General features: G+C 40.1%; 1 non-coding gene and 1 pseudogene across 1 annotated transcript; one reads left to right on the top strand and one right to left on the bottom strand.

The window, feature by feature from the left end:
- The first annotated feature begins 58,432 nt into the window (after positions 1–58,432).
- Positions 58,433–58,532, top strand: LOC113362430 (annotated as a pseudogene).
- A 13,273-nt stretch (positions 58,533–71,805) lies between these two features.
- Positions 71,806–71,877, bottom strand: TRNAD-GUC. The gene has a single exon. It is a non-coding gene; the product is annotated as a tRNA-Asp (tRNA).
- Between the last annotated feature and the right edge of the window lie 212 nt (positions 71,878–72,089).

Raw genomic sequence — 72,089 nt, 5'->3', positions numbered from 1 at the left:
CCAGAGAAAGGTTGAAAACCGGTTTTAACTAATGCATAACGAAATTTGAAAACCCCGAAACACATAAGCTTTTATGCTAAACCAAACGATTCAACATATTGTGACTTTTTCACTCATGAGTTTCAATCGGAACCCCTTATGATCCTTTGATAAAGCCTACCAACATGGGCTAGAACTTAATCCTGCTAAACCAAAAAGTCACCCAAACCATAAGGGTTCACACAGTATGAGATCAAATATTAAGGTCATGAAACCGAAATCAAACATCCCATACATAACAATAAAATAAAGCATTCAAGCACATGCTATGTAATCCAAAACTATCACATGAAAAATTATAAACTAATAATTTTATTCATAAATAGGATAGTTTTATTCATAATAGACATTATACAATTTATTGAAAGAAATCAAAAACTGAGGTCTATTTTTCTACAAAATTTTCAAAGATCATCTTCAATTTCCTCAAATTTTTCAGAATTTTCATCAACAACATCACGACTGATATCTCGGATTCTGCACACAGTACCTTGATTATGTTCACAGGCTAAAGCATTAGCCTTTCGATTAATATTCCGAGCATACTCCCTATTACCGATTCCAAGTTTAATCAACTTTCTTTGGTTACGGATAACAGTTCTTAGTAGTGCTGCCTGTCTATGATGAGTTTCAATAGTACTGAGGAGGACTTGTCGAAGATTGGTAATATCAATCTTAGTATCCAAACTGTTTCGGACAAGGAGATGAGTCACATATTCCTTTTCATTTTCTATATATTCACAACCAGATTTCTTGAGGGTATCATCAAGATGAACAATTTCCTTAGAAGTCATTCCACTCAAGGCTTTCAGAAGTTTTGCTTGAGATTTGGTTTGAGAATACATCCTTTAGCATAAGTTCTCAGACACGTTGAGTACATATACTTGAAACATCTTTAACACATACCAAACATAGATGTCAGCCTTAAATAAATAATTCTGACAAGATTTGAAAGGATTTTTGCATCTTATGTATTACTGATTCACACTTTCTTCGAAAAGAAATTATCTTCTAGATTAGTATCAAGAGATACTTTTTAGAAAGGAAACTTATCCTGTTTACGCAAGTTGTTTGCAAGACAACTTTTTTACACAAAGAGACAAATTATGCATCTTCATGTAGATTGTGTAAACTCTCTATATTGAATAAGAGAATATTGACAAGATACAGATTGCCCAGATATGTATGCTTCCTTACATCAATATATTGGGCATTGTAAGGATGCACATTCCTACGCAATTAAGCATTGAGGTGAGGATCTTCCTCACTAAATTCCTTTTGAGGAATTTCTTCCTCCTTATTTTCAGGGACATTATCATGATCCCTTGTGTGGGTTTTGAATCCATCCTCTTCATTAGGAATATTGCGAGATGCTATATCCTTGATTACATCTTGTGCCCATAATGGTATATTCCTTGAACTTGAACCCGTGTGGTCTAGATTTGCCATCTGACAGATTGCTGATGCCTTTTGTTCAAAATATTCTATATATCCTCTTAAGGTATCCATTCCTTTTTGGAATTTTTTTTCTAAACACTTGTCTAGATATCCCTTTCGACATGTCTTTGTAAAAAGATCTTCAATAAGAATCTTATTCATTACTTGTTAATGCTCCAACGATTGTGTAAGAATTTCACACTATGTAGTCTGTTGATGAACTTTATTGCATAGAGCCAATTTTTGTTCCACATAATATACCAGATTATTTTGAAGACTGAGTATTTCTCTCTTCCCTTCACAAATTCTTACATTCAATTGAACAATAAGTTCTAGGACATCATCTAGACTGTCAATGGTTTTTCCCTTTTCTGAAAAGTTTTCAATATGTTTGAAAAATCTTTCTAACAACTTACGAAATTCATAACTTGGGAAGTCTAGTAAATCTAATCCCTTTTCAAAATTGGAAACAGATGATTCTTCACTAGAGATTGGAGTCCGATCCAAAACATGTTTCTTGAGTTTCGGATTCATTCTTTTCTGATCAGAAACCTGATTCGCAATCAAGTCATTAGTTATAGACTTTTTCTTTGATTTTCGAAAATACTTACCAGACGAATTTCCATTGACCTTCTCTGAGATTTTATTCTCATTATCTTGACATACGTTAACTGAGTTCTTCATAAGTTTAGCTTTGCTTTTCTTATTTTGACTCATATCTTATAGGTTGGATCGCACCAAATATAGATTATTAGATCTTTTCGTGTTTGCCTGCTCTGATACCAATTGAAAAGATGAGGATACCCAAATATACCTCAATCTAAAACTTTTCCACCTATAAGTCTTTTCTCCGAAAGTGATTGTCTATGGACTGAGTCGAGACAATACAACTAATCGGTTTACACTTTGTGTGATCGTCTATGGATATGAGATCGAGACAATACGACAATAAGATAACTTGTGTGATTGACTATGGATACAAGATCGAGACAATACAACAACGAAGTATGTTTACTTGATAATAGGTTCGGACTTAACCAAACACAATAGGATTTCTATCAAGTAAATATGAATTAACGTTTGTGTATTTTACTTGTATTTATAATAAAAACAATTATAATTGCGGAATTAGAAAAGTAAAAGACACAACAAGATTTTGTTAACGAGGAAACCGCAAATGCAGAAAAATCCCGGGACCTTGTACATAATTGAATACTCTCAGAATTAAGCCACTATACAAAATCTAAACCAACTTCGCATAGTTGAGACCAAGCAGCTAAACCTATAGTTCACCTAGTTCCGCCTGTATCCCTGCGCCTCCAACTTGCAATAACTCACGCACTTGGAATAATTCCTTTGGTTGGTATTCCGAACAGTAAAGGAACAACAAATCTGTTCGGTAACAACTCTTTTCAAACAAGTGATATGAGTTTGACAAAAGGTTCTTCCTTTTATCCAAATAAAATCCTTTATCAGGTTCTTAGATCTATCCAATAACAATTACCAAAGTAATTTTCAAGACTTTGCAATGAATACTTCGAATCACAAAGAAACGTATTGATGCCGATCTACTCAACTAATCAATCAAGGTTATCACAAAGATAAACCGATTATAGTTGGATGCCCAGCCGATCAAGTTTTGTGCACACCAAAGATTATGAACCCAAATCAGAAATCTTCTTAGATCTTCAATAAACACCTGCACACAATCAACTTGAATCTCTTGTGATCAATCATACAAAGAACGGAGTCTGTTAAAAAGGGATTATCACAAGACGTCTTTAGATCTACAAACAGTCTAAAGATCCCCATGGAAACTTCGATATAGTTTGAGTGAATCTTATATCAGAAGAGAAGATTCTCAAGCATAAACAAACTAGGTGCAATCGAAGTTCAACCACCGTTAGTGAATCAAATCAATCGAAAACTAATAATAAACTGCAATTATCTAGTTTCCCACCAACGGTACTCGTAGAGCTTCCCAATCCCAAAGAAGTCTTTAAAACGAGCGGTCGTAAGAGATTTCACCTAATTAGGGTACTTTCCTCTCCGAATAGATGGATCCACCAGTAACAACACAACTAGGTAGGTTTTGCTGGCTCTGAGGATTAGTTTGCTTGAAATACAAACTTTAATATTTATAGACCAAGGAAGTTTGGACACCAAGGAATTTCCAAAAACAAATATTCTCAAAGATATGCAATAAAACCAAAATCGGTTTTCATAGTTCCTGGAAATGCACTGTCCAAATATTGATCGAAATCTCAGTAGAAAATCTCCAACTAGTAAATGCACATTACTAATTTTTATTTTCTAAAGATATGAATTTTAATTGCTGGAAATTAAAAGCATATAAAACTAAAAACCTTAATTAAAAGATTCTCAATTTATTTCGATCCGGGATTCTTTCCTTTAGCTATTAAGGAATATCTTTGAACAATAAAAGATAAGAGTTACTGCACATGTTCAAAGTATGTCGACATCTTTAATTTGTAAATCCTTTTTCATATTTACAATCTTGGAACCGATTTTCCACACTTCCAAACGAGTTTAGAATTGGTTCTGAAAAAGCCGGGGTCTAACAACCTCACCCAATATTTCGATTAGCAATCTGTATAGACAAACTCCAATATACTTTTATGAGAATCAACTAGACAGTTAGACTCAATCAATAAAAAAGTATATCAAAGAGTTTTATATCTCTATCTCTTGATTTAATTCTTAATCAAGCAAATCTGCGAGTCTTGATTAAATACAAGAGATATAAACTTGGATGGTACCAAAGACCAATATCCAAGGATCAATCAATTTCTAATCAACAACCAAAGGTTGGATTTCACAATTGATCGGTACAACGCGCAACCTGTGATATTTCAATATATAACAAAATATAATGCGGAATAGAAATAACAAGACACCAGAAATTTTGTTATCGAGGAAACCGAAAATGCAGAAAAACCCCGGGACCTAGTCCAGATTGAACAACACGTTGTATTAAGCCGCTACAGACACTAGCCTACTACAAACTAACTTCGGTCTGGACTGTAGTTGAACCCTAATCAATCTCACACTGATTCAAGGTACAGTTGCGCTCCTTACGTCTCTGATCCCAGCAGGATACTACGCACTTGATTCCCTTAGATGATCTCACCCACAACTAAGAGTTGCTACGACCCAAAGTCGAATACTTGATAGACAAATCTGTCTCACACAGAAAAGTATATAGAATTGAATAACTCCGTCTCCACAGAAATACCCAAGAGTTTTTGTTCCTTCTTTTGATAAATCAAGGTGAACATGAACTAATTGATAAACCAGACTTATATTCCCGAAGAACAACCTAGTATTATCAATCACCTCACAATAATCTAAATCATATGGTAGCGAAACTAAATATTGTGGAATCACAAACGATGAGAGGAATATGTTTGTGATTTCTTTTTATCTTGCCCTATCGGAGATATAGTCTCAAGCCAATTATTCAATTGAACTTGTACGATAGAAAATGGCAAGATCAGATCGCTCAACTACAAGAAAAGTAGTTTCGTCTGGCTTCACAATCCCAATGAAATCTTTCAGTCGTTAACATACAGGGTCTCAAGAAGAAACCTAAGGTTAAAGGAGAATCGACTCTAGTAAACCAACTAGTATCACACAGGAGGTGTGGGGATTAGTTTTTCCAGATGCTAGATGTCTCCTTTATATAGTTTTAAAATCAGGGTTGCAATCTAAGTTACCTTGGTAACAAAGCATTCAATATTCACCGCTAGATGAAAAACCTGATTCAACCAAGCTAATATCTTTCAACCGTTAGATCGAAACTTAGCTTGTCACACACACAAATGAAATGCATTCATTTAGGTTTGAGTAACCGTAACTAAACGTGTACACTTAGTTGGTTCACGAATAGTTAACCAATGGTTAGACATATGAGCACTTTCATATTAACCGTACTCATCTTTCTCATAACTAGTTCAAATGACTCATAAGAACTAGTTGAAGAGTTCTTCAATTGCTTAGGTCTTTATTCATAGACACAATTGAAACAAAATCGGTTTGATCCACTTGAATCAATTCATGAACAACATAGCCACGGTTTGCAAAGATTGCATTCCTTATAATTTATTTTTTTAAGTTCTTGAACTACATGTTGATGGTGGTTTTTAGCTCAGGGTTAAAATTGTAAAACATTGCATCTGATGTGACGCCACTCTGTAAGGAAACGGAGCCATGAGTGTCAACCTATCCACTGGCATATGTATTGAGCCGTTTAATATATTTACATGAAATTTATCCAGACTGGCGCATGTAGCAACAATCCCAGACGCTCTGTAAATTTCGGCGCCTTGCCTATATTACTTATTAATATCAGACTCACTGAGTACTTATATTGATCTATATGAACGAAAGGTTCAAGATCGCCTCTTATATTGAGCAGATTGATGAAGCCTGAGAAAGAAAACCCTTTTACCAGCCGTGTATTAAGGCTCCGAACGCGAGATACCAGCTGGATTAGATACTTGTCTATACAGGATATCTAGGGTTTGGCATCCCGGTCAGCAGCCATCCCTGCCATTCGGTAACCTATCCAGCGCCATCTTTCCGCTCCACATCCAGCCAAAGTACAACGCCATCTTTCCTCTCCACATCCAGCCAAATTCCAGCGCAATCTTTCTGCTCCACAGCCAGCCAAAGTCCAGCGCCATCTTCTCTGATCCACAGCCAGCCAAAGCAGCGCCATCCTCGCTATTCGAAACAGCGCCACGGCTCTAGCACTCCGTAGCCAAAGCAACACCATCCACTTTTTCGTAGCCAGTCAACGCCCGTTCCACGGACCAAGTTACAGTGCCACCTCTGCCTATCAGTATCCAAAGTTGCAGCGCCTGACGCCAGCACCCTATGGCAAGCCAAATTTATGCAAATCCTCCAATGCAAGGGTCACAGATTCTTCATGCTTCTTGACAAAGGTTAGCCAAATTTTCCTGACAATCTCTTCATGACTTGCCATTTCGATTTTATCCCCGTCCGTCACCATCTCATGCTTACCCCGCAACAAGGCCACTGTTACGAGCTAAGCAGGGGACTTAATGTTGATCATGCTTTTTAGCTTAGGGTTAAAATTGTAAAACCTTGCATCTGATATGACGTCACTCTGTAAGGAAAAGGAGCCATGAGTGTCAACCTCTCCAATGGCATATTTATTGAGCCGTTCAATATATTTACATGAAATTTATCCAGACTGGCGCATGTAACAACAATTCCAGACGCTCTGTAAATTTCGGCGCCTTGCCTATAATTACTTATTAATATAAGACTCACTGAGTACTTTTCATGTGCTATGTTTCCCGGCAGAACCCTTAATATCGGTATGGCATGACGGATTTGTGTTCACTCGCAGCAGAGTAGCACGGATTTCCAAGTACCAAAGTTAAGGCCCTTGCACAAAACGTTCAGATAGAAAGAACACTGCACTCTATAAATAAGGAATTTTGTGGTAGCACATAAAATCCAATTAATTTTGTGATAACTCACAAAACTCATCAACCTGACTAATTTGCAAAATTAGGGTTTTGTGCCCTACGCAGTATACTAGACCTCTTTGGTTGAAATTACGCTTAAGCAACTAATAAATTGATCCACCGTGGATTAATGGGGCAAAATCATAAAGCAAAAAGTAACGGAGCCGCGAAGAAGGAGCAACAATGAAGTGTGGCCATGCCACAGGCCAGCCGGCGCCACTTGGCCACGCCCTATGTTACCTAACCGTCCCTTACTCCTTTGTCGACCAATCAGGTCGCTATAAACCTGCCACACTCCCATAAGTTGTGGTCGGACCCGTACTTGCCGGCCCTATTCCCCATCGACCAATCAGGTTGCACTAAATTTTCCATGCGCACCAAAAGGTTAGCCACGCCCATGCTTGGATGGCTCCCTACTTTCATTGACCAATCAGGTTCTCTAAACCTGCCACAGTCTTAAAAGAGGTGGGAATTGTTTCAAGAGGTTGCCATACTAAGTTGGCTTCCCAAAACAAGCATGCCAGGCGCACATGCCAAACGGCATGCCAAACATGCCAAAGCAAGCATGTCAGACGCACATGCCAAACGACATGCCAAATGCACATGCCAAACGCGCCACTTACTGCGGCAGCATGCCAAAACTTGCCAACCCACTATCCGTGCGTGACCATCTTCACCACAGACTTCAGTTTGGATAGCATAAACCTTAGGCGCAGCCATTCTCTAGTGGCGGTGGATGAAAACCTAATTTCTAATCGTGGCACAAAACTATGCCACCTCCGGCCCGCAACATGCCACAAGCCGTACGGACTTAGGAAACCCTAAAAAAGGTGTCACACCATGGCCACTCGTGGAAGTATTTTTTCTTGTGGCCGTTTCTACATGGTGGCCTGCCTATGGCTCCTCCGACATGACTCTGGCATCGTTTTTATAAAATGCCATGCCACGACCACCTACCGCATGCTACATGCCATATCTGCTAATTAGGGTTTCGACATTCCAAACTCTAATTTAGGCAAATTTTCCGCGCCAACCGAGCCAAACAATGTTCCACAGAACATGGGGATCAATGTGGCCATTGAAACTGATGTTGCCACACCACGTTTGAATCTAACACCAACGTGCCGCTAGCATGCACAAGCTATGCCAGCCATTCCACCGTTCCACTGACATGCACGAAATATGCCAGCCATGCCGCAATGCCGCTGGCATGCACTAAAAGCGCCATTGTGCTACTATCATGCGCCAACAGAAGGTAGCCATGATCAACGGCTACCCTTTCTCATGAGATGCAACCTCAGCCATCCAAGTTTTCCACATAACTGACAGACTTGTTGCAACTTTTAGGCGACCATCCACCTAAGTCTAGTGACCACGGCTACGCCAGGCGCCACTTGCACCATCGTGTCGCCGGCATTCACAAACTATGCCAGTCATTCCACCACACCACTGGCATGCACGAACTATGCCAACCATGCTGCAATTCCACTGGCGTGCGCTAAAGGCGCCACCGTACCATTATCAGGCGCCAACTTAAGGTAGCCATAATCAATGGCTACCCCTACTCATGAGATGCGATCTCATCCATCCAAGTGCGCCACCGAGCTGGCAGGCTTGTGGCAAGTTTTAGGCGACCAGCCGCCTAAATCTAGTGGACATGGCTACACCAGGCGGCACTTGCACCACCGTGCCAGTGGCATGCACGTGCCATGCCATCCATGCCGCATCGCCACTGGCGTACACCAAAACGCCGCTGCGCCATTATCAGGCGCTAACACAAGGTATCCATAATCAAAGGCTAGCCTTCCTCATGAGATGCGATCTCAGCCATTGAAGTTCCCCTACGAACTGACAAACTTGTGGAAAGTTTTAGGAGACCAGCCAAGACGAGCCTAATAGCATCATATGTTATTTTCCTGCGGCAAAACTCTTGATTTTAACTTGCCACACGTAGCAGAGTGCTACACGTTGTCAATGAAAACACTCGAGACATCAAACATGTCACAAACTGGGGGATACTCATCAGGGTATTGGTCTGGTGGTTTACAGCGTGCGGCGTGCAATACGCCCATAACAAGAAAGTGTCATAAAGCGGGGCGGTTAGTCATGGTGTAAACATATCCTTCACTATGGAAGCATAATTCCTGACGTTACACGCTACTCCAGTCTTCCACTACTCAATCGTTTCCACTTCCTATGAGACCAGGGTACGTTTTATTACGACTTGTATAAATAGGTTTCGCCTATTTCCACCAGATAACAAGTTTTGGTCGGAGAACAACACAGTATCCAGAAATCACCTGATAGCTTTCCATTCTGCTAGCCAGTTCTACTTTCTGATACAAGTCATAAACAACCACACTTTCAGAATCAACGATTCTGGTCTCAACACTTTCTTCGCTTCCCTCCCTAAGACCAACCCTTCTCCTTCACTTTGTGACCGAAGCAAGCCTGGAACGACCATTTATTGGTTTAGGCCAGGATTGTACAGATTGATCTCTCGAATCAAAAGTACTCTCGTGCAGTAAATTTTTCAGGGTCTAGACTCGTTTCTCATCCACACACACAAAATTACCAAAACCGACAAAAGCAATTTTCACCCACAAACAATTGGTGATCACAGTGAGAGATTAATCTCTCGGTTGCAATATCAATTTCAATTTCGAATTTCACTTTTCAACCCAGATCTCAAGATGGTAGAACTCAGGCCCGGATCAGCAACAAACCCTGAGAACATTAGTGCTGAAATAATCCTCGGTATTAACGTTCCTTCCAGTGGCATTAATACGCCACCTGCCAACACCAGCGACACGGAAAATGTTCCTTCAGGCGTTACACCGCCGATCACCAGAGCCAGGGACGTTGCCTCCACTCCCAACGTTTCTTCAAGTATGACATCTCCAACCGTCACCAAAGTCTCTGCTACTCCACCATCAAGAAGAGAGACTGTAGGAGCCAGAGGAAGCCGATCCGATATTACCATTGCTGATTTGATGGAAAGACAAGAAGTTCTTGCTAGAGCTAAGATGGACAGGGATTCGACTCAGAAGGAGGTACTTATTTTTCTCAAGACACTAACGGAGTGGCTACCACAGGAATCACGCCAACCAGATCCAATGAGGAACACCTCTGATACCCCTGGCGCCAATACCTCAGCAGGGCGTACTTTTGTAGACAAAGAGACTCGTTCAGGAGCTCCAGCGGAGAGGAATCAACCGTCCAATTTTGTCACACGAGAATATTTGGAACGACTTCTTCGAAACCGAGACAAAAGAAACAATGTGGACATGCATCATCATCAACCCTCGTATCCTCCTGAAGTATAAAGGATTCCCCTTCCGAGAGGGTACTCTTCCCCTCAATTATCCCTGTATGACGGCACTGGTAATGCACGAGAGCATGTCTCTCGATTTTTGGAATCCTTGGGCGAGCACGAATACAATCATGTTCTTCGTTTGAAGGAATTTTCAAAGTCACTTACCGGAAGAGCATACACATGGTACAATAACATTGCACCAAAAAACATCCCCAACTGGTGTGACATGGTTACAGATTTCTACAAGAAGTACTTCTTTGTGTCTAAGAAAATTACCTTCTCAGATATAGGAAGGATATTCCAACGAAACTATGAATATCCAAATGATTTTGTCAAAAGATTCAGAATTCAAGCATTGGATTGTCACGACCCAAACGTGACTGAACAAAAATTGGTGGATTCTTGCATCAATGGCATGGTTCCCATCTACCGCGCCTTACTGGAGAATCTGCGATTCCAGACATTCTCTGAACTTCATGAGGTTGCTAAACGCTTGTCCACGACAGTACCAGCATTGTTGGAAAGAACCAGGCCAGCCAAAGGTGAAGACGCACGCGAAACTCGAGGAAATAAACGCCTCATCAACAAGCAATATAACACTGGCCCCTCTGTGATCATGGAAGACGAAGGAGGAAAAAGGAAGGCTCCAGCGGAAGAACATCAATCCAAGCGATCAGCGCCATCACGTCAGGCGGCTCCACCATGGAAGACTGCAGCTAAAGCTCCTGCGCGACACCAAGAAGCCGGAGAAAATGTCTTAGATTTCCCGTTCCCAATCGAGAAAGTAATTGAACTCTTGAAGGCATGGATCCAAGATGACGCCATCAAGCTGCCTCCTATCAGGCACCCACCAACCGAAGAGGAAATGGTAAATCCCAAGTATTGCCGCTACCACAGGTTTGTCCATCACCCACCAGTGACTGCAATAGGTTAAAACGTATCTTCAAAAAAAAAGGTGGAGGAAGGAGAACTTCAACTGGGAAATGATGGAGTTCACAGAGATCCACTTCCATTCAGGAGTTGCATGCTGTCTAGGGACTCTGTTCACGAAACCGTGCAATCCATGATGTAGCATGTGTGCGAAACCCTCTATTTCTACAAGGTGCAGCGTCAAGATATATTCGCAGCCCTTAATCGTGTTGTATCGGGCAAGCGACTTTTTCCTATTACAGAAGCCACGCCAGAATCCCAAGCTCTCTCAGGAAACGGTGTTGGAAAATGCAACTGGGGACTGCTCGCCACAGTTTGTTTAAGGAATACCAAGTTCGATAGCACGTTGATCGACGCAGCCTCTGACTTCAGCATTGTTACCATCAAGACTCTGAGAGCCGCATGAATTTCGAAGCAGGAGGCTACCCACTCCCCAATCGTGGTCAAGAATTCGGAAGGGGAATCAATGAATGCGTACAGATACATTAACCTCGAAATCAAGGTGGGAGATGCTCTAACACACGGAAAATTCCACATTGTCAAAGAGCGCCGAAAATATGACATGATTCTGGGGCGCTCGTGGGTACATGGAAATAAAGCAAAGTTGGGAGTGTCCCCTTTGCCGGTGTCCATACCTGAAAGAATCTCCAACAAACCATCCGGTCCTGGAGATTATCTGTTGTCGTATCAACGACTTGCCAATGTAACCCAACTACCCGGAGAGAACCCGCCGACGTTCGTCTGCATATTCTGAGCACAAGTAAGTCTTATTGAACAACCCTTTCTGCAATCAGCCACTTCTCCCCTCATCCAGGCTTGGGGAATCGATCCGATCCTTAACCCAGGCGCCACTAAGAGATGTAAATGGGATTCCGGGCCTTTGAAGTATTTTGTCAAAAATATGGAGGATGTCCTAGGAGAGAAAAATGGATCCGGAGATCAAGCAACTACGCCTCAAAATCCCTTCCATGTCGGAGATATGGTGGTGAAAATTTCCGCTCAGCCTCCTTCGTCCAAGCCCGCACGCGAACCATACCTAGTAACAGAAGTCATTTCTGGAGGCTATTGCAAGCTCATCAATGCCGACAAGTTGGAAGGTGTAATAATACATGCCCGCTGGCTCAAACCCTTTAAAACTTGAAAGTGTTACACAACCTCTTGCCTCACAAATTCTCCTTAGTATTTCTTTCAGCAATTTCCCTTTCATTCAATATTTGTAATTCCTTCCAAAATGATTGCACTGCTTGCATTCATGGCTAGGGTTTCAATTTTATTTAAAAGCATCTTCCCTTCAAAAATAAGCCTTCCTGGATTACTTTAAGGGAAAAACACCGAGTAAATCCAAACCCTCACAAAAACCATTGTCTATCAAATCGAAACCATAAAAGCCAAACCCTACCAGAAATACCTTATTCGAAAACACCGAAGACGAGAATATGCAAGAAAGATAATCATCAAGTAACGGAACAGATATCTTCTTCAAGAATATATGGCTTCAAGTCTCATCTGCACTCTTCTGTCTCTCATGGCGTATGACAACGGTGCTACTACAAGGGGGATCCAAGAAATAGGTCGGTAAAACCTTTAACCATTATTATTATTTCTCCTATTTTGAGTCGCTATGGATGGTGTCGTCACTCGGAGGCGTTAGCTGCGAAAACAACACGCTGGCCAGCACGTGTGGCAATTCCATCCACACCATTTGTGTACGGTGTCTTTCCATTTGCTGGATGGTCTCGGAGAATCGAGGAATTTATTTTCGCGAGAGGGGTTTCAGATTCTTTTCATTTCGAAGATTTTGTTCGTTCATTCAATTAAAGACGTTAAACTACAAAAGCTGAATAAAAGAATATTACTTGACGAAGCCCGATCCTTCATATAAACGAGAAAATGAAAATAAATCCCAGAAGTATCAAAAACGGCCATACGCCAAGAAGAAATAACAAAAGTGAAGAAACTAGTCTTCAATGACAAGCGCCTTGGTCAATGACTCCTCCATCAGAGCATTTTCAAGCACTTTCCCCAGCACCCTCTCCGACAGAAAACATTCCATCCAGAAGCCGTTTCAGCAGCAGCTTCAGCATCCCATCCAGAAGCCGTTTCAGCAGCAGCTTCAGCATCCCATCCAGAAGCCGTTTCAGCAGTAGTCCCGGCATATGTTTCCACAGCTTCTCCAACGGCTTCAACATATATTTCCGCTGCCTCCCCATCTGCCTTGACGACATCCTCAATGGACGCTCCGACTTCTCCAACAGCAGTTTCAGCATCCACTCCAGAAGCTGTTTCAGTCTCGCAAACCGCGTCGACATCTTCCTTAGGAACTTTTCCAACAACCTCTTGAGGATGCTCCGGCTCGTCCACATCAGGATCAAGGATTATGATACCATTATGGATGGGGCAATTGATCTGGATCTCACCTGGAAGTTTCTCGGATTCAGTCTTTCGCCGTTTCACTCGAGAGGCGAATCGCTCAGCCCTACCGCTGGTTTGCGGAGAAACTTCATCATATTGAGCCTTCCCGACGCGCTGAGATGCTTCATCATGTATCCACTTTTACTCCATGTCTATCAAAGCCATGTAATCCTGAACACGCACCTGCTGAGGGACATGCCTTGTATAATCTCACCGGCCTCACAGAACAAAGAATCTATTTTGTCTAATACCTCTTCATGTGAAGAAAACTTGGGTTTGTCGACTTCAAAAAATTTCTCCGAAGAGTCAAGGGTATGGTCATAACCAGAAGATTCCATAAATGTTATAAATTTTTTTTACACTATATCTACATCGGAAATCTACATGATGAAGAAGACAAAATGGATAACTAGGAGAAGAGACATGAGACGGTATCTGTGAAGAGGATGGACGCAATTCTATGATGATCTATATGAACGAAAGGTTCAAGATCGCCTCTTATATTGAGCATATTGATGAAGCCTGAGAAAGAAAACCCTTTTACCAGCCGTATATTAAGGCTCCGAACACGGGATACCAGCTGGATTAGATACTTGTCTATACGGGATAATTAGGGTTTGGCATCCAGGTCAGCAACCATACCTGACATTCTGTAACCTATACATCGCCATCTTTCCGCTCCATAACCAGCCAAAGTCCAGCGCCATATTTCCGCTCCACAACCAGCCAAAATCCAGCGCCATATTTCTGCTCCACATCCAACCAAAGTCCAGCGCCATCTTCTCCGCTGCACATCCAACCAAAGCTGTGCCATCCTCGCCATTCGAAACAACGCCATGGCTCCAGCACTCCGTAGCCAAAGCAGCACCATCCACCTTTTCGTAGCCAGCCAACGCCTGTTCCACGAACCAAGTTGCAGTGCCACCTCTGCCGATCAGTAGCCAAAGTTGCAGCGCTGACGCCAACACCCTATTGCCAAGCCGAATTTATGCAAAGCCGCCAATGCAAGGGTCACATATTCTTCATGCTTCCTGATAAAGTTTAGCCAAATTTTCCTGACAATCTCTTCATGACTTGCCGTTTCGATTTTGTCCTTGTCCGTCACCATATCATGCTTACCCCGCAACAAGGCCACTATTACGAGCTAAGCAGGGGACTTAATGTTGTGGTGGTTTTTAGCTTAGGGTTAAAATTGTAAAACCTTGCATCTGATGTGACGTCACTATGTAAGGAAACGGATCCATGAGTGTCAACCTCTCCACTGACATATTTATTGAGCCGTTCAATATATTTACATGAAATTTATCCAGACTGGCGCATGTAGCAACAATCCCAGACGATCTGTAAATTTTGGTGCCTTGCCTATATTACTTATTAATATAAGACTCACCGAGTACTTTTCCTGTGCTATGTTCCCCGGAAGAACTCTTAATATCGGTATGGCATGACGGATTTGTGTTCACTCACAGTAGAGTAGCACGGATTTCCAAGTACCAAAGTTAAGGCCCTTGCACAAAACGTTCAGACAGAAAGCACACTGCACTCTGTAAATAAGGAGCACACAAAATACAATTAATTTTTATGATAACTCACAGAACTCTTGAACCTGACTAATTTGCAAAATTAGGGTTTTGCGCCCTGCGGAATATACTAGACGTCGTTGGTTGAAATTACGCTTAAGAAACTAAGAAATTGATCCACCGCGGATTAATGGGTGCAGAGTCCCGCCAAAAATCAAAAAGCAAGTAGTAACGGAGCCGCGGAGAAGGAGCAACAATGGAGCGGGGCCATGCCACAGGCCAGCCGGCGCCACTTGTCCACGCCACATGTTATCTAACCGTCCCTTACTCCTTTGTCGACCAATCAGGTCGCTTTAAACCTTCCACACTCCTATAAGTTGTGGCTGGGCCCGTACTTGCCAGCCCTATTCCCCATCGACCAATCAGGTCGCATTAAACTTGCCACGCGCACCAAAAGGGTAGCCACGCCCATGCTTGGCCGGATCCCTACTTTCATTGACCAATCAGGTTGCTCTAAACTTGCCACATCCTTAAAAGAGGTGGAAATTGTGTCAAGAGTTTGTCATACTAAGTTGGCTTCCCAAAACAAGCATGCCAGGCGCACATGCCAAAGCAAGCATGCCGGGAACACATGCCAAACGACATACCAAATGCACATGCCAAACGCGCCGCTTACCGCGGCAGCATGCCAAAACTTTCCAACCCACTCTCCATGCGTGACCAGCTTCACAACGGACTTCAGTTTGGCTAGCCTAAACCTTAGGCGCGGCAATTCTCTAGTGGCGGTGGATGAAACCCTAATTTCTAATTGTGGCACCAAACTATGCCACCTCGGGCCCGCAACATGCCTCAAGCCGTACGGATTTAGAAAACCCAAAAAAAAGGCGCTACACCATGGCCACTCTTGGAAATATTTGTTACTGTGGACGTTTCAACATGGTGTCCTGCCTATGGCTCCTCTGGCATGACTCTGGAATTGTTTGTATAAAAATGTCATGCCACGACCACCTACCGCGTGCTACATGCCATATATGCTAATTAGGGTTTCGACATGCCAAACCCTAATTTAGGCAAAGTTGCTGCGCCAACCGAGCCAAATAATGTTCCACAGAACATGGGGATCAATGTGGCCATTGAAACTGATGTTTCCACACCACATTTGAGTCTAACACCAACGTGCCAAAATTTCAGTGGCCATGGCTACGCCAGGCGCCACTTACACCATTGTGCCGCTGGCATGCACAAATTATTCCAGCCATTCCACCGTGCCACTGGCATGTACAAAGTATGCCAGCTATGCCGCAATGCCGCTGGCATGCACTAAAAGCGCCATTGTGCCACTATCAGGCGCCAACAGAAGGTAGCCATTATCAACGGCTACCCTTTCTCATGAGATGCAACCTCAGCCATCCAAGTTTTCCACCGAACTGACAGACTTGTGGATACTTTTAGGCGACCACCCACCTAAGTCTAGTGGCCACGGCTATGCCAGGCGCCACTTGCACCATCGTGCCGCTGGCATGCACAAACTATGCCAGTCATTCCACCACGCCACTGGCATGCACGGACTATGCCAGCCATGCCGCAATGCCACTGGTGTGCGCTAAAGGCGCCAACGTACCATTATCAGGCACCAAAAGAAGGTATCCATAATCAACTGCTACCCTTCCTCATGAGATGCGATCTCAGCCATCCAAGTTCGCCACCAAGCTGGCAGGCTTGTGGCAATTTTTAGGCGACCAGCTTCCTAAACCTAGTGGCCATGTCTACGCTAGGCGGCACTTGCACCACCGTGCCACTGGAATGCACGTGACATGCCATCCATGCCGCATCGCCACTGGCGTACACCAAAACGCCACTGCGCCATTATCAGGAGCCAACACAAGGTATCCATAATCAACGACTAGCCTTCCTCATAAGATGCGATCTCAGCCATTGAAGTTCGCCACCGAACTCACAAACTTGTGGAAAGTTTTAGGCGATCAGCCAAGACGAGCCTAATAGCATCACATGCTATTTTCCAGTGGAAAGACTCTTATTTTTAACTTGCCACACGTAGAAAAGTGCTACACGTTTTCAACGAAAACACTTGAGACATCAAACATGTCACAAACTGGGGGATACTCATCAGGGTATTGGTCTGACATTTTACAGCGTGCGGCGTGCAATACGCCGTTACAAGAAAGTGTCATAAAGCGGGGCGGTTAGTAATGGCAAGAATTAATGGTGTAAACGGATCCTTCATTATGGAAGCATAATTCTTTTCGTTACACGTTACTCCACTCTTCCACCACTCAATCGTTTCCACTTCCTACGAGACCAGGGTACGTTTTATTATGACTTGTATAAATAGGTTTCACCTATTTCCACCAGATAAAAAGTTTTGGTCGGAGAACAACACAGTATCCAGAAATCACCTGATAGCTTTCCATTCTGCTAGCCAGTTCTACTTTCTGATACAAGTCATAAACACCACACCTTCAGAATCAACGATTCTGGTCTCAACACTTTCTTCGCTTCCCTCCCTAAGACCAACCCTTCTCCTTCACTTTGTGACCGAAGCAAGCCCGGAACAACCATTTCTTCGTTTAGGCCAGGATTGTACAGATTGATCTCTCGAATCAAAATTACTCTCGTGCAGTAAAAATTTTAGGGTTTAGACTCGTTTCTCATCCACACACACAAAATTGCCAAAACCGGCAGAAGCAGTTTTCACCCACAAACAATTGGCGACCATAGTGGGAGATTAATCTCTCGGTTGCAATATCAATTTCCAATTTCCAATTTCACTTTTCAACCCAGATCTCAAGATGGTAGAACTCAGTTCCGGATCAGCAACAAACACTGAGAACACTAGCGCTGAAATCATCCTCGGTATTAACGTTCCTTCCAGTGGCATTAATACGCCACTTGCCAACACCAGCGGCGCGAAAAATGTTCCTTCAGGCGTTACACCTCCGATTACCAGAGCCAGGGCCGTTGCCTCCACTCCCAACGTTTCTTCAAGTATGACATATCCAACTGTCACCAGGGTCGCTGCTACTCTACAATCAGGACGAGAGACTGGAGGAGCCAGAGGAAGCCGATCCTATATTACCATTGCTGATTTGATGGAAAGACAAGAAGTTCTTGCTAGAGCTCAGATGGACATGGCTTCGACACAAAAGGAGGTAATTATTTATCTCAAGACACTAACGGAGAGGATACCACAGGAATCACGCCAACCAGAGCCAATGAGGAACACCTTCTATACCCATGGCGCCAATACCTCAGCATGGCATACTTTTGTAGACAAAGAGACTCGTTCAGGAGCTCCAGCGGAGAGGAATCAACCGTCCAATTTTATAACACGAGAATATTTGGAACGACTTCTTCGAAACCGATACAAAAGAGATTATGTGGACATGCATCAGCATCAACCCTCGTATCCTCCTGAAGTACAAAGATTCTCCTTCCGAGAGGGTACTCCCCCTCAATTATCCCTGTATGACGGCATTGGTAATGCAAGAGAGCATGTCTCTCGATATTTTGAATCCTTGGGCGATCACCAATACAATCATGTTCTTCGTTTGAAGGAATTTTCGAAGTCACTTACCGGAAGAACATACACATGGGACAACAACATTGCACCAAACAACATCCTCAACTGGTGTGACATGGTTACAACTTTCTACAAGAAGTTCTTCTTTGCCGAGTAATTGACATGATTCTGGGGCGCTCGTGGGTACGTGGGAATAAAGCAAAGTTGGGAGTGTCCCCTTTTCCAATGTCCATACCTGAAAGAATCTCCAACAAACCATCAGGTCATGTAGATTATATGTTTCTGTATCAACGACTTGCCAATGTAACCCAACTACCCGGAGAGAGCCCACCGACGTTCGTCCGCATATTGTGAGCACAAGTAAGTCTTATTGAACAACCCTTTCTGCAATCAACCACTTATCCTCTCGTCCATGCTTGGGGACTCGATCCGATCCTTAAGCACGGGCGCCACTAAGAGATGTGAATGGGATTCCGGGATTTTCAAGTGTTTTGTCAAAAATATGGAGGATTTCCTAGCCGAGAGTAATGGATCCGGAGATCAAGCAGACACGCCTGAAAAGCCCTTCCATGTCGGAGATATGGTGGTGAAAATTTCCGCTCAGCCTCCTTCGTCCAAGCCCACAGGCGAACCGTACCTAATAACAGAAGTCATTTCAGGAGGCTACTGCAAGCTCATCAATGCCGACAAGTTGGAAGGTGTAATAATACATGCCCGCTGGCTCAAACCCTTTAAAACTTGAAAGTATTACACAACCTCTTCCCTCACAAATTCTCCTTAGTATTTCTTTTAGCAATTTCCCTTTTATTCAATATTTGTAATTCCTCCCAAAATGATTGCACTGCATGCATTCATGTCTAGGGTTTCAATTTTAATTAAAAGCATCTTCCCTTCAAAAATAAGCCTTCCTGGATTACTTCAAGGGAAAAACACCGAGTAAATCCAAACCCTCACAAAAACCATTGTCCATCAAATCGAAACCAGAAAAGCCAAACCCTACCAGAAATACCTTATTCGAAAACGCTGAAGACGAAAATATGCAAGAAAGATAATCATCAAGTAATGGAACAGATATCTTCTTCAAGAATATCTGGCTTCAAGTCTCATCTGACACTCCTCTGTCTCTCATGGCGTATGACAACGGTGCTACTACAAGGGGGATCCAAGAAACAGGTCGGTCAAACCTTTAACCATTATTATTATTTCCCTTATTTTGAGTCGCTGTGGATGGTGTCGGCACTCGGAGGTGTTAGCTGCGAAAACAACAAGCTGGCCAACACGTGTGGCAATTACATCCACACCATTTGTGTACGGTGTTGTATATGGGGAAAAACGAGCCGCCGATTTTTTGAGAAAGTGGAGAGTCGAGAGTGCCGTCGAGACTCCTCAGCCGGGCAAAATGTTAATCCTCACATAGATGCACTGCTGAAAAGGGGGTGCTTAGATTCGGGAAATCAATCTGCATGACTCCGGCCTAAACCAAGACAATGGCCGTTCCAGAGTTAATTCGGTCGCAAAGAGGGAGATGGGTTGATCTGTAGGAGGGAAGCTGAGAGTTGCCTGAGATCAGTGATGATCAAGGATTGTGGGTGTGTTGAAGGTTTCTGCCATATTGTTGAACTAATGAAGTTGAGTTCTGCGATTAAGTTTATATCGAGTTATTGACGGATAATGATGATAATCGATGATTGATGATATTCGATTGATCTTCCCTAATGTCCTCGATTTAGACTTATTTATATTGCAAGAATGATGTACCACTGATCCTTGTTAGTGTGACGGTTTCTTGAGTGAAAGAATGGGAAAGTGGGAGATCGTGGTAAAGTCAGTTCCATGTCGTGCGGAGACTTGACTGATCGTGCACCCACTACTTTGCTAACTCCTTCCACTGTTTACGCGACTTACGCACATTTCTCATTGTGGATGAATCCACGTGCCGTAGACCGCCAGACCAAAACCCTGAGTGATATCCCCCATTTGTGACGTGATTGAGATTTCACGAATCGTGGAGTCTGCAAGGCAGACGTGTATTAGTTGGTCAGTTGTTGACTGATTTAGACTGTGAGTCTAATTTTGTTGAATCAAGCATAAGTGATGAATGCTCCGCGATTCATGGCTTGAACATGTAGTTATCTGAGATGTCAATGAATTACTGACTAGAGACTGAGCAAGTATTTCTCAACTCGACGAATTGCCGAATATTGAGATTTTGTCGAGCAACTGAGCAAGTATTGCTCAATTCGACGAATTTGATAATTTTGGTGTGCAACTGAGCAAGTGTTTCTCAATTCACCAAAACACTGAATATTGATAATTTGACGTGCAATTGAGCAAGTGTTGCTCAATTCGACAAACTACTGATGAATTACCGAATATTGATGGTTGGATCAATATTCGAGGAACTGAGCAAGTATTGCTCAATTCATAGAATTATTTACTGGTGCCGTGACCCAATAAAATATTAATCAAAAATATTAGTGAATTACCGAATATTATTAATTTGGATGTTGATTGCTGAATCAACATAATTTTGTGTTTGAATTTGCTCAGAATGGTGATTCGTGGAGCGTTTGTTCGAAACACTAATTTTTTGATCAATCCTTCAACAATTGGTGAATTGCTGAAAATTGGTCATGAGTGAAGAGGGACCGACCACATGGGATGATGAGCGTCCATGTGATGCCTAGTGCTCGAGTGAGCATGCACCAGGGTTCTCAGTTTGAGAGTTGGTGAAAGAACGATGATTAAATGCAGGTTTCATCATTTATTGAAATATTGCTGGATTCAGCGTTAGGTGACAAACATAGGTATGAGAGATGAGGACCGACCAAGACAGCATGGGACCGTCTCTTGGTGGTCACGGGACCAGTTGTTGGTCATTTGAAGGGTTCTCCAGTTGGTTGGAGAGAGTTCGGGCCCAGTATGATCAATTGAACAAATTAGGTCAGAATTATGAAAACATGTGGGACCGGCTTTATGCAAGCCCTAGGAATGAATCTGGTCGGTCATGGAGGCATGCACGTGTTTCCATGGTGTCCGTGTTTCCATACTGAGAGTTTCAGTATTTTATGATGCGTGTTCGAGCAACATAGTGAATTTTTAGAAGAGTTTCATCTTGACTGAGAATTCTCGATTTTTGTTGGAATGAGCATGTTTGCTCAATTCATCATTATTTTGAAAATATTAAAATAAAAGTGTATTAATATTTAAAATTGCCGTGAGAGGCTATCCAGTCGTGCGACTATGTTGGCTTTTGGTTTTTCGTGATTTGAGAAATATTTGAGAAAATATGGAGAAATCATGAATTTTGCTCAAACCCAGGAGTTTCAAGGTGTGGGACCGACCATGGCTAGGGCATGGCCGGTCGGCTAGGTTGTCCGGTCCCGCACACCTTTCCCTATTTTATTATTTTTCATGAATCCTTGAAGTTATGAAGAATCCTTGAAGTTATGGAGAATCCACGAGTTTTTCTTGAAACGGAGGATTTTCGTGAGATTAGGAAATAATAATTATAAAAGGATAAGGATTGTGAGGTGTGGGACCGGCCACGACTTAGGCATGGCCGGCCGGTTAGGTTGCCCGGTCCCGCACACCTCTCCTTATTTTATAATAATATTATTTCGTGAATCCACCAAGTTATGGATAATTCACGAGTTTTGCAAAAACAAGGAAAGTTGCTAAAATCAAGGAGTTTTCGTGAGTTCACGAAATAACAAAAAATAAGGAAAATAATGGGAGAGGCACGGCCGGCCGGACGGATGGTGGGCCCGACCTTGGGCGCCTCTTATTATTTTATTAATATTCATTGTTTTCTTTTGTTTTGCAAAGGATTCCTCATTATTTCATATTTTTTGGACACTCGTTCGTGCATCCGGGTGCCCAGTCGTGCATCATTGTCGAGTACACTCGCACCATTTTTGTGGGGCTTACTCAGTGATGGTCCAGATGCCCGATTGTTGGGTATTTATTACTCATTTATGAAATTCAGTGGAGAATAATTCATGAAACTGAGTAATAAGATGAGTAGTTATTTTATTATCAATCCATAAAATCAGCAGCGGATTGGACTATGGATTCAGAATAATAAAATGATAATTTCATCACCATCTCATGGAATCGCAGATTTGACCATAAAATCGGAGTAATGAAATGAGCGGTGATATCACCATTCCATGGGATCGTGGTGATTCGACCATGAAATCGGAGTAATATCTATTACCATTTCATGAGATCAGCCTTGGATTCGATCATGAAATCGGAGTAATAAAATAAGTGGTGATATTACCATTTCATGAGATCAGCCGTGGATTCCACCATGAAATCGGAGTAACATCTATTACCATTTCATGACATCATCCGTGGATTCGATCATGAAATCGGAGTATTACATTTATCTATTACCATTTCGATCATGAAATAGGAGTAATGAGATAAGATAGATTATCTTCTAGGAATTCAGTGGTGAATATGACCTAGAATTTAATCTCTTGCGTATAGTCAGTAAATCAGCGAGTGTTGTTAATGTCACGAATACGTTTTTCCCTCTCAACATTTCATGAATGGAGGACCGCCTGAGTCTATACACGGGTCTCTCTACATAGTCAGGAACAATGAGTATCAGTGTCCTTAAGACGTTATTGCTCTCAATCTTACGGAGAACCGCCCAATTGTTCTTCTATGTAGAGGCAAATTCCTCTATGTAGTCAGGGAACAGTGAGTCTCACCGGTATCCTGAAGGCGTTAAGCTCTCAATCTTACGGAGAAGCGCCCAATTACGTTATTCTACATAGAGGCTATGATGAAATGTCCGGTGTCGAATGCTCCGGAGAGGCCTTTCGAGCGACACATGCATCATACTTCGTAAAACACGAATCGTCACATGGATCTCTGAAGCCGTGTCAGAAACATGCAGTATCATGATTTTACGGTTTTGACCTTTGTTGAAAATCCACCATCTACATTAAGTCCCCTGCTTAGTGCGGAACAGTCATGTTCCGCAGTAAGCATTAAATGGTGATTTTCAGTCGACGAGATCAGTGGTTGAACTCAGTCTACAAAGGTAGTTTCAGAATCCTCGATTTACTCCAATGATGTCATGTACGAGCAAATACACAGATGAGAACCCTGATAGTAAGATAGAGTGTCATCCCGTGAGCGTGGAGAGATGAGTCACTGCTGATTTGGTCGGTTGAAAGTTCAGTTTTGGTCAGTTCAGCATTTATGGGCTCGACCCAAAAAAGGAAATCCTTGTTTTAGGAACAGACGTTCGTTCGTTAGTTTAAGAAACAAACACAATAAACCTGAGTCTAATCACATAAAATTTTGTCTATGAGCTTTCATGAAAACCAAAATTTTATTTTTTAAATATGTGAGATTTCACAAAGTGTATAAACCCTCATTTCAAAGGTGGATGCTCGTACGAGAGAAAAGTTTTTTTTTTTGAATAGACGTGCGTCTGTTAGTAATAAAATTTTGTCTATGATCTTTCATGAAAAAGTTTGTTTTTGAAAATATACTCTTGTTTCAAAGATGGATGCTCACGAGAGGGACCAAGAAAATACATATTTTCAAAGTTACATGAGTTTCACATTATATATTTTTGTAAAATCAATGTTTTGATTTTGAACAACTATTGAAAGTAGACAAGTATTCACGGTGAAATAATATCTGTATGCGAGTTTTCGCAATTGTAGAATGGACGTCTGTCCAATTTTCGAAAAACCAGTAGATGTTCACTCAGTAAAAATTCACGTGGGTTGTTCACGGTTTTATGAAAATCAATTTATGATTTTTGAGCAATTGCTGAAAGCAAATAATTGTATTCGTGATGACATAATGTATGTATGAGTTTGGCGATTTTATAGTATACGCACACATGTAGAAAATCAGGGAATGTTCACATAAAAGGTTATGTGAATTATTTATAGTTTCATGAAAAGTCAGTGTTGACTCTAGAATGATAAGTTTTGCTCGTCTTTGCAGGTTTGAAGGAGTGAGCAAGTTTTCAAAGTTTCATGTCACCCCTAAAGTCTAGTGAAATCATAAAATAGGTAAGAGTTGGGGATTACCATTTTCGTTGTTGAAACTGATCTCATTAGGTCGAAATTAATTCTTTGCTTCTGATTTTATTCCAGATAATGATGGTTTCCACCAGCAGCAGCAGCGATTACTCCTCCAGCTGTTCCCTTAATAACCGAATGATCTCTTATGAAGAGCTCATGAAGAGAAAATCCCAGGATGATGATATGGAGGATCGTCGACGTAGAAAGGATCGAATCCGGCGTAGGATACAGGCGGCTGAAGAGAGGCGTCGATTCGTTGATGGTGTACCCTCCTCCTCTGACGCTAATACTTCGAGGAAACTGTGTGGGTGGTACGGAATTACGAGATTAAGCCAGACCGGCATACCAGGGAACTTCAAAAAATTGCGAAGCAGGTTGAAGCTGAACTCAAAGCTGAGTACGAAGCAGAGGATGACTCGGACTCAGATGATCCTAATATCCACCCAGACTTCATCAACGTCCGTGATAGTGATTCTGATGAAGAACTCGAAGAGGATTCTCTCTGAGATTATTTATTTTCCGTTGAAGTAGATGTTCTCTGGTTTAAGCAGCTTGAATGTAGAGATGTTTCTTTAGAGATTATTATTTTTTGAACCGTAATTCCTTGTAGTATCCCCTTTCTGAATCTTCCTCACATCTCTAGTAGATGGACCAATGTCCACATAGACAATAATTACCCACAAAATGCAATCACATGAGCAGTCTAGAAAACACGTGGCCTACCAGACGATCAATATATCCATAGTTGTAATGTTGATTACATCCGAACCGTTAGTCCCCAGCATTGTTACTCTTCTACCATATGCCACACATCTGATTCGAGATTTAGAGTTTTAGTAGAAACCGCAACAAACTTGTTTATCCGTTAGGGGATAAGCATCCACATTGGACTTAGGGTTTTATTTACATAGTCGACCATCTTCTTCCTTTGTGTATCATCAAAAGAAATTTTGATCACAATCTTACCTCTCGTCACCATGTCCAGAAGCAGTGTTTTTTCCAGAAGTGAATCTTATGCCGAACATGCTGTGGCAGTATCCGTCTCGGTGAGTTAAATTTCTTCTCTTGCCTTTTGCTCGATCAGGATGATTGATCAAAATAAAAGAATTTATTGCAGGATAATGAAAAGAATCAGCATTCATCTCGTAGCTTGAGACCTAAACGTACGATTAAAGCTCCTTCCTGGTATAGGTCGGCTCTTGTTGATGCCGGAACGTCTGTAAATAATTTCATAACTTCTCGACTGAGATTTTTACCATGTTCAATGGTGAATACCATTAAATACTCCATCATTTCATCGCAGGTTGATGTTCATGTCGTCGTCGATGCTAGAAAAAGAAAAACGGGAAATCCGCGGTTGTGATTGATGATAGCAACAACCTGTCGACGAGAACTCCACTGATTCTGTGGATATTGAGGTTAGATCTCATGCTCCTGAGTATCCAACAGCTGGACTCCCGTTTGAGGCTCCCATGATCAAGAATTGCCCGAATAATAAAGTGGTTGGGGGATTCGTCATTCCCAAGTGTCACGCGCCCCTGTACACCAAAATTTGGAGAACGTACGGGCATATTTCTACGACCGAAGTATGGAAAGGCTTTCTACCAACCCTCCTAACTACATTTGCAGGGTTATTACCGATCATTGAAGAGATGAACCAGACGCATCTGCGAGATGTCAAGAATCATGAACTACACAAATGGGATGAGATGATTTCAAACTGTGAAACCCTGCAGTTTAACATAGGTTGGCTTCTTCATCGAATCGAGATGATCAAAATTCACAAGGCGGCGGCCGCTGCTGATGCAATTTCCGTGTCTACTGCCATATTATAGGAGGAAAAGGCAATCGCCTTGGAGTCATCACAAGTTGAGAAGGCAGTTCAGGACTTGAAGGTGAAAACCAAAAATTTCCAGAAGAAGCTTGACAGGGTTTTCTATAGAGATTATCCTATGTTGGATGGTTTGTTCTGAGCGAGAGGAAGATTTTATGTAGGTTTGAGATTTTTCTTTGAATAAATTAGGTGATTGAAAGATTTTTGTGAGATTCATAGGATATTTTGAATTTTGAGTGAATGAGCATATTACTCTTTTGGAGAAAACAGAAATTACATTTAGAAATTTAATACTTCCAATGATTGTTCAAGCATAATACACCTTGAGCCACTTGCCGTTGATGATGTTTCCTTCAACTCCTCCATTAACAGCTAAGATTTTGTAATATCCGCTGGATACTACCTTGATGATCACATAAGGTCCTTCCCATTTCGGAGAGAACTTGGGAGCGGACATGTCTCGTTGGATATGATTTGCTGTTTTCAAAACCAAATCTTCTACTTGAAATGTTCGAGGTCTTACCAGTTTGTTGTAGGCCTTGGAAACCCTTTGTTTGTAGGTTTCTACATATTTTTCCACCTTGGCTCTTCTTGAATCGAGCATGTCCAATTCAGCAATTCTTGAATCTGAGACTTCTGCTTCATCCCATTGTACTCCACTAGATGTTGCGATTCTTGCAGAGGGAACCTTGATTTTGGCTGGGATAATGGCATCGGTGCCATAAATGAAGGAGTATGGTGAAGTCCCAATTGAGCTTCTTGGTGCGGTTCGATAGGCCCACAAATCCACGTCCGTGGATTATCATGAACTGTTCGACTGTGAATCCGGATCAAGGTTTTGTTGGTACTCTCCGCCTGTCCGTTTCCTTGGGGATAGTATGGTGTGGAGAAAATCTGTTTGATTCCGTATTCTTCAAGCAATTCTGCAACATGTTTGTTGGCGAAAGGAGTTCCATTATCCGTGATGATATGTTTAGGAACGCCGAATCTTCATATGATGAAATCTTTGATGAAAGATGCAATTGTGACTCCAGTGGTGCTTCGAAGAGGAATAGCCTCGACCCATTTGGTGAAATACTCTGTTGCTGTGATGATGTATTCATGCTGCTTTGAAGATGCCATATTGATCTTTCCTATGATATCCAGTCCCCAGCTATAGAAGGGCCACGGACTGCTCACAGAATGTAATGGAAGACAAGGAGTGTGGATGAGGTTACCATGAACTTGGCATTGATGACATCTACGAATGTAGGCAGTTGCGTCATCTTCCATGGTTGGCCAGTAATATTTCTCATGGATTTGGAGAAACAATTTCTTATTCCCTTGGTGTTCACCTTCATGCATCTCTTTCAAAATTATGGCAATTTCATGCTCGGCCAAGCATCTCAGGAGATTCCCACCGAAGCTTTTGCGATACAAAATCCCTTCCAAGTAGACAAAAAGTTTGGCTCTCTGAATGAGTTTGATTGCACCTCCTTCTCTGACGGAAGATCGTTGTCACGAAGATATTTTATGTAAGGTTCTCTCCAGTCCACAGTGTGATGAAGTGTTAGAACCTCCAAATGATGAGGTGGTGTCTGACAATTGGGACATGATCCTTGCAGCATCCTCGACTGAGCTTCCATGGAAGGCCAATAGTATCCGAGCCTTTGAATCCTTCTGTAAAGTGTGACCACTAGAGTTTTCCCACATACTTCTTCATGTATACGTTTGAGTTGTTCACCGGCTTCTTCATCTCCGAAGCATCGAGACAGGGATCCATCAGGATTGCGATAATATAACGCTCCGTGCAGCAGGAAAAAGTTTTTCAACTCCTTGAGGTTAATTTTCCCCTCCGTAAGAGAATTGCTCAATTCATGAATTATGGGCGCTCGCCAGTCGCTTGACTGAGCATCTTCGACTGGAGTAAGCCAGGTGGATGACACAGCGCGTCTTTGCACAGTGATGGATTTCTCAGACCCCTGAAATTGCAGTTTGGATGCTAGGGTCGCTAGACAATCAGCATATCCATTGTTGGTGCGTCCGGTATGGACAATTGTTGCATCGGAAAAATGAGCTAATAGTCGTTGTGCCTCAGTCCTGAATGGAGCAAGTGTAATTTCTTTGAGAGAGTATATGCCATTTATTTGATTGACCAACAACTTTGAGTCTCCCCTGATCTATAGATGTTTGTATCCTGCTTTCTTGGCCAAACATAGCCCTAGGAGAAAAGCTTCATATTCTACTGAATTGTTGGTGCAATGGAAATCCATCTTGAATGAATGTGAGAAGACTTCACCGGATGGAGATACCAGCACAATACCCGCTCCACCGGTATCATTGCTCGGAGTGGCGGAACCATCAAAATATAATAGCCACGTTTCTTCCTGAATGATTGAAATTTCTGGAAACTCACCGGTCACTTCTTCATGCAACATCGTGATGTCTTCTTCAGGGAAAGCGGCAAGTAAGTCTGCAACTGCAACTGCTTGTGCTTTGATTTATTTTGGAGGTACACACGCTATGTCAAATTCTGACATTTGAAGTAGCCATTTCAACGGTCTTCCGATCAGAGCAGGTTTTGACAGTAAAAACTTTATAGGATCATCTTTGGCCATCAGCACGACCCTGTTTGATAGAAGATAATGTCTGATCCTCTGAATTGCGTGAACCAACGCCAGACACGTCCTTTCAGCCTTTGGGTACCGGAGTTGAGCATCCCTCATTGTGCGACTGAAGTAATAGATTGGGTGTTCGATACCTTCTTCATCCTCTTGAGAGAAGAGTGATCCAATAGCTACGTCACTGGAAGCTGTGTAAATTATCAGAGGCCGTCCTTGCACCGGAGATTTCATGATAGCAGGTGATAATAATATCTACTGTATTTTCTGGAATGCTTCTTGTTGAACGGTTGTCCATGCAAAATTTGCTCCTTTCTTCAACAGAGGAGTGAATGAAGAAATGAGTTGAGCGAGTCCATGAATGAAACGTCGGATGTAATTGACTTTTCCCATGAAACTCTGGAGCTCTTTCAAAGTTCGTGGAGGCGGAATGGTACTAATGGTTTTTGTTTTGTCTGGGTCGACCTTGATTCCTTCTGCAGTGACCAAGAATCCAAGAAACTTTCCGGAAGAAACACTAAAAGCACATTTCAGGGGATTCATCTTCAGTTTGTATTCTCTGCATCTTTCGAAGACTTGTCTCAGAATGTCTAGATGGGACACCCGGGTCTTTGATTTCGCCACCACATCGTCGACATAGTCTTCTACTTGCTTGTGCATCATGTCATGAAATATTGCAGTCATGGCCCGCTGATAAGTGGCTCCTGCATTCTTCAAGCCGAAAGGCATCACTGCATAGTGGAAGTTTCCAATGGGGGTTCCGAGTTGTACATCTTGATTTGGTTATATCCGCTGTAACCATCCATGAATGAGAACATGTCATGGCCACTGGTTACATCGACGAGCATATCAATGTTTTTCAATGAAAAGTCATCCTTTGGGCAGCACTTGTTCAGGTTCCTGAAATCTACACAGCACCGGATCTGTCCATTTTTCTTCCTGACTGGGACAATGTTCTCCAGCCATGTTGGATGTTGAATGGGTTTGATGAACCATGTTGTTAGTAGTTTCTGGATCTCCACCTTGATTTGTTCCTCAACTTCGTGTCTGAATTTCCTGGGCGGCTGTTTGACGGGTTTGGAACCAGGAGTGATGTGCAGATAATGAGTAACCAATTTGTCGTTTAGGCCAGGCATCTCTTAGTACGTCCAGGCGAAGATATCTTAATACTCTTTCAACAGGAATATCAATCCTTCTCGTTACTCAGCTGAGAGAGATGAAATAATTAAAATTGGCCTTGGGTTTTCATCCGTTTCAATGTTGATAGTCTCGAGGTCTTCGGTTGTGGAATTTGTGCCATCTTGCAGCTGTCTTGGTGCATCTCGAATTTATTCATTGGGCGATTGCTCACTCTGGCATGATTCTTCAGGGCGGGGAGACTTTTCATCGACCTCCCATGTTAATTGTTAATCCTTACGACGGAGATAAATGACTCTCCCCTCTGCATCATAATCAATAATAAAGTTGGACTTTTTCTGAGTCGTACCTTGACCTTGACGACGCTTAAGTGGTGTGGTGGACAACTTGATAGATTTAGCATGTGTTGATGATGGTTTGTGGACTTTCTCAATAGATTTCCAACTTGGGAGTGGAATACTGCAGATCTTGCTTGGAGGTTCGGGGATGCTCTTTGGATGTTCCAGGAACTCAGCATCGTAAACCAGAGCATAAGGAGACACTGAGGCTGGGATCCGGACAATTTTGTTATTGAACAAAGCTTTCATACATTGATGATACGTCGAAGGAAAAACTTTATTGTCATGAAGCCATGGCCTTCCGAGTATCATGTGATAGTCAGGGTCTTTCTCGATCACGTGAAATTTGACATTGGATTGAATCGGCCCTACATTCAGATCCACATAGACACACCCGTCTGTGTGACTCTGGCTTCCTTCAAAACCCGTCATCAATATGGAATGATGAACGATCTTGCTTTGTGGAACTTTGGCCTCCTTGAGAGTCTTCATAGTGATAAGATTCGTGGAAGCACCTGTATCGATGAGAACTCTCCTGAATTCAGAGTCCTTAATGGAAGCAGTAACGAACAAGGCTCGGTTATTCCCTTCCTCCGCCATTAGGTCTTCCTCAGTGAAGGTGATGTTGTTTATTGAGAGTTTAGATACCATGGACACTTGTTCAACCACCGGAGATGATGGAACTATTCGCACATCGGATGATATTTTGTTGAGAGCGTCAAATGTGTCTGTGCGCTGATCTCTGGAGAAATGCAGAAGTTTACATAGATTCTCGATTAGATGTGTGACCTCTTGTTCCACCGGCTTTTCGTAAGTGGTAAAGCTGTTGGCTTGAGGGTTAGCGTCAGTGGTGTCAAGAGATGAGCGTTCCACAACTTGAGTTCCTAAGGTTCTTGTCAGGTCCACCATGCAGTTGAACAAATTATCAATTGCTCTTTTCAATCGATTTATATTCCTTTCCAAAATCTCTTGCCTTCGTGCCAGTTCAGTTAGTGACGGAATTTCTACATCAAATGCACCAATAGATGAAAAGGGAGTAGTAAAGTACGGATGATGAATGTTACCAGAATCATTTGGGTGAGTTAGAGAAGCGTCACCATTTGAAAGACTCTGACTGGAGTTTTGAGAAACTGAATTAGATCTAAGACCAACCATCTTGCGAAAATGAAAGATTGCAACCGAGAGATTAATCTCCTACTGCGGTCGCCAATCTGTAGATGAGGAAAAACGAGCCGCCAAATTTTTGGGAAAGTGGAGAGTAGAGTGTGCTATCGAGACTCCTCAGTCGGGAAATTTTTTAATCCTCACACAGATGCACCGCTGCAAAGGAGGTGCTTAGATTCGGGAAATCAATCTGTATGACTCCGGCCTAAATCAAGACAATGGTCGTTCCAGAGTCAATTCGGTCGTAAAGAGGGAGATGGGTTGATCTGTAGGAGGGAAGCTGAGAGTTGCCTGGGATCAGTGATGATCAAGGATTGTGGGTATGTTGAAGGTTTCTTCAATATTTCAGAACTACTGAAGTTGAGTTTTGTGAATAAGTTTATATCGAGTTGTTGACGGATAATGATTATAATCGATGATTGATGATATTCGATTGATCCTCCCTGATGTCCTCGATTTAGACTTATTTATATTGCAAGAATGATGTACCACTGATCCCTGTAAGTGTGACGGTTTCTTGAGTGAAAGAGTGGGAAAGTGGGAGATCGCGGTAAAGTCAGTTCCATGTCGTGCGGAGACTTTACTGATCGTGCACCCACTACTTTGCTAACTCCTTCCACCGTTTACGCGACTTACGCACATTTCTCATTGTGGATGAATCCACGTGCCGTAGACCGCCAGACCAAAACCCTGAGTGATATCCCCCATTTGTGACGTGATTGAGATTTCACGAATCGTGGAGTCTGCAAGGCAGATGTGTATTAGTTGGTCAGTTGTTGACTGATTTAGATTGTGAGTCTAATTTTATTGAATCGAGCATAAGTGGTTAATGCTCGGCGATTCATGGCTTGAACATGTAGTTCTCTGAGATGTCAATGAATTACTGACTAGAGACTGAGCAAGTATTCCTCAACTCGACGAATTGCCGAATATTGAGAGTTTGTCGAGCAACTGAGCAAGTATTGCTCAATTCGACGAATTTGATAATTTTGGTGTGCAACTGAGCAAGTGTTGCTCAATTCACCAAAACACTGAATATTGATAATTTGACGTGAAATTGAGCAAGTGTTGCTCAATTCGACAAACTACTGATGAATTACCGAATATTGATGGTTGGATCAATATTCGAGCAACTGAGCAAGTATTCCTCAATTCAAAGAATTAGTTACTGGTACCGTGACCCAATAAAATATTAATCAAAAATATTGGTGAATTACCGAATATTATTAATTTGGATGTTGATTGCTGAATCAACATAATTTTGTGTTTGAATTTGCTCAGAATGGTGATTCGTGGAGCGTTTGTTCGAAACCCTAATTTTTGATCAATCCCTCAAAAATTGGTGAATTGCTGAAAATTGGTCATGAGTGAAGAGGGACCTACAACATGGGATGATGAGCGTCCATGTGATGCACAGTGCTCGAGTGAGCACGCACCAGGGTTCTCAGTTTGAGAGTTGGTTAAAGAACGATGATCAAATGCAGGTTTCATCATTTATTGAAATATTGCTGGATTCAGCGTTAGGTGAAAAACCTAGGTATGAGAGATGAGGACCGACCAAGAGAGCATGGGACCGGCTCTTGGTGGTCACGGGACCAGTTGTTGGTCATTTGAAGGGTTCTCCAATTGGTTGGAGAGAGTTCGGGCCCAGTATGAGCAATTGAACAAATTAGGTCAGAATTATGAAAACATGTGGGACCGGATTTGTGGAAGCCCTAGGAATGACTCTGGTCGGTCATGGAGGCATGCACGTGTTACCGTGGTGTCCGTGTTTCCATACTGAGAGTTTCAGTATTTTCTGATGCGTATTCGAGTAACATAGTGAATTTTCAGAAGAGTTTCATCTTGACTGAGAATTCTCGATTTTTGTTGGAATGAGCATGTTTTCTCAATTCATCAATATTTTGAAAATATTAAAATAAAAGTGTTTTAATATTTAAAATTTCCGTAAGTGGCTAGCCATTCGTGCGACTATGTTGGCTTTTGGTTTTTCGTGATCTGAGCAATATTTGAGAAAATATGGAGAAATCATGAATTTTTCTCAAACCCAGGAGTTTCATGAATTGAGGAAAATAATAATTATGCAAGATTAGGGATTTCAAGATGTGGGACCGACCATGGCCAGGGCATGTCCGGCCGGCTAGGTTGCCCGATCTCGCACACCTTTCCCTATTTTATTATTTTTCATGAATCCTTGAAGTTATGGAGAATCCACGAGTTTTTGTTGAAACGGAAGAGTTTCGTGAGATTAAGGAATAATAATTATAAAAGGCCAAGGATTGTGAGGTGTGGGACCGGCCACGGCTTAGGCATGGCCAACCGGTTAGGTTGCCCGGTCCCGCACACATCTCCTTATATTATAATAATTTTATTTCGTGAATCCACCAAGTTATGGAGAATTCACGAGTTTTGAAAAAATAAGGAAAGTTGCTAAAACCAAGGAGTTTCCGTGAGTTCACGAAATAACAAAAAATAAGGAAAATAATGGGAGAGGCACGGCCCGACCATGGCTAGGGCACGGCCGGCCGGCCGGCTGGTGGCCCGGCCTTGGGCGCCTCTTATTATTTTATTAATATTCATTGTTTTTACTTGTTTTGCAAAGGATTCCTCATTATTTCATATTTTTTTGGACACTCGTTCGTGCATCTGGGTGCTCAGTCGTGCATAATTTTCGAGTACACTCGCACCATTTTTGTGGGGCTTACTCAGTGATGGTCCAGATGCCCGGTTGTTGGGTATTTATTACTGGTTTATGAAATTCAGTGGAGAATAATTCATGAAACTGAGTAATAAGATGAGTAGTTATTTTATTATCAATCCATAAAATCAGCAACAGATTGGACTATGAATTCAGAATAATAAAATGATAATTTCATCACCATCTCATGGAATCGCAGATTTGACCATAAAATCGGAGTAATGAAATGAGCGGTGATATCACCATTCCATGGGACCGTGGTGATTCGACCATGAAATCGGAGTAATATCTATTACCATTTCATGAGATCAGCCGTGGATTCGATCATGAAATCGGAGTAATAAAATAAGTGGTGATATTACCATTTCATAAGATCATCCGTGGATTCGACCATGAAAGCGGAGTAACATCTATTACCATTTCATGAGATCAGCCGTGGATTCGATTATGAAATCGGAGTAATAAATTTATCTATTACCATTTCGATTATGAAATAGGAGTAATGAGATAAAATAGATTATCTTCTAGGAATTCAGTGGTGAATACGTCCTAGAATTTAATCTCTTGCGTATAGTTAGTAAATAAGCGAGTGTTGCTAATGTCCCGAAGATGTTTTTCCCTCTCAACATTTCATGTATGGAGGACCACCTGACTCTATACACGGGTCTCTCTACATAGTCAAGAACAGTGAGTATCACTGTCCTGAAGACGTTATTGCTCTCAATCTTACGGAGAACCACCCAATTGTTCTTCTATGTAGAGGAAAATTCCTCTATGTAGTCAGGGAACAGTAAGTGTCACCGGTATCCTGAAGGCGTTAAGCTCTCAATCTTACAGAGAACCGCCCAATTACGTTATTCTACATAGAGACTATGATGAAATGCCCGTTGTCGAACGCTCCAGAGAGGCCTTTCGAGCGACATATGCATCATACTTCGTAAAACACGAATCGTCACATGGATATCTGAAGCCGTGTCAGAAACATGTAGTATCATGATTTTACGGTTTTGACCTTTGTTGAAAATCCACCATTTATAGGTTCCTCCATTTGCTGGATGGTCTCGGAGAATCGAGGAACTTATTTTCGCGAGAGGGGTTTCAGATTATTTATTGAAAATACACCATCTATAAAATAATATTACTTGACGAAGCCCTAGCTCTTTCATATAAACAAGAAAATGAAAATAAATCCCTGAAGTATCAAAAACGGCCACACGCCAAGAAGAAATATCAAAAGTGAAGAAACTAGTCGTCAATGACAAGCGACTTGGTCAATGATGCCTCCATCAGAGCCTTTTCAAGTACTTGCCCCATCACCCTCTCCGACAGAAAACATTCCATCCAGAAGCCGTTTCAGCAGCAACTTCAGCATCCCATCCAGAAGCCGTTTCAGCAGCAGTCCCGACATATGTTCCCACAGCTTCTCCAACGGCTTCAACATATGTTTTCGATGCCTCCTCATATGCCTTGAATACATCCTCAGCGGACGCTCCGACTTCCCCAACAACAGTTTCAGCATCCACTCCAGAAGCTGTTTCAGTCTAGCAAACAGCGTCGACATCTTCCTTAGGAACTTTTCTAACAAACTCTTGAGGATGCTCCGGCTCATCCACGTCAGGATCAAGGATTACGATACCATTATGGACGGGGTAATTGATCTGGCTCTCACCTGGAAGTTTCTCAGATTCAGTCCTTCGCCGTTTCACTCGAGAGGTGAATCGCTCAGCCCTGGCGCTGGTTTGCGGAGAAACTTCATCATATTGAGACTTCCCGACGCGCTGGGATGCTTTATCATGTATCCATTTTTCCTCCATGTCCATCGAATCCATGTAAGCCTGAACAAGCACCTGCACGATGCGTAGATGGGTGATGGACATGCCTTGTATAATCTCACCAGCCTCACAGAACAAAGAATCGATTTTGTATAATACATCCTCATGTGAAGAAAACTTGGGTTTGTCGACTTCAAAAAATTTCTCCGAAGAGTCAGAGGTACGGTCATCACTGGAAGATTCCATTATATGCTATAATTTTATTTTATTTTACACTATGTCTGCATCGGCAGTCTACATGATGAAGAAGACCAAATGGAGAACTAGGAGAAGAGACACGAGACGGTACCTTTGAAGAGGATGGACGCAATTCTATGATGATCTATATGAACGAAAGGTTCAATATCGCCTCTTATATTGAGAAGATTGATGAAGCCTGAGAAAGAAAACCCTTTTACCAGCCGTGTATTAAGGCTCCGAACACGGGATACCAGCTGGATTAGATACTTGTCTATACTGGATAATTAGGGTTTGGCATCCATGTCAGCATCCATCCCTGCCATTTATTAACCTAGGCATCGCCATCTTTCCGCTCCACAACCAGCCAAAGTCCGGCGCCATCTTTCCGCTCCACAGCCAGCCAAAATCCAGCGCCATCTTTCTGACCCACAGCCAGCCAAAGTCCAGCGCCATCTTCTCCACTCCACAGCCAGACAAAGCAGCGCCACCCTCTCTATTCGAAACAGCGCCATGGCTCCAGCACTCCGTAGCCAAAGCAACACCATCCACCTTTTGGTAGCCAGCCAACGCCCATTCCGTGGACCAAGTTGCAGTGCCACCTCTGCGGATCAGTAGCCAAAGTTGCAGCGCTGACGCCAACACCCTATGGCCAAGCCAAATTTATGCAAAGCCGCCAATGCAAGGGTCACAGATTTTTCATGCTTCCTGAAAAAGGTTAGCCAAATTTTTCCTGACAATCTCTTCATGACTTGCCGTTTCGATTTTGTCCTTGTCTGTCACCATCTCATGCTTACCCCGCAACAAGGCCACTGTTACGAGCTAAGCAGGGGACTTAATGTTGATGGTGGTTTTTATTTTAGGGTTAAAATTGTAAAACCTTGCATCTGATGTGACGTCACTCTGTAAGGAAACGGATCCATGAGTGTCAACCTCTCCACTGGAATATTTATTGAGCCGTCCAATATATTTACATGAAATTTATCCAGACTGGCGCATGTAGCAACAATCCCAGACGCTCTGTAAATTTCGGCGCCTTGCCTATATTACTTATTAATATAAGACTCACTGAATACTTTTCCTGTGCTATGTTCCCCGGCAGAACCCTTAATATCAGTATGGCATGGCGGATTTGTGTTTACTCGCAGCAGAGTAGCACGGATTTCCAAGTACCAAAGTTAAGGCCCTTGCACAAAATGTTCAGACAGAAAACACACTGCACTCTGTAAATAAGGAATTTTTTAGCATCACACAAAATACAATTCATTTTTGTGATAACTCACAGAACTCATGAACCTGACTAATTTACAAAATTATGGTTTTGTGCCCTGCGCAATATACTAGACCTCGTTGGTTGAAATTACGCTTAAGCAACTAAGCAATTGATCCACCGCGGATTAATGGGTGCAGAGCCCCGCCCAAAATCAGAAAGCAAAGAGTAACGGAGCCGCAGAGAAGGATCAACAATGAAGCGTGGCCATTCCACAGGCCAGCCGTCGCCACTTTTCCACGCCACATGTTACCTAACGGGACCTTACTCCTTGATCGACCAATCAGTTCGAATTAAACCTTCCACACTCCCATAAGTTGTGGCCGGACCCGTACTTGCCGACCCTATTTCCCATCGACCAGTCAGGTTGCATTAAACTTGCCACGCGCACCAAAAGGGTAGACACGCCCATGCTTGGCCGGCTCCCTACTTTCATTGACCAATCAGGTTGCTCTAAACCTGCCACAGCCTAAAAAGAGGTGGAAATTGTGTCAAGAGGTTTCCATACTAAGTTGTCTTCCCAAAACAAGCATGTCAGGCGCACATGCCAAACGGCATGCCAAACATGCCAAATCAAGCATGCCAGGCACACATGCCAAATGACATGCTTCACAACGGACTTCAGTTTGGCTAGCCTAAACCTTAGGCGCGGCAATGCTCTAGTGGCGGATGAAACCCTAATTTCTAATCGTGGCGCAAAACTATGCCACCTCGGGCCCGCAACATGCCACAAGCCGTACGGACTTAGGAAACCCTAAAAAAGGAGTCATACCATGGCCACTCGTGGAAATATTTGTTAATGTGGCCGTTTCAACATGGTGGCCTGCCTATGGCTCCTCCGGCATGACTCTGGCATCGTTTGTATAAAATTCCATGCCACGACCACCTACTGCATGCTACATGCCATATATGCTAATTAGGGTTTCGACATGCCAAACCTTAACTTAGGCAAAGTTGTTGTGCCAACCGAGCCAAAAAATGTTCCACGGAACATGGGGATCAATGTGGCCATTGAAACTGATGTTGCCACACCATGTTTGAGTCTAACACCAACGTGCCAAAATTTTAGTGGCCATGGCTACGCCGGGCCCCACTTACACCTTCGTGCCGCTGTCATGCACAAACTATTCCAGCTATTCCATCATGCCACTGGAATGCACGAAGTATGCCAGCCCTGTTGCGATGCCGCTGGCATGCACTAAAAGCGCCATTGTGCCACTATCAGGTGCCAACAGAAGGTAGCCATGATCAACGGCTACCCTTTATCATGAGATGCAACCTCAGCCATCGAATTTTGCCACCGAATTGACAGACTTGTGGAAACTTTTCGGCGACCAGCGACCTAAGTCTAGTGTCCAGGGCTACGCCATGAGCCACTTGCACCATCGTGCCACTGGCATGCACAAACTATGCCAGTCATTCCACCACGCCACTGGCATGCATGGGCTATGCCAACCATGCCACAATGCTACTGGCGTGCGCTAAAGGTGCCACCGTACCATTATCAGGCGCCAAAAGAAGGTATCCATAATCAACGGCTACCCTTCCTCATGAGATGTGATGTCAGCCATTGAAGTTCTCCACCGAACTGACAGACTTATGGCAAGTTTTAGGCGACCATCCAAGATGAGCCTAATAGCATCACATGCTATTTTCCTTCGGCAAGACTCTTGATTTTAACTTGCCACACGTAGAAAAGTGCTACACCTTTTCAACGAAAACACTCGAGGCGTCAAACATGTGACAAATTGGGGGATACTCATCAGGATATTGGTCTGGCGTTTTACAGCGTGCGGCGTGCAATACGCCCATTACAAGAAAGTTTCATAAAGCGGGGCGGTTAGTAATGGCAAGAAGTAATGGTGTAAACGGATCCTTCATTATGGAAGCATAATTCATGTCGTTACACGTTACTCCACTCTTCCACCACTCAATCGTTTCCACTTCCTATGAGACCAGGATACGTTTTATTACGACTTGTATAAATAGGTTTCACCTATTTCCACCAGATAACAAGTTTTGGTCGGAGAACAACACAGTATCCAGAAATCACCTGATAGCTTTCCATTCTGCTAGCCAGTTCTACTATCTGATACAAGTCATAAACAACCACACCTTCAGAATCAACGATTCTGGTCTCAACACTTTCTTCGCTTCCCTCCCTAAGACCAACCCTTCTCCTTCACTTTGTGACCGAAGCAAGCCTGGAATGACTATTTCTTGGTTTAGGAAAGGATTGTACAGATTGATCTCTCGAATCAAAATTACTCCCGTGCAGTAAATTTTTTAGGGTCTAGACTCGTTTCTCATCCACACACACAAAATTACCAAAACCGGCAGAAGCAGTTTTCACCCACAAACACTACCGATTTAAGATATCACCAGCTTGACTATGCGTACCTTAGCTACAGGATTTGAGTTTACAAACTCAGCAGAAATTTTCGGTTCGAAAACTTCCGTGGGTACGCTACCTAAGGTGACTGGTTTACTAGTTTGCAAGCTTACAAATTCCAGCATAAATTTTCGGTATGAAAACTTTCGTGGGTACGCGTACTCAACCTGTCTCCTTCACCAATACCGCATACACACATATGCACACACATGCACACACTTGGCTTCCGGTACATGGATTTATACACTAATGTGCGAACACACTATATATGCTTATATCCATAGATGGTAATCTCAAATCTACATTTCAATCATTGAAACATTCTTCTATAATGTTACAACAATCGTTATTCACGACTATCATCATCAAAGCTATTTTCAAGATTGAAACGTCATCATGACCTTCGTCACGGGTAAAAATTAAAATGGTTAAAGCGAAAGCTTACCAACACATATTTATAGAAAAAGATAGGCTTGTAAACTCGGCTCGAAATAGCAAATGTGTATGTATGAAAACTATCATACTTTTGTCTCAAGAGTAGGGGATAGAATAGACTTTTGAGTGATAGATAAGTTCAAGTCTTCACATACCTTTTAGTCGGATGAAGTTCCACTGGTTCCTCGACTAGTTCTTCGTCTTCGTAAGATGATCGCCATGGAGTATGGAGCTTCAACTACACTTGACTATGCTAGACCGAGACTTAGTCATAAGTAAACTAGGAATCAAGACATATAGTTTTGATCACTAATATTGACAAACATGCTTGATATATCAACGCATGCGAGTTCGACCGAGAAATGCGCTAACAATATCCAAATCGGTACACGTACCAAAATACTCATGTGTTCCCAAACCAGGTTTAGTACCCATACCGGTACGCAAACCAAAATAGTTTTGTGGACTCCGGAACTAGTCATAGTCTTAAGGTTTCCAAACCGGCATGCATACTTAAAAATTTCTATTAACTCCAGAACTTGGTTTGGTTAAATGTTTACAAACCGATACACGTACTCTGACTGACCTGAGTCACGAGCGGCTATGGTATTTATACTTTGTGCATTTACTAACCATGTCGATTATCTTCAAGTGCGATTAAATTATTTCTACGAGATAATTAGCATTTGATTAATTCTCTAAAAAAGTAGACTTATTTGATCACATGATTGTGACTCAAAAGTTAATGTTTTTAGTGCTCATGAAAATGAGTATTAAGCTTTTAAGTTCAGATCGGCTAGTTTCGACTAACCACCTTGAACATATCTTTGTACACGGTTCGGTTACAGTTTCACCTAATCAGAGTGTATATCTTGTTTATGTAAATTAGATTCAACGATTCATCTAACAGTGGATATTGTTTGCTTGGTTCCAAAGCTATCTTAGCTTAAACCTAAAGAAACCTATGCTTTAAATATACATAAAAGGACAAGTTCAAGCAACTGGGATCTTTGAATCCCGACACTACTTTGGCGTGTCCTAGTTGTAACTAGAGTCGTCCTCTTCTTAACCCTTTTAGGGTTTAGCGACTACAAATACTTCATAAGGATTCATGAAGCCAGGTCCAGTTATCTTTCCTTAATAACTCGAGTATCTTGATCTTGATCGATTATTGAGCTGCTCACTCGATCAAGATAGATGAAAATCATCAAAGTTCTCTTCGTCTCAAACTTTATTGTTTCCACAAGTTTTATACTTTTGAGGTGAATAGTAATCTAGGCTGCACTTCGGGTTGCATAAGTCCGAATTTTGAGGTTAGCCAGACTTCGTCTATTGTTATCGATTTCCATCATCTTTGATCAAAATTTTTGATTGTAAAATAAAATAATATATAGGATCAATATGTGGGAGCCATATTTGGTTTAAAGTCTTCAATTGAGTTGAAGCAACTCTTAGTTGGTGTGACGTCAGCTAAGGAAATCAATTAAGCGGAGTCCTGCTGGGATTCAAGAGGCGTAAGGAGCGCGACTATACCTTAATCGGTGGGATACCTTTTAGGGCTTAACTACATTTCAGTCCAATGTTAATAGGTAGTAGGCTAGTGTCTGTAGCATCTTAATACAGTTTAGTTTTCAATCTGGACTAGGTCCTGGGGTTTTTCAAAATTTGCAGTTTCCTCGTTAACAAAACTTCGAGTGTCTGTGTTATTTGATTTTCCGCATTATATCGTTTATCTTTATAATTGAAATATCATAGGTTGTGCGTTGATCAATCATACTAGATACATCCGACCTAGTTTGTTAGATACGACTTGATTGATTCTTGGACGTTGGTCTTTGCTACCGTCCAAGTAATCTCTTTATGATTAGGTTCACGGATTTGATTATGTAAACGTTTTAATCGCAAGATAAAGAGAGAGATACATAACTCTAGATATTATTCCTTGATTGAGTTTAACTCTCGGAGTTTTATTGAGTTTGTCCATACAGATTGCCTAAGAAAAATTTGGTGGCTTTTTTTGGTACCCCGCATTTTCAAGTTATATGCTAGCTAATATTAGTTTTCATCTAAGAGATATGTCGGTACATGAGTTGGATTACAGTTGGAATTTTAACAAAACTGAAGCTAAGCTTTCATTGAATACATTTAGTATATTCGGATTTGGTAATTCCCTATTATCCAAACTACCCAGGTCACCATAAATAGTGAAGCTTGTAATTCTTACAAACTTATCCCTTGGACACACTAAATTAACGTTTTTATGGGAATCCCATTGGACAATTATCGTAGTACTTGTTCGAGAGGGGAGTATCCTAATTAGGTGAAATATATTATGTGCATTTTGTTTAAAGACTTTCGCGGGATCAAAGAAGCTCTGTAGTACTGTTGGTAGGAAACTAAGAATCGTATTTTTATTTTAGTTTTCGATTACTAATTTGATTGACTAATGGTTGAGTTGAACTTTAATAGATCTAGTTTTTTTATTCCCTGATCTTTCACTTCTCATATAAGGTTACTCAAATTAGTTCAAAGATCGACGATTTCAGATCTGATCTTTTGATTCAAGATCTGAAGAAGTGATTTTTGATCATCCATTGTTAACAGATAATTTGAAGACTGAAGACTAGAAAATTTTCTTTTTGGTATTCTGATCTTTGTGATAACTTCGTGCACACTTGATTGACTGGGATCCGACAAGAAGATTGTCTTAATTTACATTAGGCTTGTTATTATAGCATTGCTCAGTTGAACCCGCCAAGCGTTAGTAGGTCAAGTTTTATTGCCATATTTTAGTTCCAAAATTAGATTATTATAGTCACTTTGTTAGGTTAGACTAGGAAATCTAGAAATGTTGATACAAACTCATGGTACACATGAAGAACCTTAAGATACACCGACATCAATGAACACATTATCCTTCTGTTCGAGGTTAGTAATACAAAACTTGATTTTTTTCCATTTTTATGTACGTTACTTTCAAGTCATTTAGATCGAAAACATGTGAAAAGTTATATATATGAAACTCTAGTGTTAGAGACTTGATCATGTCATTATGATCAAAGTCTCCAGAAAAAATATACAAGTTGTATCACAACTTTGGTATACAGAATCACGAAGTATAATGTTTATCTTTTAAACTTCGTAATTTGGACATAGACACCCTATGTTTGTAAGTTGTAACTAGATTGTGTAATGAACTTAGGATTGATTCCATGCCTAGAAACCTATGTTTAACTACATGAATTTAAGGAAGTAGACTTGTGAAACTTGTTTCATAGTTGAAATGAATCAATGGGATTGGTAGTCCGATTTCTAATGGGGATATATAGCATGACCGATCATTATTGGGGGATATATAGCAAGATCAATCCCTTGCTTTGGGATCTATAGCAGGACAGACTCATATTGGAAATCTCTTGCACGACCGGTCCTAATAGAAATCTTGTATTTACAGTTTTACATATACTTTAGGGTTTGTGTGAATATCAGAACGTGAATTGCTATTCAGGAAAGTACAAGATGTCGACATTGTGAGTAATTTGAACACATGCTAAAATCTTGTCTTTCATTGTTCAAAGATATTCCTTGATAATCAAGGTGAGATCCCAAAACCGAAATATTTTAGAATCTTTTAATTAGGGTTTTCGAATTTATATGTATTATTTTACCAGTAAGTAAAACATATCTATGGAAAATACATTAGTAAAGTATACTTGTGTGCTCACGTATCCGGCCACGCCATTGGATCTAGTACATATATACACCTCCTTACAAGACCGCATTGTATTCCCAAGCCGACTCAAAAATATAGCTCTAGTGACCAGATGGAAGTGTAACTGAGGACTGTTCATTATCCCATTCCATACAACAATTTAAGATTCAGAAGATGATTCAAAGGATGTCGTCGCTTGGAACGAATTCCTTGAAGACTTGATAGCAACACGTCGGCAACGGAACGCCTCTTATCTCATCTACTTCACTCAAAGGCTCCGGAAGATCTTGCCCATATAAGTTTTCCAAGCATGTCATCATCGCAATCAGAAAGGAAAGAATAGGTCTATGAGCTAAAGAGTCATAATAAATACAACTTCGTGCCAGTCAATGCTCAAGAGTTTAAAGAACATTTAAATTGCAACTCAGCAGTCCAGACACTAAGCAACTAAAGTTAAGGCCTCTTGCAATTGAGAACAATGGGGTTTGGTAAATTTCGAAACCCACTGGAGAGGTTACATACTCATTATTCTGGAGTCAGAACCTTATTACACATTCTGGAGAAGATCGGTGGTACTGTTGGATGGCTACATGAGCAAAAAGAAAACATCACCTACCTTGGGTTCTCATGGCTCGCCTTGTTGCTGATTATAACTATTGGAGATTGTTTTTTTTCCGTTGACGCTCGCTCTACCGCCACTAACAAAGAAAGTCATTCACACCAAGCTAAATATCCGAGTTTGATCAACTACTCATGGATATTACACTCACAGCAAAAATACGAAGACAATATGAAATTACCATGCCGCTGACGATTGGAACACTTATGATCGAGCTAATGATAGTGATGAAGAGGAGCTGGCCACTGCAGACGAAAGAACGGAGCCATACGAGCAACAAAGACAGAAGAGGGTCGATACCCCTTTGCATACAAACGGAGTTTCTAGAGTTTGAACAGATGAAGGATTCCTTCTTGCTCCATGAATGGGAATGGATGACTGAGTGCACCGTACCCATACCCCATAGCTGAGCTAGCAACACGCTACTACGAAAGCCACTGGCCGCACGATCCCGCTGTTGAAGGTCGATTTGGATTTCCCTGGTAATATCTACCTGCTTCGTCTTTTCAATTTTATTTTTCGTCTGTCACCATCTAGTGCATACCCCGTAACAATGTCACTGTTACGTGCTAAGCAGGGGACTTAATGTTGATGGTGGTTTTTAGCTTAGGGAGAAAACCGTAAAAGTATGTCTACCTAACCCGGCATCAGAAGTAGTATACCTTGATATATCTATATTTCGCAAGGAATTTGGAGAATATATCAGAATCTGATGAGTTCCTACGTTTCTGTTCACATTATATTAAAACTCAAGCTCCTAGATGAATTGTTCATTAGTATAGAGCTTAATGAGTATTTAAGCTCCTAGTTGCATTACTCATTAATGCCGGAGCGTGCCTAGTGTTTTCCTATGCTATGTTCTGAGCTGAACTCTCAATATTGACATGAAATGACGATTAATGTTCACTCGCAACGGAGTAGCATAAATCGCCTGAAGTGTCAATATTGAGACCTGCATGAAAACACACACATATGCTACATCACCCTATGACAAAGAGATTAGCGTGTTCACACGCTTTTTAATTAAAAGTTAGCGTGATCGAACGCGTTTTAATTCCTTAAGAAAAATCTAGACTGTCCGTATCAGTCTTAAGAAACGATCATGGCCACATGATTTGGACACGCAATTCAATAGGCCTAGCCTTCTCCTAACGGAATTAGGCAATCATCAAGATGACCGTCGGCAGTCCCACTAACTCCGTAGCTGAACGGTTTTCATCTAATACATCTGTAGCGCTTTGAACGATTAACCCAAACATGAGTGATCACGCTGTTGAAGAAGAGAGCTCAAACGACCTAGGCCGGAAAAAACGGTCTCAGAAACATCACAACCGTCCAAGTCCGCTGGCCTAGTCGGACGGCTTCGATTTTCCTACAGACGATTAAGGAAGTGCCGACGTGTCCATTGGCGGCCCAGCATCTCCCTTGGTCGATCGACCTTCCCGCTGCAAGCCTATAAGGCGTTAAATCGTTTGTCCAAACTATGGCAAGCACGCTATTTCAAAACCATAATTTTAGGTTGCGGCAGTATATTATTGTCACAAATCATCACATCCGTCCAACTTAGAAAGCTTAGTTGGACGGCTTAGATCGCGTTTCAAACGATCAAGGAGGTGCCAATGTGTTCACCTCCGGCCCAATATTATTCCCGACCAATCGACTTGCTCATGGGAAGTCAATAGCACACCAAATCGTTCGATTGATTTAGGGTGGATGTGGATGCTTTGAAACCCTAATTGGTATTTGCGGCAACATATTACTATCGCAAATCGATCACGACCACCCATCTTCGCCATCCGATTTGGGTGGCTTAGATCTAACTACAGATGGCCCAAGAGATGTCAGCATGCACACCGATGGCTCGTCTTTGCACATGGCCAATCGGCCTGTTCGAATCAGCGGCTAGCGCTTTGATTCGACTAGCCAAAGCAGGGATGGACCCATGGCCCCTAAAACCTAAATTACATCAGCGACAATATGTAACTGCCGCAAATCATCTCGTTCATCCAACTTTGCTAGCCTAGTTGGATGATGTAGATTTGTTTTCAGAAAATCAACAAAGTAGCATTGCGATCACCGGTCATCCCTCCTTCACAGGGAGTGATCGACCAAGCAATAACTTGTCCCTAGAGCTACCAAACGATCACCCAAAGGTGGTCGGCCATGCTACCTTTTTTAATACGCCCACTCCGCGACTTATTAAATCGAGCTCTAAAACAACGATGCTTCATGCACATCGATTATTTTGAGCTTCTTAAAGGCGATGCTTTACGTGCATCGAATACATATGATATTTCATATCGGAATCATAAACAACTTAGTTGTTTAACCTAATAGCACCATATGCTATTATTTTCGGCAAGTCCCCACGACTTGACCCACATACACGAGACATCAAACATGTCACAAACTGGGGGATACTTACTGTGGTATTGGTCTGGCGGTTTACAGCGTGCGGCGTGCAACGCGCCCATTACGAGAACGTGTCAGGAAAGGAAGAACGGTTAACAACGATGTGAGTAGTGGGTGAAGGTGTGACCACGTGATGATCACCACCTCTTACACAACCCCACTACTCCACCACTTAATCTTCTACACTTCCTACGAGATCAGGGTTGCGCTCAAATGACTTGTATAAATTGGTTTTCAACCTATTTCGACAATAACAACACAAGTGTGATCAACACAAGTATCCAGAAAACACTGAGAACTGATAGCTTACATTCTGCAAGCCAGTTCTACATTCTGATACAAGTCATAAAACAGCCACACCTTCATAATTCAACATTCTGATCTCAACACCTTCTTCGCTTCCCTCCCTAAGATCAACCTTTCTCCCTCACTTTGTGACCGAATTGAATCTGGAACGGTCATTTCTTGGTTTAGGCCAGAGTCTTATAGATTGATCTCTCGAATCTAAAAGTACTCCTGTGCAGTACATTTTTTTAGGGTTTGAATTCGTTTCTCATCAACACACCCAAATTTACCGAAACCAGAAGAATCAATTTTTTCCCTCAAACAGTGGGAAACTAGATAATTACATTGTTATTTTCGTTTTCTCTTATTGATTTGATTGACTAACTGTTGTTGAAACTTTGATTGCACCTAGTTTGATTATCCTTGAAAGCCTTCTCTTCTGAAATAAGGGTCACTCAAACTAGATCAAAGTATCAACGGGATCATTAGAACCATTTGCCGATATAAAGACATCTTGTGATAATCCATTGTTAACAGACTCCGTTCTGTGCATGATTGATCACAAGAGGATTCAAGTTTGTGTTGTGCAGGTTATTGAGAAGGAAATTGAAGATTTGAAGACGAATAAGATTTTCTTATTAGTTTCCGAATCTTGTGAATTTGTGCACACATCTTGATCGGCTGGGATTCGACTAAGATTAGATTTCTCTTTGATAAATTTGATCATATAGTCATATTGATCGGAAACTATTATTTGGGGGTTTTGTACGATTGATAGTTGTGAATTTATATCTGAACTTTTGGACTTGGATTGATCATACCTGACAAAGGAGTTTATTAGATTAAACGGAAGATCATTTGGAGACTATTTAACATATCTTTTATAGTAAAGATAATTGAAGTGGTTACCCAACAGTTTATTCCTTTACTATTTCGAATACGATCTAAAGGAGTTGAATACACAAAGACTTTACTGGGTAAAGGAACTTGAGGTAGTGAATTATGTCTTGAGATTCACGTGCATGACTCTAGAATTTGAAGACGCGGGGATACTGAGGAAACTAAGTATCTAGGGGTAGTCTACTTGGTCTCGACTATACGAAATTGGCATTATATTTTGTATATCGGCTTAATTCTGCGAGTATTCAAAACTGGACTAGGTCCCGAGGTTTTTCTGCATTTGCGATTTCCTCAACAAAATCTTGTGTTGTGTTGTTTACTTTACTTTCGCATTATAATTGTTTTATTTTATAATAAAGTAAATACACTTGTGCGTCAATCCGAATTACTTGACATTGATCCTAATAGTCAATCAGTTTATTACTGTAACTATATTGTCAAGTAAATATCTTGTTGTATTGTCTCGACCTCGTTAATAGAAAATCACACAAGGTATATGACTTATAGGTTGATATTTAAAAGATTGTGTTGTATTTAGGTACCCTCATCTTTTCAAGCAGATTGCAGGTTATGTTTATGAAAGACAACTTATATGTATAGATAAATGTGCTTGATTGATAGGCAAGGTATAAGATACCATTGGGTGGTTCTTGCATTACTAAAAGGAAGATGGATAATATTCAACTATGCATGGCACAATCCAGGATACAATTGGCAGTATCATTTGCTGATAAAACCATTGATTGATGTACTGAATGAAATGAGAAAAAGAGATCCTGCAACATGTGGCGAAATAAGTTCAAAATTTCAGCACTACCATGTACCAATACAAAAGGGATTGTATTGTGCAATGCACACTTTTTTGTACCCGAATTATTTAGTGAAGCGTGGACACTGTGAGGACTTATTTGGTATCACTTACTTAAACGAGAGATTACAAAGGAAGATAGTGAAGATGGCAGCAAGAGTGTTGTGAGAAATAGTGCCTGGAAGCTAGACAAAAATTACTGACTCAGTTAGAGAACTTAAAGAAGACCAACAACTTACCGACTCCGTTAAAGAAATTAAGGAAAATCCACTTATTGACTATATTCAAGAAATAATCAATTTATATGACTTGGTTGAAACATTGGACTGGCATAAGTCTATAAGTGGTAGCTAATGTAGTCTGTTTACAGTCTGGAAAAAAAAATCTTAGTGCATCTTAAATATCTTAGTGAGTAAATGTTGGTCTGCTCATTGGTCTGAAAAAAACATCTTAGTTACTAAAAAAAATATATGTAAGTTTGTTTACGGTCTGAATAGTTTGACTACTTTATTAGTAAATGGTTTGTTATAAATTATTGGTTTATAATAAATACTAATTGTTACTGCTTTCTATATATCCATCATGAATGAAATGAATGCTCCGTTTGTTATCAACTGATGGAGTTAACTTATGTATTCAGATAAAACCATGCAATTTTTTATATATTGAGTGTCAAAAATGGAAGTTGATCCCAAAAACTGATGTCAATAATGGAACTTGACCCCAAAGAGCTGGAATACATGAACATTGTTCCCAGACTAAAGTGTCAACAACCAAAGTTGACACGAATTTGTGGTTTCAACAATGGAAGTTGATCCCCAAAACTCGTGTCAACAATGGGAGTTGACACCAATTATATTAGTCTATTTCCTGTAAAAACCGATAAACCTGCAACCTGCAAAATGAGATATCCTTGAGAAACACAAGAATTAACATTCATAAAAAAAAAAAAAAAAAAAAACAACCCAGAAATGTATTTGATTAAAAACATAACATGTCCAGACAAAAAAGCATAAGAAATAGTAACATCCAAGAAGTATAAAACCTAAAATGGATGTAAAGAAGTATGTTCATAAATAGTAAAACATCACAAAGTTTAGAAAAACATCCTCTTCAAGATTTTGAACATCCTGGAATGAGTCTTCTTGCAGAATGTTGGTACACGAGGAGCCAAAGAAGCTCTGCGACATCTTCGACGGTTATAAAAAGTATGCATACTTGCGCACCTTTTCACGATGACCCATATACCTAGAAGCATTTGGACTTCCAACTTGTCCTCGACCACCATTTGGAGGCAATACATACCCCTCTTATGTAATTATAGATGACCTCTCAGAGTCTGGAATCAGATAGATGGGTCGAGAGTACATCCCTTTGTAGTAGTTGATGTGATTTGTAGATAGTGGTAAAAGTGGTTCGCTTCTCAGACTTGTGAAGGATATTAATTAGACTTAAATTCTAATATTAAAATAGAAAACTCACTAAAAATTATAGCAAACTCAATCAAAGTTGATATCAATATTAGAAAGAACACTGAGGCTAAGATTCCACTATTTTCCAAATTCAAAGTGATTTAATCCAATATTTATATTCATGCAATTTTTTCGTTCAATTTGATTATAAACTATTGCAACAAGTAGATTCTCAGAATAACAAGTGTAAATCCGAAGCATAGAACATCAAAAACCTAGGTCCAAGCATGCTCTATCAAAAGAAATAACAATTGCTTAACAAGAATCATTCAAAAAAAATTCACTCAAGGCAAAACAATCATAAAAATAATTGCGATAAATAAATAAGAATATACCACTTTTTGTTGGAAAAATAGCTTCCTCTATCGCCTCAGCAATGGGGTTTATCTCCTCATATTAACCACTTGCTCAAAATACATGTTTGTTGCTCAAAAGTTGATTAAAAAGAAAAGAAGGTATAAAACAACGTGTTTGTAACGGAGATAATTGTTATGAACCACTGCTACAAAGTACCCTAACACGGAACTGTTGCGAACTCTGAATAATTGTTACAGAAATTGTGACAAAGTGATTGAATTTTGAAAGAAAAGGCTACGGATTCTGCGACTGTCTTTTACTGCTGTTCTGTGTTCTTCTTCTTCCTCTCGCTTGTATCTCTACAACTTGGTGTTTTTATGCTCTGTTATGTTCTAAACTTCCCCAAAGTGTACGTACTCCCTTCTGCGACTCCCTAGCCTCATATATATACACGGAAGATCCCGTATAAGGCAAGTGAAGTCCCAAAAATAACTCTTTTCTTCGGCAGTAATACTCGGAATTTTCTTCTCTTCCAAATATTCTTTACGCGGTTTGTGAGTTATAAAACTTCCTAAAACTGAAAGATACGAATCCCAGAGAGTAAATCCTTCCTTCACAACACCAAACTTCCACAAATATAACCAATGAAACTTCCATGAATAACCAGTGCCCTATTTTATCCAAACCGAAGATTGATGCCTATTTTTTCGAATCTGTGCCACCTACAATCTCTGTTCTGACTCATCATGTATATCCCAACTCATCTCCACGTAAGAAACCTCTCCAATACTTCACGGAATTTCAGAAAATCCGATAATATTTCCATCTCCTCTGTTCAACCCTAACTCCACATAATACCCTATATTTTAGAATTTAGAACACCTACCAACCCTGTTTAGTCGTAACAGGGTGGTACCAATCCATTCCAGCGTCAAACACCGAGAAAAACTCAACAAAATTTAATCCAGCTCTTCCCAGGAAAATACGCATCTTGTACACCAGATTCCCGCCAATTTGAAATTCGAATTTGTGAAGAAAGGGGGTGCCCCCTATCCAGAGTGGGGTGCGAATAACAGCTTCCTTGGGGGTGTCCTGGGGGTGCTTCCCGACAACTTTTCGAGCCAGTTTTTTCCAAAAATGTTTATTGGCCAAAAATACCTACAAATAAATAAAACACCATAATAAGTACAAAAATGAGCCCTAACAATATATAGAATCGAGACAAATCGGACACAAAAATGTGTCTATCAAATACCCCAAACCTATTATTTGCTAGTCCTCGAGCAAAAATAAAATAGAAATAAAATCCTAACTCACTGTCGCAGGCATCGTCGATTGCATTTAGCGTATGCAATAAGCCTTTAAACCCCTATGTGTCTCTAGTGGCGGAGTGTTGTATCCGGAGGGCTTACCAGAGGTATACCCACAAAACCTTTATACTCCAGAACCTAGATATCTACACAGAACCTTGGAATGCACAGAAGAATCTCCTTGGTTGGCATACTTATTGACTACAAGAGGAAGTACCCTGATGCGAAATTCTAATTGTTGTACACGAGTTTGCACTCAAGCATACTAAAATTCATATATAAGTGACAGAGCTCTACTCAGATAGTTGCACTATGGACATCAATATCCGGAGTCGAAACTAATCACATGGATAGATCAAAAATATGGGTATAGAGAAAAACATAGATGGTTTTGATGTTTACTAGGTGAACGGTGTTTCTCATATCTGTCTGAAGGCCTCCGCAAAAATGAACCTATCCTAATGGACTGAGATACTAGTCTGATTAATATCAACACAATGTCATATACAAGGGAACCAGTGATTGATAATCCTAACTCTAGGTCAACACACTGGCATACAAGGGTTCCAGTGGTCGACTTTATTGAATTTATTCCAGTTGGTCTGATGGTCTAGTCTCAATTTCTCTTCTTCTTTTTTTTGTATCTCAATCACTCTAATCCACCCTAGCATTGGTAACAACTTGAATCGTGAGCCCCAACTAATCACTTAGAGAAACATAGTTTAAAAACAAAACAAAATAAAAACAGAAGTGAAAAGGACTCAACGAGATATGGTGAAACTATCATGTTATTTCTAACATATGAGCTCTGTGCTTTTATGAATAGACTCTTTAGATGTTTCTATCTAGTCAGATTGGTTCCTCAACTCCTACAACCAAAATGCTTCCATCCACTTAGATTGGTTAGTGCCATCCTTAATAGGGATAAATTTCTAGGCTCTGGAGTTTATTTATTGCAACGAAAAGGTAACAAAAAGTTCTACCCCACCCCCAAACTTAAATCTAACATTGTCCTCAATGTTTATAATTAAAGAACAATACCAAAAATATAAGTAACATGAGGAAATAGTAAAGAGAGAAGTCGGAAAGATAGTACATGGGTGAAGAGTAACCAAAAACCTACAAAAATATTATACAACATACAAAATCGCCTCGATGGTCAATCAAGGTAAACACGGTCCTCCATAGGGACCTCCTCAACATCACCTGTAGGAAAAGGCTCTAAAAAGGGCTTTAATCGCTGACCGTTAACCCTCGAAGAACTACTACCATCTGGTGTCTCAATCTCAACAGCGCCATGAGGAAAAATAATACGGACCACAAAAGGACCGGTCCACCGAGAGCGCAACTTCTCGGGGAATAGATGCAAACGAGTGTCATACAGAAGACCTTTTTGACCTGGAGAAAATAACTTTCGTAAAATATTCCTATCATGCACAAGTTTCATTTTGTTCTTTACTCTTTAGCACTATCGTATGCATCTCTACGAATCTCGTCCAACTCATTGAGATGGAGCTTTCTTTGAGCTCCTTCCTTGTCAAGTGAAAAGTTTAAGTTCTTAATAGCCCAATAGGCTCGATACTCTAACTCAACAGGAAGGTGACATGCCTTGCCAAACACTAAACGATAAGGTGACATTCCAATGGGTTTCTTAAACGCAGTACGGTAAGCCCATAAGACATCAGTAAGCCTCGACGACCAGTCTTTCCTGTTTGGATTAACTGTTTTCTCTAGAATATATTTAATTTACCTATTGGAAACCTCTACCTGACCACTAGTCTGAGGGTGATATGGGGTTGCTAATTTATGGGTAATACCGTATTGTTTCATTAAAAGAGCAACCGGTCTATTACAAAAGTGTGAACCTCCATCACTAATTATAGCTCGCGGCGTACCAAAATGTGTATGTATATTCTCTTTCAAAAACTGGACTACGACCCTGTGGTCATTCGTTTTATACGGAACCGCCTCAACCCACTTAGACACATAGTCTACAGCGACAAGTATGTAAATATAACCAAACGAAATAGGAAATGGACCCATAAAATCAATGCCCCACACATCAAAGACCTCAATCACTAAAATAGGGTTCAAAGGCATCATATTTCTACGGGAAATGGTTCCTAACTTCTGGCAACGCTCACAAGAAACACACTGACTATGGGAATCTTTAAACAACGAATGCCAGTAAAATCCACACTACAAAATCTTAGCAGCAGTCTTCTTAGCACTAAAATGACCCCCACATGCATATTCATGACAAAAGGAGATAATACTAGACTGGTCACTCTCAGATACACATCTCCTAATAATCTGGTCCGGACAATACTTAAACAGATAAGGATCATCCCAAAAGAAATGCTTAACCTCGGCCAAAAACCTAGAACGATCTTGTTTACCCCAATGTTGAGGGGTTCGAGCAGTAACAAGATAATTCACTATATTTGCATACCAAGGTGATTGGGAAACAGAGAACAATTGTTCATCAGGAAAGTTATCCGTTATAGGAAGGGAATCACTAGGGGAACTAACAACTAGCCTAGAAAAGTGGTCTGCTACTACATTTTCTGCACCATTTTTGTCTCTAATGTCTGGGGAAAATTCCTGTAACAATAGGATCCATCTGATCAATCTAGGTTTGGTATCCTTCTTAGATAAAAGGTATTTCAAAGCAGCATGATCTGTATAAATTATGATCTTAGAACCTAATAGGTAGGACCTAAACTTATCCAAGGCAAACACGATGGCTAAAAGTTCCTTCTCGGTAGTTGTGTAGTTCATTTGGCCATCATTCACAGTTTTGCTAGCATAATAAATCACATGAAGTAATTTGTTTTCTCGTTGTCCTAAAACGACGCCTATAGCATAATCTGAAGAATCACACATAATCTCAAAGGGTAGGTTCCAGTTAGGTGCCTGAACTATCGGGGCAGTAGTGAGTAAAGTTTTAAGCTTCTCAAAAGCCTCTAAACAAGCATCATCAAAGACAAATTTAACATCTTTTGCAAGCAAATTGCAAAGAGGTCTAGAAATCAAGCTAAAATCCTTAATGAATCGACGGTAAAAAACTGCATGCCCTAGGAATGACCTAATATCTTTTACGGTTTTTGGAACCTTTAAAGTCTTAATAAGGTCAACTTTGGCTTTGTCTACCTCTATACCCTTTGAAGAGACGATGTGCCCTAACACAATTCCTGATTTAACCATGAAATGGCATTTTTCCCAATTAAGCACTAAATTTTTTTCCTTAGACCTAGTCAACATTAATGTCAAATGATGCAAGCACTCTTCGAAAGATGAACCAAACAATGAAAAATCATCCATAAATACCTCTAAGAACCGTTCTGCCATATCAGAAAATATGCTCATCATACAACGCTGAAAAGTTGCAGGGGCATTACATATCCCAAAAGGCATGCGTCTATACGAAAAGGTACCAAAGGGACAGGTAAAAGTGGTTTTCTCTTGGTCTTCTGGGGCGATAACGATCTGATTATAGCCGGAGTACCCATCTAAGAAGTAATAGTGACTATGTCCAGCTAATCGCTCTAGCATTTGATCGATAAAAGGAAGGGGAAAGTGATCCTTCCTTGTGACCTTGATCAATTTCCTATAGTCAATACACACACGCCATCCCGTGGTCACTCGGGTTGGGATTAATTCATTATTATCATTCTGGACTACAGTGATACCTGATTTCTTGGGGACAACCTGAACAGGGCTGACCCACTTACTGTCTGAAATTGGGTAAATAATACCCGCATCTAACAACTTAAGCACCTCTTTTCGAACTACCTCTTTCATGTTAGGGTTCAGTCGACGTTGCATCTCCCTAGAAGGTTTGGAGTCTTCCTTTAAATGAATCTGATGCATACACACAGTAGGACTTATACCCTTAATGTCTGCTATAGTCCACCCTAAAGCTTCCTTATTGTCTTGAAGTACATTTACTTGCCTACTTTCCTGATCACTATCCAAATCGGAAGCTACAATCACAGGTAAAGTCTCAGATGGGCCTAAAAACACATACTTTAGAGTATCGGGTAGTGGTTTAAGGTCCAACTTTGGGGGCTCTTCTAAAGAAGGAATTAGGGTAGTCTCAGAAACTGGTAACGGTTCGAACCTAGATTTCCATCTATCAGTGTCTAACACAGGGGTAGAATCTAATAGAGCATTCACCTGTTCAATAGTGCTATCGTCGTCAAAATCTAAACCAAAATGGGATAGACAACTTTCTAATGGGTCTTCAGACAAAATGTTTGGTAACGACTCCTGAACTAAGGCTTCTATCATGTTCACCTCTTCAACACATGTTCCATCTAGCTCATGAGGTTTCTTACTGACATTAAAAATGTTCATCTCCATAGTCATATTACCAAAAGATAAACTCATCACACCATTTCGGCAGTTAATGATCGCATTAGACGTAGCTAAAAATGGGCGACCTAAAATCAAGGTATCTGGTTATCTGGGTCAGGGACAGGTTGGGTATCTAGGACCACGAAATCCACTGGATAAATAAACTTGTCGACCTCAATAAGAACATCCTCGATCACACCACGAGGGATTTTAACAGACCTATCAGCTAACTGCAGTGTCATCTGAGTAGGTTTTATTTCACCAAGTCTTAGTTGTAAGCATACATGGAATGGAAGTAAGTTCACACTGGCTCCTAAGTCAAGTAAAACTTTTTCTACCCGGAAGTTACGTATTGTGCAAGCAATGGTAGGAGAACCTGGGTCTTTGTACTTTGGAGTTGTGGTGTTCTGAATGATTGAGCTTACGTGACTAGCTAAAAAGGCTTTCTTATGGACGCTAAGTTTTCGCTTCCGCGTACACATATCCTTAAGGAACTTGGCATAAGCAGGAATTTGCCTAATTGCATCTAATAAAGGAAGGTTTATGGTAACTTGCTTAAAAACCTCCACTATGTCATTAAAGTTCGATTCCTTCTTTGTTGGTACTAATAGCTGAGGAAATGGGGCTCTAGGCATAAAATCATACTTTTCAGAAACCGAATTCACATCATCAGAAACTTTATCAGTCTCTTCAGCTACTGGTCCTGAGAGGTGAGATCCTGAGGGGTGAACTACAGTATGTTCACTATCGGGCATGGTTACCTTATTGTCTACAACTCTACCACTTCTAAGGGTTCTAACAGCATTCAATTGATTCGATGGTTTTGCACCTAATTCATGAACTCCTCTAGGGTTGGGTTGTGTTTGACTAGGAAACTTACCTTTTTCTCTCTAAGAATCACTTATTAGACCAACCTGGGTTTTTAACTCGGAAATAGCCTGACTATTTTCTTGTCCTATCATGTTACTAGCTTGTAGACTCTGTTCTACGGATAACTGAAATTTTGCAGTTTGCTGAGTTAACAAGGCGAGAGATTCCTCTAAACTTAGGATTTTCTTATCTGACTGATTCTGAAATTGAGCTAATCCTGGAGGATTCTTAGTATAGCCAAAACCTGGGGGAGCATTAGAATTACTAAACTGACCTTGACTTTGGCCCTTAGACCACGAAAGGTTCGGATGGTTTCTCCAACCAGGATTATAGGTTTCTGAATATGGGTCAATCTTTTGACGGTTATCAAATCTAGAGTTATTATAAAGAGCATTGGCCTGCTCTTCAATATTCTGGCCTTCCCATGAAGGCTCCACTCTACCACTAGTCTGGCCCACTTCTAAGGCTTCTAACCTTTTTGTTATAGCAGTAATTTTGGCATCTGATTCATAGCCTCATTCTACCCTATTAACGTTTCCTCTACTTAAAATAATTATTTTCTGGGGTGCCCTACTATTTTCCCATTGCTGGGTTTTTTCGGCGATTTCATTAAAAAATTCCATCGTCGCATCAACAGTTTGGTTTTCAAATCCACCAGTGCATAGAGACTCAACCATGGTCGTTGTGGAATAATCTAAACCCTCATAAAGGATCTGAACTAGCCTAACCTTTTCTAAACCATGATGAGGACACTGGGATAATAAATCATTGAACCTTTCCAAATACCTATATAAAGATTCTCCCTCTTGTTGTGAAAATGTGCATATTTGCGTCCTAATAGACAATGTTTTGTGCCTAGGGAAAAGCTTATTGAAAAAGGTAGATGTAAGTTGTTCATATGTCTCAATTGACTCGGAGTCCAAACTATACAACCACGACTTGGCCTTATCTTTCAGGGAAAATGGGAATCACCTAAGTTTCAAAGCATCATCATCTAAGCCTCTAATTCTTAGAGTACTGCAAATTTTCTCAAAATACCTAACATAGTAATAAGGGTTTTTATTTTCTTTCCCTAAAAAGATTGGGAGCATCTGTAAGTTCCCAGGTTTCAGTTCATAGGGTGCCTCCGTTTCAGCTAACTTAATACACGAAGGACGAGTAGTCCTAGTTGGATTTAACAAAGATTTCAAAGTTACCATTTCTGGCGCTATCAGAGCAACAGGGATTCTCTCCTCAGTCAAAGGACGTTCAAAAACAGACTCTTCAAAAGTCGTACTTTCTAGATTAAGGTAATCGAGATGCTTCGAACTACTAGGTTTCTTTTTAACAAATCTACCTAGTGCGTCTCTTTTACGTTCAGGCATACAATAGAATTTTCTAAATTGGAAGGGTAAGCAAACACAGATCAAGGTCGACTCAACCAAATCAAACCTATTGATTTCTAGCAAACAAAAAGCATGATGTCTCCACTTAGATTGTTTCCAGACCAGCTTCTAATCCTTCGAACGGGAATTCATTACAATTTAAGAAAACCCCTCTGGAATCAATCCGAGTTAACGTAAGTTGAATAGAGGCGAGGGAAGCTCGGTGGAGCTTTGATACCCAAGGATTCACCGTTATTACAAGGAGGCGCAGTCACGCATTCAACTTACAGAAACCGTCAAGAACTTCGAAGTATGCTTAAAAGAGTAACCAATATTTTTCGAATGACTTTCCTGTTAAGCTCGTTACCCTATCGGTCTCGTTCTAGGCTTAGGTTCGCGTAGGTTACGTGTTCCTAAAGCGGACAAGAAGAGAACGGTGATGAAATCCGAACCCTTATCTTGTATGGCCAGGCCTTGCCCTTTACTAGAAAAATAAATGTATGTATTCAGTCCTCAATATATATGCATACGAAGGAGTCCAGTAACTCGCTGACAGGGGATTCGCGAGTGTTTTGAAACTTACCTCCCGTTCCAGATGGGGGATGAATCGGTTGTAGTCGACTCGGGCCACTGACTCCGATGTCTAGTGTACGAACCCAAGGTGCAGAGACAATATCGTAATTGTCCTCCTTCTCTTCACATAGTTTATATTTAAAGTACCCTTCCGTAGGGTAATAAAAAATAATAATTTCCCAAAGTCCAAAGTCCAAAAGTCCAAAAAGAAAATAAAGAAAAATTACAAAATAATAAACCCTAATACAGTTTTTTTTTCTAAAAGAAAATAAACAAACCCTAAAATAAAATTGTCTTCTTTTCTGTTCTTTTTGCTTTAATCTTTAGCTCCAAGTCTTTATGAAATCACCAAACTCTTTGGCTCAATTTTCTTTATGATCCAGAACCTGTATACACAAGAAAAATACCCAAAAACATAAAAAAGGACAAAAAAAATAATAACAAAAAAATAATCTAAAACCCTAAAAACAAGTCCGCGTTGGCGGCGCCAAAAATTGATGTGATTTGTAGATAGTGGTAAAAGTGGTTCGATTCTCACACTTGTGAAGGATATTAATTAGACTTAAATTCTAATATTAAAATAGAAAACTCAATAAAAATTATAGCAAACTCAATCAAAGTTGATATCAATATTAAAAAGAACACTGAGGCTAAGATTCCACTATTTTCCAAATTCAAAGTGATTTAATCCAATATTTATATTCATTCAATGTTTCCGTTCAATTTGATTCTAAACTATTGCAACAAGTAGATTCTCAAAATAAGAAATGTAAATCTGAAGCACAGAACGTCAAAAACCTAGGTCCAAGCATGCTCTATCAAAAGAAATAACAATGCTTAACAAGAATCATTCAAAAAAATTTCACTCAAGGCAACACAATCATAAAAATAATTGCGATAAATAAATAAATAAATAAGAATATACCACTTTTTGTTGGAAAAATAGCTTCCTCTATCGCCTCGGCAATGGGGTTTAGCTCCTCATATTAACCACTTGCTCAAAATACATGTTTGTTGCTCAAAAGTTGATTAAAAAGAAAAGAAGGTATAACAGTGTGTTTGTAACGGATATAATTGTTATGAACCACTGTTACAAAGTACCCTAACACAGAACTGTTGCGAACTCTGAATAATTGTTACAGAAATTGTGACAAAGTGATTGAATTTTGAAAGAAAAGGCCACGGATTCTGCGAATGTTTTTTACTGCTGTTTTGTGTTCTTCTTCTTCCTCTCGCCTGTATCTCTGCAACTTGGTGTTTTTATGCTCTGTTATGTTCTAAACTTCCCCAAAGTGTACGTACTCCCTTCTGCGACTCCCTAGCCTCATATATATACATGGAAGGTCCCGTATAAGGCAAGTGAAGTCCCAAAAATAACTCTTTTCTTCGGCAGTAATACTCGGAATTTTCTTCTCTTCCAATTATTCTTTACGCGGTTTGTGAGTTATAAAACTTCCTAAAACTGAAAGATACGAATCCCAGAGAGTAAATCCTTCCTTCACAACACCAAACTTCCACAAATATAACCAATGGAACTTCCACGAATAAACAGTGCCCTGTTTTATCCAAACCGAAGATTGATGCCTATTTTTTCGAATCCGTGCCACCTACAATCTCTGTTCTGACTCATCATGTACATCCCAACTCATCTCCACGTAAGAAACCTCTCCAATACTTCACGGAATTTCAGAAAATCCGATAATATTTCCATCTCCTCTGTTCATCCCTAACTCCACATAATGCCCTATATTTTCAAATTTAGAAGACCTACCAACCCTGTTTAGTCGTAACAGGGTGGTACCAATCCATTCCAGCGTCAAGCACCGAGAAAAACTCAACATAATTTAATCCAGCTCTTCCCAGGAAAATACGCAGCTTGTACACCAGATTCCCGCCAATTTGAAATTCGAATTTGTGATGAAAGGGGGCGCCCCCTATCCAAAGTGGGGGTGTGAATAACAGCTGCCTTGGGGGTGTCCTGGGGGTGCTTCCCGACAACTTTTCGAGCCAATTTTTTCCAAAATGTTTATTGGCCAAAAATACCTACAAATAAATAAAACACCATAATAAGTACAAAAATGAGCCCTAACAATATATAGAATCGAGACAAATCAGACACAAAAATGTGTCTATTAGTAGTATCGTAAGGGATGACGTACTTGTACGGTTCATCTTCCGCAATCCTCAATATTTCTTTAATTGGATGAGAGCAATGAAATCTATGTTTTTTTCCACGTATTGCAACTGCATGTTCCAGCATCCAAGTCCATGGTGTGTTTTCTAGTCGGATTAATAATCTCAAAAACTTTGTCGTTTGATCTTCAGAATTTGTAAAAACGGCAGTCAGTTATCCTCTTGGTTAACCTAACTTTCATCAGAGTAATAAGCCTCGTAGTCCAGTTGCTAGACTCAAATAACCTCTTGTAATTCTGCTCCATTACCTTAGCATGAATAACATCGATAAGTTCAAACGCTGGAAGCGGCTTATTATACCTAATCAATATATTAAAACTCTCGGACACATTAGATTTGTTCTCCCCAAACCTTTCTCCTAGAAATGTATGAGCATCCCAGTTCTGTAATGAAATCTTTGCCATACAAGCAGTCACTAAGTGTAACTTCAGATTGCTCAAAACTCTTTGCAGCAGCAAGAAATTTCTTCTTTGTTAATGTAGTGTAGCACTCTTGGAATAACTTGACTGCAGTTTTCCTACTCTTTCCCTTTGGAACAGGAATATTTCCTTTCATATGGTAAATACAACACGAATGCGCAGCATTTGGAAAGATCTCAAGGACATGCTTCAAAAGGACGATTCCGCAGACGATCTTCATGGATAATACCCTTCAAATTGGATAAGAACCATTTCCAACTCTCACAATTTTTACAAGAACAACTCCAAATGAAACTGGATAAATCTCTATAAAAACAAAAAACACCGAAAATTCAATAAGTGATCGAAACTGGAATCCAAGAATAAGTTATGGTGTTAACAACCAGAGATGACACCATAAAAAATATGGAATCCGGAACATGTCAGACAAAGATTATAGGGTCAACAACCAAAGTTGACACCAATTACTAGTGTCAACAACTAAAGTTGACTCCATAAACTAAAGAATCACAGAACATGTCAGACTAGATTACCGTTTTACATGGATGCGATTAAAAGAGTAAAAGATTAAAAATCATACCTTGGTTACCAGTTTTTCCGCAAGCAACCATAAGACCGCCCTTGAGCTTCCAGTGAGAAAAGTAGCATCAAGAATTAACATCAGATAGTAGTAAGTGTTAGAACCAGTGATGGAAGCTTCAAAAGCCACAAAAAACCTTTTGAACTACTGCGTTTCACTATCATACTCAAACTTGACGACACTTCCAGGATTATAACATTCAATCAAATCTTTATACCAAACAAAGTTCGAATAGGACTTGATGTCATCACCCAAAAGACACTGCTTAGTGAATTGTAAACCTTGACACCAGTTACTAGTGTCAATAACTAAAGTTGACTCCATAAACTAAAGAATCATAGAACATGTCAAACCAGATTACTGTTTTACATGGATGCGATTAAAAGAGTAAAAGATTAAAAATAATACCTTGGTTACCAGTTTTTCCGCAAGCAACCATAAGACCGCCCTTGAACTTCCAGTGAGAAAAGTAGCATCAAGAATTAACATCGGATTGTAGTAAGTGTTAGAACTAGTGATGGAAGCTTCAAAAACCACAAAAAACCTTTTGAATTGCCGCGTTTCACTATCATACTCAAACTTGACGACACTTCCAGGATTATAACGTTCAATGAAATCTTTATACCAAACAAAGTCCAAATAGGACTTGATGTCATCACCCAAAAGACACTTCTTAGTGAATTTTAAACCATGTTATGCCTGACTATACGTGAGCTCAACTCCATATTCCAGATGGAGTAAGTCTCTGACATCATCCGCAGTCTTCTTCTTCTTTGAAGCTTGAAAAGGCGAGGGTACCCAAATATTCCTCAAGCTAAAACTTTTCCTACCTATACGTCCTTTCTCCGAAAGTGATTGTCTATGGACTGAGTCGAGACAATACAACTAATCGGTTCACACTTCATGTGATCGTCTATGGATACGAGATCGAGACAATACAACAACGAAGTATGTTACTTGATAAAAAGGTTTCGGACTTAACCAAACACAATAGGATTCACTTATCAAGTAAATAGGAATTAACGTTTGTGTAATTTACTTTAATTATAATAAAACAATTATAATACAGAAATATAAAGTAAATGACACAACAAGATTTTGTTAACAAGGAAACCGCAAATGCAGAAAAACCCTTTGACCTTGTCCAGAATTGAATACTCTTAGGATTAAGCCGCTACACAAAATTACACCTAACTTCGTATAGTTGAGACCAAGCAACTAAAACTATAGTTCACCTAGTTCTGTCTGTATTCCCACGCCTCCAACTTATAAATAAGTCACATACTTGGAACAATTCCTTTGGTTCGTATTCCAAACAGTAAAGGAACAAAATATCTGTTTGGTATCAACTCTCTTCAACCAAGTGATATGAGTCGGACAAAGGCTCTTCTGTTTATCTTAACATAAACTCCTTCGTCAGGTCCTTAGATCTATCTTATGTTCAATTACCGAAGTAATCGTTTAAGATTAAGCCAACAACACTATTAATCCAAAGAATTGTGATGATGCCGATCTACTCAATTAATCAATCCAATCTATCACAAGGATAAACCGATTATTAATTGGATCCTCTTTTACCGAAACAAGTATTGTGCACACCAAAGGTTATGAACCCACAAATCAGAAATCTTCACTTCGTCTTCAAATCTTCTTAGATCTTCAATAATAACCTGCACACAATCACTTGAATCTCTTGTGATCAATCACGTACAGAACGGAGTCTGTTAACAATCGATTACCACTAGATCGTCTTTAGAACTAACAAAATTCTAAAGATCTCTGTCGAAACTCTGAACTAGTTTGAGTGAATCTTATATCAGAAGAGAAGATTCTCAAGCATAAACAAACTAGGTGCAATCAAAGTTCAACCACCATTAGTCAATCAAATCAATGAAAACAAAAGATAAACCGCAATTATCTAGTTTCCCACCAACGGTACACGCTAGAGCTTATCAATCCCAAAGAAGACTTTAAACTAACCGGCCGTAAGAGATTTCACCTAATTAGGTTACTCTCCACTCCGAATAGGCGGCTACACCAGTAACAACACAACAAAGAGGAAGCTTGTTATTACGAAGGATTAGTTTGCTAGAAAGGCAAATTTCAAGTATTTATAGACAGGGAAGTTTGGACACCAAGGAATTTCCAAAACCGAAAATATTCTTAAGATATTCATTAAAGTAGAAATTCGGTTTTCATAATTCCTGGAAATGTTCTGTCCAAAAATAATGATCGAAATCTCTCGGAAAATCTCTAATTAGTAAATGCACATTACTAATTCTTATTTCCCTAAAAATGAAGTTAATTACCTTAATTAAAAGATTCTTAACTTATTTATGTTTCGATCCTGGGATTCTCTTCCCTTAGCTATTAAGGAATAACTTTGAACAATTAAAGAAATAAACATTCATAGCACGTGTTCAAAGTATGTCGACATCCTTACTTTGTAAGTTCTCTTTCACACTTACAACTTGATTTTCCACACTTCCAAACAAGTTTAGAATTGGTTCATATGACTTTCAAGAACTATGCGATTGATCAAATAACCTTCAATCATAATCATGGGTTTAACGGTTCTACCTTCCATGTGAGTATTGTGCATAGTCACACTAGCTTTCCAAAATTCGGTTGACTAGGTACTAGGATCAGTTCCCCACATATATATGGTATCTAACTTATATGTGTTGCACAGTTCCATAGGATTGGTTCCCCTTTGCATAAAAACGTGTTGCACATGTTCATGGGATCGGTTCCCCTTTCTGCTATAAACCTTGCTGCACCTCACAAGGATCGGTTCCTCTTTGTGATGTAATGTACCTCTTACTAGGATCGGTTCCCCCTTTTCCAATATTTGGTCAGAAAAAGCACAAACCCGATCATATCATCTCAGGTGATTACTTAAGATCGGTTTCACTAATAAAAGTCATACCAATACATAAGTCAGGCCTTTGTGAATATTTCTACCAAGAACACAAACAAGTCGTGAACTGTTATACTCAATCACACATATTGGTTGTTCATAAGATATGCAATGAATAACAAAACCAATAACGCCTGGCGAATTCCTTTTCGATTCACAAACAAGTTTATGAACTTACTTCCTTAGAACACATGTAAAACATTGTTCCCTAGGATGAAATCCTCACCTCATACCCATACATAATCACAATAGCATTCAAATGATTATGGCAATGTCTTATCTACAAAGTTTAATGGTTAAGCAATAAACCTTGTATTGTATTCCTTAATACTATGTCTATCTAGAGTTCAAATATGCTTCGCAGTTTTGTTTTCAATATGCACGACTTGAAAGATACATTAGGGAATGCAACAGTTCAAGTCAAATATCACTAACCTCAACTGGAAGGATGATTGTTGTCGTTGTAGCTCCTTGCTTCTTCACATCTTCAAGTCTTCGCAATACTTGTAATGTCTCATTATCCTAATACTTTCAAGCTAACTTATACGATGTTGACTCTAGTACATAATCAAGCGACTCTTAACATGAGTTTTGATTCACTAAAATATGACAAACAAACTTGGCATACCAATGCGTGGTGGGTTCAACCGAGCAATGCTCTAACAAAGCTCGTTAATCATATATTAAGATATTCTTCAAAAACGACTTCCTCATTCTAACTTTTGCTGGATCTGAACAAGCTAAATCACATGAATGCTTCACATTAAATCTCTTGCATTGAAACACACAAATAGTATTGGAAAAGATAGAAGCATGAAACCTCCAGGGATATTTATGCCATTTATTGAACTTGCACTGCACGGTATTATCGTTTTCTGCCACTCTTAAGTATTTCAACTCTATAACCACTATTAATTTCATACTTCGTAATAGCATCACGAACTTCTTCAACACATCCTTCAAACAACTTCCCTACTCCACTTAATACGTTGACCCAAGCATCGACTTCTTTGGAACCCTTTTGATCAAATATGAAGCATTGGTGGCGTCTTCTACAACATCTACCTCGTCATTTGAAAAACAACTTGATGATGACGAAGAAGCAGCAAAATAAAAATAATTATACTCAACACAAACCCTTAATTGGATACTAAACTTCAACACATCAAGCCCTTTTGTGCTGCAGTAGTGAATCAAAAACCTCAAATCCAAATTGTGATTAATGACATTAGATGTTCCATCAACAATGTAAAAAAACAGTACGAGGTCTTAAGGAAGACAAGGTCAATTTTGTTTGACCACACTTATCATCTCGTTGACTGTAGTTGATCTGAAACAGGACGTGAGACTCCCGGGTTACAAAATTCAATCTCTGGAACAACCATCTTTGGACTGCAACAAATCATTAAGAACTTACAAAAAAACAAGAAATAACACAAACCAGAAACATGTTGTGTCCAGATCAAGGTATCAACAAAGTTGACATCATAAAAAACACTGGAATACATATAGAAACATGTTGTGTCCAGATTGTGATATCAACAATCAAAGTTGACTCTATAATCTAGAATCCAGAAACATGTGGTGTCCGAAATTTGGTATCAACAAATGAAGTTGACACCATAATCCGGAATCCAAAAACATGTATTATAGACTCCAAAAGAACAATTTCAGTACAAATAAAAAAAGAAAACAATTTGAAACTAAACAAAGCTACAAATCCAATTACGTCGTGCTTTCTCTCGGGGTCTACGCCCCCTCATGAGAGGTATATTTAGAAACATGTTGTGTCCATATTGTGATATCAACAACCAAAGTTGACTCTATAATCTAGAATCCAGAAACATGTGGTGTCCGGAATTTGGTATCAACAAACGAAGTTGACACCATAATCTGGAATCCAAAAACATATTTTAAAGACTCCAAAAGCACAATTTCAGTACAAATAAAAAAAAGAAAACAATCCTAAACTAAACAAAGCTACAAATCCAATAACATCGTACTTTCTCTCGGGGTCTACGCCCCCTCGTGAGAGGTATATTCATTGTAGAATGTGAAAAAAAATAAAAATAAATGCTCTATAATCAAATAACTTCATAATGAATACTATGCATCCTCCCAGATTGTGGTATCAACGATCGAAGTTGACTCCATAATCTAGTATCCAGAAATATGTAATGTCCAGAATTTGGTGTCAACAACCGAAGTTGACACCATAATCTGCATAATTCATGTCAAAACTGATTCATCACACACACAATTCTCCAACATATATCTATATTCATTCAAAAATATCATAAATCATATCAAAAATAGATTCATCAACCTAAATTAAAGCTAAATTACAGAACTATTAACCTAAATTTGATAAACATAAAATTCCATAAAAAGCCTAAAATGAAATTTAAATCTCACCTGTTTAAGAGATGAATCATGATATTGAGTTAAAATTATATCGAAACAAAACAATAATTGAATCACACAAATTCATATTTCCACTGAAGATCACGATCTCAGCAAAAAAAAAATGAACAAAATCAAATCAAATCGACCTGTAAAAAGATATCTATGAATCAAACATGCAAATCTCGCATAACATTCATACAATCTCCAATTGTGAATTACCGTTACCAATTCGTCGAAAACCAACAGAACTCATCAAAATTTGTTTGATTTTGAAATTTAATATGTTGCTTAATATATATACATAAACAAAAAAACGAAAAAGAATAAGGAGGATATAAGAATGATTCTACAGTTAAAAACCCTAGTTTAAAAGTTGATTTTAATTTTGAATCAAAATTTCTTCTGAATCTCTCATGATCCAGATGTCTCTCTCTTTCTATTTCTTTCCGTTTGAGAAAGAATAACGATATTTGATTTATCTTAATTATATACAGGGGTAAAACTGGTAAGTGGAGAAAATGTAAATGGACCCAATTGGGCTTACATATGAAGAAGGGTATTATTATTGTATGATAAGGGTATTTATAAGCCTAATTAAAAGAAAGGTGTTTATTCAATTTCCATGTCTAGAGGAGTAGTAAAACCTTGTGCTTAAGGTTTTGGTCTTTTTGTTAGGGATGGTCGAATGATACCAAAACCATTCTTCAAACCAGTCTCATGTATTTTCTTATACATCTTCTTCACAACTTCTAGTAACACAGGAGTAACAAGGAAACACTCGAAACTACCTTAAACGCTAGAACACCAAAATCCTCTTTCTACAAGTTTTCCTCTCACACCGGTACTGATCTGGTTTCTTCAATGGTGTTCTAGGGTATGTTTTATTAAATCTTTAGGTATTATCTTCGGTTGAAGAAAGTGGATGTATTGGTCTTTGCTTCTAATGTAAGTTTTTCTGGTAGTATTAGACGTGGATGTAGAATGTAAAGGTGAATCACGTGTATCTTGTGTTGTGTGATTGTTTATTTTTTGTCTCTCCTATTATTTCTCTCGTGTTTGGTTCATATCACCAGTTACCATTTATAATCCTGTGTTTGGGTGCACTCGGAATTTCAACCCTAACAAAGGTCGTAGCCAAATCATCCACGAAATAAAGTAATTCCATTGTTCTCGATTCTTTTACAAAAAAAAAGGATGATTCAATACGTATTAGCAATGATGCCTGAGGTATTACTTTATCCAAAGTGGTAGGGGCTTTGACCTTTATTGTGTCCCTACCCATGATGAACTATAATTATTGGTGCCTCCGAGTTTTGATATAATCAACATGCTCGTTTTTTTTATTAATTATAAATTTAAGGAATATACGTGATACATAATCTACTAAATTAATTTAATCCATTCCCAAGACCCTACTCTATCATATCACGGGTTTGTCTATTAGTCATTATTATATATAGTATTTATAATACCTCAGGAGCTAATGAGACTATTTTAGTAAAATTCAAATGTCTCAATTCCCGAGCGATCGCACCAAAAACCCGAGTTCCTTTTGGATTTCCTTCTTGATCAATGACAACTGCGGCATTGTTATCATATCGTATTATCTTATCGTTGTCACGTTTAAGTTCTTTACATGTACGTACAATTACAGCTCTGATCACCTCTGATCTTTCTAGAGGCATATTGGGCACTGCTTCTTTGCTTACAGCAACAATAACGTCACCAATATGAGCATATCGACGATTACTAGCTCCTATGATTCGAATACATGTCAATTTTCCATCCCCGCTGTTGTCCGCTACATTTAAAAGGGTTTGAGGTTGAATTATATCATTATTTTTTATCGTTTCTTTCAATGCAAAGAAAGGGAAAAAGAAGAAAGAAATATTTTGTCTATAAAACAAGGCCTGCGTTTTTTTGTTTTTTTATCACAAAGACCCCTTTCCTTTGGTTGCACATCCCTATTCTGCAATAAGGAATTGAGTTCGTATAGGCATTTTGGACGCAGGGATTGAAATATCTTCTCTGGATATAATTTCTGATACTCCACCCATTTCATAAAGTATTCGACCCGGTTTAACGACAGATACCCAATATTCGGGAGATCCCTTCCCCGAGCCTATATGCGTTTCCGTAGGTGATAGACACATTTTTGTGTCTAATTTGATCTCAATACTATATATTGTTGGCACTCGATTTTGTACTAATTCTGTTATTTTATGTATTTGTAGGTATTTTTTGGAAATAAACATGTTTGGAAAATTCGGCTCGAAAAGTTGATTTTGTCACCCGGAGGACAAGTGTTATTCGGACTCTCGCTTTTGGATAAGGGGTAACCTAATTACTAAGGGGCACCCCCAGGTCACCCCCAAGGCATTTGCTATTTACACTCCACAGACGGTTAGGGGGACACCCTTCTTCACGCTTTGAAAATTCAAAATGGCGGGAAAGTTCATGCAGTTCACGGAAGAAATTTGGGTTCGATCTTATGTGGGCTTTGAGCGAGAGTCAATCACTGGATTTTGTTTTGATTGACCTGTTTGGGCTAAACAGGGATTGTATGGTTAATGGATTCGATCCAGTTGGGCTAGAACATCGAGTCTTGGTTAAACAGGGAAGAGAGATTATCACGGGATATTGGATGATACGTAACTGCATGGGAGAATATTTTCTTCTTTATTCAACAAGATTCGACCAATCAAGCCAGGATAAACAAGTAAATCCAGCTCAGAACAAACGCGTGAAAGATGAACAGGGAAAGAAAATATTCCCGTGAAAATAAAAATCATTAAGGGAGAATTATTTTCATTTAACTCGGATTATCTCGGTGCTTTTGAGTATAAATATGTCTATGGGGTTGAATAGAAAGACTGTCGAGAGTTGGGAGGAGAGAAGGAACGCTGCAGAATCGAGAACCATGATTTCTCTCTGCTGCTGCTGCTGCCATTGATGAAGATGAAGAACACGAAGAACGGACTCGCAGCAGCAGTCGTTTATCAACAGTGTCTAAGACGCACATCCGTGGGTCGTAGTTCGTCGTACAACAGCAGTTATCATTTATCGTTCTTCTTGTAACAGCTGAACATCGCCTTTGCAACAGTTATTTCTGTTGCGATTTTTCTGTTCAATTGTTTTACACCTTTTCATCATTTGTAAACCACTTTTTGAGCAATAAATAATTATTTTGAGAGCATTTTTACTATGATGAGCTAAAACCCAACACTGGGACGACGGAGGAGGCCAAACTTCATACTTGGGGTAATTTCATTAATTTTTTTTAAGACTTTTGCATTAATTTAAAATTGAAATATGATTTGAATTAATTGGTTGTTATTTAATTTGATGATGTATGCTTGGCTTAGGTGTTTTGATACATCATGCTTAGGACTTACAATCAATGTTTTGAAAATCTACTTTGGCAAAATAAGAGTCCATATAATTTATGTTTTGAGCGATTATTGTTGAGAATAAATTATTGAGCCCTATGTTATGAAAATTGGCCGAATCATTAGTCCCAATACTCTCTACCAATTTGTCAATATTTTTGTATATAATTTTTATAAATCTAAAAATCCATTACCTTCACAAGTCCGAGAGTTTGAAAAACCTTTATTACTACAACCACACGAAAAAACTTATAATCATTTTGGCGCCGCTGCCGGGGAACGAACCCGGGTCACCCGCGTGACAGGCGGGAATACTTACCACTATACTACAACGACCCGGGTCACCCAGTATCTCTCGCCCATTGTGACAATTATTGTGTATATATTTATTATTTTAGAAAACTTTAATCTTTACAAGTCCGAGCAACGAACTTTTACTACCACTTTCAAAATTATAATCATTTTGGCGCCGCCGACGCGGATTTGTGCTTAGGTAGAATTTTTTTTTTAGGTTTATTATTTTATTTTATTTTTAGAATTATTTGTTC

Source organism: Papaver somniferum, chromosome 3 (assembly GCF_003573695.1).
Source record: "Papaver somniferum cultivar HN1 chromosome 3, ASM357369v1, whole genome shotgun sequence".
NCBI classification, from domain to species: Eukaryota; Viridiplantae; Streptophyta; class Magnoliopsida; order Ranunculales; family Papaveraceae; genus Papaver; species Papaver somniferum.
Note: the sequence above shows the minus strand (reverse complement) of the source record. Positions and strands in the feature narration are given on the sequence as shown.